General features: G+C 37.7%; 2 protein-coding genes across 2 annotated transcripts in view; one reads left to right on the top strand and one right to left on the bottom strand.

Moving 5' to 3' along the window:
- LMNB1 (lamin B1) overlaps positions 1-4851 on the top strand; it is a 25150-nt gene extending 20299 nt beyond the window's left edge. Inside the window, exons 9-11 of the mRNA XM_015811140.1 lie at positions 127-246; positions 473-589; positions 4050-4851. Coding sequence (XP_015666626.1) covers positions 127-246; positions 473-589; positions 4050-4091 — 279 coding nt within the window. The 3' untranslated portion in view covers positions 4092-4851. The remainder of the gene's footprint in view (positions 1-126; positions 247-472; positions 590-4049) is intronic.
- Positions 4852-17342: 12491 nt separating this feature from the next.
- Positions 17343-50433, bottom strand: MARCH3 (membrane associated ring-CH-type finger 3). Its single transcript, XM_015811129.1, has 4 exons — positions 50195-50433; positions 45614-45818; positions 27588-27797; positions 17343-17760 (listed from the first exon to the last, which is right to left on the bottom strand). The coding sequence occupies exons 1-4, from the start codon at positions 50380-50382 to the stop codon at positions 17602-17604; spliced, it is 762 nt and encodes a 253-aa protein (XP_015666615.1). The 5' UTR covers positions 50383-50433; the 3' UTR covers positions 17343-17601.
- Positions 50434-72089: the final 21656 nt, after the last annotated feature.

Here is a 72089-nt window from a genome sequence, read left to right as displayed (position 1 = left end):
AATTTGTATCCAAAAACATGCAGTTTTGGTGCAGTTTGTCTTTTAACCTTATATGTAAATAGAGATGCAAAGATCCTTACTGGCAGATACATATTAATTTTGTATGATCTACTTTATTTTTCTCAGGTATGGGCTGCTAATGCTGGAGTAACAGCCAGTCCTCCTTCTGACCTCATCTGGAAGAACCAGAATTCCTGGGGCACTGGCAAAGATGTGAAAGTTGTTCTGAAAAACTCTCAGGGAGAGGTAATGTAGATATATATGACTCCATTGCCTTAATACAGTTTAATTTATTTGGTTAAAAAAGGTTGTGATCAAACAGGAGTAAGGCTGTGATTTTCCTTTTAATATATAGTGCACTTCTCCAAGTGGGATTTATATATTCACCGCAGCAGTACATGCTTACAGGACATAAAAATAAAAAAGTCCTGAAATAGTTTGTTTGATAATAACCCAGCAATGTCCATTATAGGAAGTGGCCCAGAGAAGCACTGTCTTCAAAACAACTTTGCTTGAAATTGAAGAGGGGGAAGAAGTAGAAGAAGAACCAATTGAAGCTGTAGAAGAGGAAGATCTATTTCACCAGCAGGTATCCTATAATTTCAAATATCTTTAAAAAAATCATATCTTCTGAATAATGTATGGGGTTTTGCAGAAAACCAGGATAGGAATACATTTAATTGTTTAAGAAACCAACATAGAGCTCTCACGAATGAAATAAATATAATTCAAATAATCTACTGCAGACTGAGATCCAGACAACTTTTTCTGGCAGTTCTAGCTATAATGTGATATTATTGTTTGCTAGGGTTGCTGGTGGCTGTTGGTAATCTGGAGGGTAAAGAAGGAACTATTAACTATCCATTTGAAAGATCAGTAAGGGAAGAAAGACCAGTCACTCCACCCTCATTAATAAAGCCACGAGCAAAGTAACATCACTAGGCTTAGAATAGAATAGAGCTGGAAGGGATCTTTGAGGCCTTCTAGTCCAGCCCCCTGCTCAAGCAGGAGAACCTATACCATCTCAGACAAGTGACTGTCTAGCCCAGTGGTGGCAAACCTATGGCACGATGCCAGAGGCGGCACTCAGAGCCTTCTCTGTGGGCACGCACACCATCGCCCCAGTCCTAGGCCTTCCGCTGGGTTTTATAAAACTTTCGCTTTAGGCCTCCGCCGCCGTGCGCCCAAAAAAAAAAAAGGGTTCAATTTCAACCTCGCAGGAAAAAAAAAGATCTTGCGAAGTTGGAATTGATTGATTGACCTTTTTAGTCCCCTCCCCCCAGTCTGCTGTTACCACCGCAGCCACGCCCACCCAATTTGCCACGCCCACCCGGCACTCGATGATGCATACGTGAGTTTTGGGTTGCAGTTTGGGCACTCAGTCTCTAAAAGGTTCGCCATCACTGGTCTAGCCTTTTTAAAAAAAATCTCCAGTGATGGAGCGCCCACGATTTCTGGTGGCAAGCTCTTCCACTGGTTAATTGTCCTCACTGTCAGGAAGTTTCTCCTTAATTCCAGGTTGCTTCTCTCTTTGATCAGTTTCCAACCATTGTTTCTTGTCTTGCCTCTGGTGCTTTGGAGAATAATTTGACCCCCTCTTCTTTGTGGCAGCCCCTCAATTACTGGAATACTGCTATCATGTCTCCCCTATTTCGTTTTTTCTTAAGACTAGCCAGACCCAAGTCCTGCAGCCGTTCTTTGTATGTTTTAGTCTCCAGGCCTTTGATCATCTTAGTTGCTCTTCTCTGAATTTTTTCCAAACTCTCAACATTTGTTTTTTTGGTGATATGGTGACCAAAATTGGCTGCAGTATTGGCTGATTGATAAGCACATAAAATACTGCCAGGCAAATATCACCATGTCTATCCAGATCTACATTAACTATCTTTAGCTTATGAGGTAGTAGAGAATGAACTGGGAAGAGTGATACGTTTGTGCTTATGTTCGAAATGCTTTTCAATTACTTGTGTTTTCCTCAGTGTACCTTTAGTCTTCTGTTTACCAGTTCCTAATTTGAAATGAAATGTCCCAGTTTTTCCCTAAACTTACTTTAGAACAGTGTTTCCCAATTCTGGCAAGTTTAAGATGAGTGGATTTAAACTTCCAGAATTCTCTAGGCAGCATGCTGCCTGGAATTTCTGAGAGTTCAGGGACATATTTCTTAAAGTTCATGAGATTAGGAAACACTGGTCTAGATCAAGAGTTCCCCAGCCTGGGCCGGAATGGGACCATAAGGCTCCCACCCTTGGCCATGCCTCCGTCACCTTGCACCTCCGCCCATTTACCTCTAGCATTTCTCCTCGGCTGGCCCTTCCCCCACCCATTCTCCCTGGCCAATGGGCCCCGTGCCCTTCGGCCTGGCACTTTCGCCAAGGCCCTCTTTGGCCGCATGGGACAGATAGCTACCAGCTAATCGGGTGGCAGGAAAAAGCCATGATGCTGCAGGGAGGCAGCGTGCAATGGGCAATTGCAGGGCATGTATTGTGGGGCAGCAGGCGAATGGCAGGTCCGGCACAGCTTCTCCAATTGCAGAGGGGACGGGTGGGTGCACAGGCAAATGGCAGGGCAGGCGCGGCATCTCTGATTGTGGGTGGGTGCACAAGCATATGGCAGGGCCGGTGTGGCTTCTCCGATTGCAGGGGAGAACAGGTGGGGGTGCAGGCGAACAGCAGGGCAGGCACAGCTTCTCCAATTTCAGGGGGGTGGGTGCACAGGAGAACCTTTCTGAAGGACCATGCTGGGGAAGCTGCAGACTCCAAATCCTCTTTCTGTCTATCTTGATTGTGCTGCCAAATTTCAGTCACCAGATAGGTGACTGCCCCCTCCCCTCCCAATGATCACCTTGCTAACCCATTCTAGGCCTTGTGTCTCCTTCCTTTGCGCTGCCCTCTTTCTGTCCCCCCTTGCAATCGGAGAAGCTATGCCTGCCCTGCCATTCACCTGCGTAACCCCCATCAACCCACAATCGGAGAAGCCGGGCCATTGCACTTGCACCCTGCAGCACCATGGCTTCTTCATGCTACCCAATTGGCTGGCGTCTATCTGTCCCATGCGGACAAAGGCCCGGGGCAAAGGGGGCCTCGGCGAAAGGGCCAGGCCAAAGGGCACGAGGGCAAGGGGCCCATTGGCCAGGGAGAATGGGCAGGGGAGAGCCAGCCGAGGAGGAACACTGGAGTAAATGGGCAGAGGCATGAGAAGAGAGGTGAAGGAGGCATGGCCAAGGATGGGAGCCTTATGGTCCTAGACCCACCCGGGTCTCCGGTCTTCACATGAGCTGCCTTGCCTCTCAATCTTTTCAGTCCCTTTCCCTACACTTAAATTCAAGCGTGGCATCTACAAGTCACAAGTATGTGCTGTGCTGCAGTCGCTCCCCCCCCAACCTCCAAATCTTCTCACCAATTTCTCTTCCATCCTCTTCAGAGATTGCATATTACTGCCCATAAATTGAAGAGCAGCATGTCCAATCACTCCCCCCCCCCAATAGTACCTTCCTTTTCTTGTGTTTCCTTAGCTATAATCAAGTGGCCTTGCTTGCTTTTTCCAATCATCCCAACATTGTTATGCCTGGAATACTTCACATTTCAGGCCCATGTCTGGAGAAAATGTGTGCTTTGAGACAAACATGCTGAAAACTGTTGCGTCTCTGGTACAATCCCATGTTAAAAAAAATAGTTTCTAGCAACAACGTAGAATTTAGTTGTATTTCAGCTTTTGCATATGAAACTTCACTCAAGATTTCAAAGGAAATAGTTATTCGTATGTTTCTGATATTGTATATATAACAGTATTGTTCAGGTATCAGAAGAGTGATGCCACTTACATAATAGCTGTCAAACAGAATTTATATTAAAGCTGCTTTGTACAAATAATTTTAATACTCTTGAATTGTTTCATGTTTTTCTCCTATGACAGAACATAAAATGCATTGTTAATAAGATTCAGATATAATTTGGGAAAGTACGCAGATTATTCATGATACTGAATGTATATCAAAGTATACGGTTTTATATATCAGTTACTGTCTTAACATTTTTTTATATTTAAAATAGGGGGAGCCACGAGGAGCCAACAGAAGCTGTGCAATCATGTAAATGCTGATCATCTAGTCCCCAGTTATGTTTATCCCATCCTGCAGAGGAGAACATTCTTGGAAGCACAACATATTTTTGTATTTCCTTTTGTGAATTTTAAAGCTGTGTCTGGCCTTAATTTCCTTTGTCCCAGAGACGGAGGTTTTTGTATGTCAAAATCATATATATAGCTTTTTGAAATGTGAAAAATATTGACACTGAACTATGTATTGTTTTTTCAAAAAAACAACCCTCATTTTTACAGTGGTCCTTTTTTAATATTCTTGTTAAAAATACTTGTGTGGGGTTTGGTTGTTAGTCTAGCCATCTACTCTATCTTTTTACATTCGTACATGCTTTTTGGAAGGGGAAGGAAAGTGCTTTCAACAAATTTTTGTATGGAAAACTTTTGTATTTTAGCAATCAAGCTACATAAATTTTACTCAAAATATTTGTAAAGAATATTGTCTTGTCTATTAGTTACATCATAAATAGAAGGATGAAGGATATAAAACAATTTGACTAGTTTTACTTAGCAATTTAATCAGGAAATGGGCTTATGTTAATGTGTGATGTATGTTTTTAAATTCTAGTGTAACTTGCATACTTTTTCATGTCATATTAACAAAATAAAAGCTATCTTAAGAAGGCTTGCATGTTAATACTTTGGAAAAAAGTTGACTTTTTAGTAATGATGAAAATATAAAATCATCAATGTTAGTGAAAAGGAATCAATTGTTTAATAACTGTATCTTAGATGAATTGGTGTTTTTAGATTTTATAAAGTATTGTCATCTTACTCTTACAACCCGCAAGAAAATATTTTTTCCTTTGGCTGGATGGGAGGGTTTAATCAGTGGTAGTATTTATGGCAAGTTAAAATAGGTTTACAAAGGAGAGAGTAATGCTTACAATGCAGATCAGTGAAAGTGGCACTGCTCTGTCTTTCTCCAAGAGGGTAGAAAAATCATATGACCGGGTCTCCCTACGTAAGGCAGGCTTGCACAGTAGATAATGTCCTCCTACTCTGGAAGACTCTGAATGGTCATGCAAAGTCTGACAAGCCTTTACTCAGCTCTTACCCATATTAAGAATAGTTAAAATTATATCTCTTATTTAGTATTTTTTTAAAAAAGCTACAACATATTAATCTTTTTAGTTTTGTGAGCATCAGTGCTTCAACATTGCTATTGTACAGATTCAGATTTACAGATTCAGAATCCATTCTACGTTTTGGACATTATGCACAGGCCTCACTTTTTGTTGGTGGCCCTGTTTTGCTTGCAGGTTAATCTGTCCTGGATCTTTTTGAAGGAATTATAAAAAAAAGGTGGCTTCACTCATTGCTCACATTCACAAAATCATCACAAGATTTTCTACTGTTATTAAATTCTAGTATTTCTATTCTATTAACAATTATTTTTCTCAAACAGTTCATCAGAAATATGAAAAAAATATAAAATATGGGCAGTTGTAGATTGTGTTTTTCTTGAGTAGAAAACAAACACCATGTAGAGGTTAGACTGAGTCTTACATCCTTTGGTTGGGTTTTGAACCTGGGAAAAGGATAGTGACTTCTTGATTTACTTACTTGACTGCAGTGTTTATGTGTTTATGTATTTAACGTTTGTGAGAAAACATCCATATTCAGATTAACAATTTTTTTTAGAACCAACAAACTATAATATGCCAAGGGAAGTGAAATCAAGTTGCAGCTTTTCTTACGCAGTGTTTTTCAAAAGTGTGGTCCCAAGGACTCTCCTGGAGATTCCCCACGACCATCTCGGGTCTGCAAAATCAAAATTGCTACCTCAAGATTAAAAATAATAGAATATTAAAAGCCTTCAGAGAATTGTGAGTAGTAGTAGTGACAGCAGATGTATCAATTTTAATTATTAATGTAGAAAACACTGATAAATAACAACCAATATAAACATAAGCTCTTTTTGGGTCTTTTGTAATTTTTAAAAGTGGAAAAGGGGCCCGAGAGAAAAAAATGTAGGATGGAGATGTTTTTCTTTCAGAATTGAAGAATCAGTTGTGTTTACCTCCAGAGCTTGAAAAGGGATATTCAGCTTTATAGCCTTTTTTTCTGCCAAACAGGATATTGAAGCATCAGCCAGAGATAAAACAATTTTAAGCACAGTAAGAGTTGCAAATGCCAATGATTCTGTTGTGGTTATGTTACAATACTATAATCAGCCACAAGATGGGAGTCTTGTTATTAAAGTGTTCATTGGCAATTCAAAAGGGGAAAAAACATCTTGAGTTTGCTCGGGGCATAACAACACTATTTCAGATCCAAGAAGTAGATAATGGGCAAATTAAAAGAAGTGCTCATTATGTAAGTGATCACAGACAAGAAACATTTGGAAAGAATGCAAATAGTGCATTTACAATTTAAAAAGCTGATCAGAAAACTAGTTTCTGATGTAATTTTAATGCATACAATATATAGTGGAAATTTTACTTTTAACATTGGCTGTTAAGCTGAATTGCTCTGGAAAAGACTAATTTACAATTCAAGAATTTTTCCTACTAAGCTCTGTTCTTCTAATTGATGACAGCCTGATAGAAAGGCAATAATTCAAAATCCATTACCAGATACAATCGATGTTGAATTTAGCATGCTGACTTCTGTGAAACATTCACTTCTAATCAAGCAAAATGCAGTGAACTTGGTCTACAGAGTTTGGAAGTAGCAGAATATTTTCATTGTATTAAATTCTTCTCTTATTCTACAGTACAAGACATCCAAAAAGGGCTGGGAATTTTATTGATTACCTTTCCATACCTTTCTAGGAGTTCTCAAATAGTGTGTGCTATGATCACCTGAAACAGGGGTGTCAAACTGCCGGCCCATGGGCCGGATGCATCATAGCGAAACAGTGCCCACCCCATTGCCAGCAATAGAAAAAAAGTCGTGACACATCATGTGAAGTTGCGAGTTTGATACCCTTGACCTAAAATAATAAGTGTATACATGTGTCAGGCTGGGTAGGGTTAGGGATAAGTTGAAATGTGGCTTGTCCACAGCAAGAGTATGATTTGTCAGGAATTGTGGATATGCAAAGGCCAAAGCTGGAAGGCTGTCACTACTTGTGGGCTCTGTCAGTCTTTCCACTTGCTGCAACACCTGCATCGGTCCCAATCCACTCAGTATCTCAGTCAGAATCAGTTGCCTTGGCTCACTTTTTCTCTTCCAAGTCTGGTTGTTTTTTTGGCTTCCTGGGATCATTAGTCTGGATCCTGGTGCTACAAATCCATACCTTCTCCAGGCAGCCAGTGTGGCCTGGCCTTTTATCAAGAGATGTTTGCTGATGTGGGGGGAAAAAGGAGGAGGAAACATATGCCACCTTGAGCTGAATGAAAGGCAGACTATAACCTGCAAGCAAAGGAAATACATTGCTTGGACTGCCTGCAGTGGACATGGAGGATCAGCTTCTTTCCCTTTCCAGGAAGAAGCCTTGGAGCGGCTCCCTTGGGAGAAGGAGGTGGCATTAAGCAAAATGACTTAATCCTGTCCAGATTGTCAGGATAGATTAAAAATACTGCAGGAGTCATTGCAGTAAGGAAAATGGCTGTGGAAGGAAAGAACCCAGTTTTTGGATGCTTTGCCTGATCTGGTCCAGTCCAGTGCTTAGCAAAGGCTGCGCATCCAGGGAGTGCAACACAGGGGAGTCATTTCCACAGCCTGAGAACAGAAAGTTACAGATTTGAGACAAGATTAGATACATAGAAGAGAAAAAAAAATCCATAAAGGACTGGGATTTAACAGTTATTCTAATGGGAGTCTTGAATTCAGGATGAGAAAATTAGAAAAATATATATAACTATTGTGGATTTGATTTTACAGCAGTTATGAAAATCAAACAGTAAAATAAATTATTCTGGGATAATTAGCTGTTAGCTCATTTTTAAAATACTAATAGACGATGTAGTCGTTAGTTTTAAAACATTTTGTTTTTCATGAACAGAATTATGGGGAAGAGGTCAGTTCAGTTCATGAACACAGCATAGCTATTACCTAAAATGTCACGGTGGTGCTTATAATTGTAGGCTGTGAACAAAACCAGTGTCCAAAGGAGATTTGACACTGATAAACACGAAATATGCTTTACAAGAGAATAGTTTCCTATATTTGGGCAATCAATCCGCCTTGCCGGCAACCTGGATTCTCCTGGGCTGGAGGTCTCTGTAATTGTAGATAGCCTTAATTAGATAATCTAAAACAGTGATGGCGAACCTTTTAGAGACCGAGTGCCCAAACTGCAACCCAAAACTCACTTATGCATCGTCGAGTGCCGGGTGGGTGTGCCCATTGGGTGGGTGTGGCTGCAGTGGGAACGGCAGACTGGGTGGGACTAAAAAGTTCAATCAATGAATTCCAACTTTGCAAGATCTTTTTTTTCCCGTGAGAAGTTGAAATTGACTGAATTTTTTTTTTGCACACGGCAGCGGAGGCCTAAAGCGAAAAGGTTTTATAAAACCCAGCTGAAGGTCTAGGACTGGGGCAACGGCGCGCGTGCCCATAGAGAGGGCTCTGAGTGCCGCCTCTGGCACCCGTGCCATAGGTTCGCCACCACGGATCTAAAAGATCTAAAACAAATATTTGACTTTTTATACACAACATGAGAAACAGGATCTTAACATTGGAAATTCAGAGGCCTTCAAGAGTTTGAACTACAGTATAACATCTAGGCTCTCCGGTTAATATGACCAGTTTAAGGGTACTTACAGTTTACTGGTGGACAGTCTTACCCACAAGAGGGGAAGGAGAAATTTTTGGAGGAAAGAGAACTTTGTTAAACTGTACTCTGACAGTCTAACACAAAAAACAGTTTGTAATAAGCTATTCTGAAATGATACTGTGAGAAATGTCCTTTTAAAAATGGAGTTTCTACTACAACCACAGAAGATTCTTCAGAAAGCTCTCTCTGAGATTAGAAATGGGTAGGATCCAATATTGTGTTTGATCTGTCTACCTTCCCAGGTCTCAGGACTAGCTGGTTTTGACACTGGATATGAAGGCTGAGCTGGAATCATGTTAAGATCTGGAGCTCTCTTAATTTTCTACTGTCAAGATATATTTTCAACACAAGGCAATGCTACTCTACTTTTTCACTCTTCTGTTGCTACTAAAATGCTGGATTCACAATGGTCTGCATAAAGCTCATCATTCAGACATTAAGAGACGAGACAATTTGAAGCATCTGAACCTCATACTGACTTAGAGTGAATTACTTCTTAATGAAATTTGAAATCTTTCCCACACTGAAAGGGACACTAAAACAAAGGAACTAATTAGACTTCTATTATTCTCCGATTTTGTAGGAAAAAGGTTTAAATGTGGAATCCAGAGCAACAAATGAAACCCAGCCAAGACGAGTATCCAATGATCTGCTTTTTCCTATACAGACATTAAATATTTGCATGGGTAACTCTTCACATCCTAAGCCTGCTGAAGTGGAAGAAAAAGATAACTTTGATGCTGCAATGTGAAAGAGGCAGAAAAAGGCATTAAATGTCTTGGCAGTCATGGAAACATGTGCATTATATTAAAGTTTAAAATGCCAAATAGTTCAGTGGAAGCAGGATCACACATTATTATAAAGAACACAGAATTGTATCTGTCCAAATTCAGGTAGAGGGTATACTCTGTAAAAATTAATGTCTCAAACCTATACTGAACTATACAAATTTAAGTGATTTTCCATAAGTTGCATGACTCTGTGAGTCATGAGAAGGCACTGCAGTGGTCCCTAGTTCTTTACTTATGAAATGTCATTCATCTGTCTATTGCTAAAAAGTAAATGAGAAAAAGATATCTGGCCCAAGGAATGCAAAACGTAGCACAGGGAGAATTTTAAAAAGCATAAGGATATCTTTAGATTTAATTAGAGGAGGGTACAGGAATTAGATCTGAATGTCCATCAAAAAGGAACTGAAAATAAATCTGAATTTACAGTGGTGCTTAAATACTGAAAATCAAAATTGCCCAGGGTAAAGTTAATAGTCCATTTGTCAATTTTTGCTGATGGTCATAAGGCCTTTCAATCAATGCTGCCAAATCTTCCCAGCCATCTTTAATAAAGTAATTCTCCCTTAATGTTTGTATTCATTTCTGCTACCTTTTTTATATTGCAATACTAAGAGCAATTAAGACCAATATTATTCTTCCAATTGTCAAATAGAGATGCAGTCTAATCAAACAACACAGCCACCACATAAGCGAACTACCTCTGGCTTTTAACATTTTTACAATTGCAACACCCACAATTCCATCTTTCACTATTCTCACTGTACACATGGCTTTCTTTTCATCCATTTCTGTTGAATATTAACAGTTGTATTTATTTCAGTTCCACTATTCAATATATCACTATCATTCCCAAATAACTGTCTTACATGGTCCTTCTAGCATTCCCTTACTTCAGTTTCATTTCATCAGTTTTATTTTTAATCTCACATTCTGATAAAAACTTCTTGTTTAGCTTTCTTCACCCATTTTCAAAATAATTATTTCTATCAAACTCAATTGACATTTGCCTTGCTTTTAAATCTTAACATTCCTTGCTTTTTTAATACTACATTCTTTGTGCTTATTCTTTCCCTTTAAAAATGCTATGCAATATGTTGCATATATTGCTTTCAGTAATTTTTTTCATACTCACTTGGTAGGTCTTGTATGCAATTTTGTTGCTTTTATTTTCTTATTTGTGTATTTCCAAATGTTTTATCTGAGAATATTAATAAAAAGCAAATAAAAATTTTCCAATCCATAAATAACCCCATTTCTGCTGTAATAATACTGTAAGGTCATAAAGCATGCTAGCATACCTGTTTCCTTTCTCATCAGAATTAGCTTGCCCTGCACTTTATTTATTTATTTATTTTATTTATTGAATTTATATACCGCCCTATCTCCCTTACGGGACTCAGGGCGGTGAACAGGCAATAATAAAAACCACGATAAATATACACAAATTTCTGTCTAAAATCAAATTAAATAACAGGCCTGCTCTAAAAATACCCCATACAAAACCCCCACTAAAACATAATCAAACTACGCCAGGCTGGCCGCACGGAATAGATGAGCCTTCAGGGCTTGGCGAAAAAGGCGCAGGTCCGCAACTGTACGTAGGTCGGGGGGTAGGTCATTCCAGAGGGCAGGAGCTGCCACAGAGAAGGCTCTCCCCCTGGGGGTCGCCAGCCGGCATTGTCTGGCCGACGGCACCCTAAGGAGGCCCTCTTTGTGGGAGCGGACTGGTCGAAGGGAGGTGTTTGGTAGGAGGTGGTCTTGCAAATACCTAGGTCCATTGCCACGGAGCACTTTAAAGGTTGTTACTAACACCTTGAAGCGCACCCGGAAGGCCCATTTAATAATGAATAGGAAACATTTGAAAGAAATACAGTCACTTTCTTTCGTTGGTTGTCTTTAAGCTTTTTGCTCCAGAAAAACACTTCTTTAGAAGTGCAAGAAATGGATTTATCTTGATATTGTACATCTATGTAAAAATGATTTCTCAAATGATAACCAATCTATCAGAAAACTACTTTAGTTAAAAGGTGCTATAGAATGAATTTAATATAAACTGCAGAAGGGGAGAGAGACACATATTGGAAAGCAGTGGTTTTCTCTCCAAAGCTAACAAGAAATAAATTCTTTTAAAAAGCTAAACTTAAAGGGTTTTAAATTTTAATGCATTACAATGATTCTTCATACACACTGACTGTAGTAAATATTACTAAGGGGTGTTCTTGAAACTAACTTTGTGTATCTCTTAACTTCAATGCCATTTTAATATATAAGTAAATAATTTGCCATTGTGATTTCCCTCTATCTTAATGTTGAATCAAAGACTGACTGACATTAACGTCCAAATAACATTTAACTACCATTTAACAAATGTTCCAGGTTGTCTTTTGCTGCATAATTGTGATGTGTAACCTATTTCTTGCCCAAGACTCATAACACGTTGTGAATTGTTTGCAATATGTAGGCTTCATTTTGGAGAGCAAGAATGTGGTTTTGCACACAGAATTGGTTCTCCAGGAAAAGCCTTACTGCTTTTTAAAAATTATCTCTCTTCTTACGATTCAGAGTTCTTTAGATAACAAGTCAAAACAACAGTGTTTTTAAGGACAATAATGCCACATATATATTTTACATTTTTTTCCTCTTATTTCCAGTTCCATTGATCATCAGAATTTCTTTTTTATATTTTTAGTTTTTTTGAATTTGAAGAGTTTTAATTAGTGCTCAGTCTCAAACATTATCCTGTCTTCAACGCTAGGTTGTACAGCTGTCATCCTAACAAACCTGTTCTAATCCTTTTCAAACAAAACTTATGTGTTCTAGCAGCAAATTGTTAAGAGCATGGTAAAGAATAGGCCTGCATTTTGAGATTGACAAATACGTAAAATACCACTGCATTCTGAGTTTAAATTTTCAAGACCAGATGAATTATTTCCCAGAATTAAGGGAACAACATGGTGATGTGGCTGAACTTTTACAGTGTGCATTAGATTTGAAAAATCCAATACTGTAATGCCAGTTGACCAGAGGGGAGCAAGCAACCCTACATTCAAAAAGAAGAGGAGGAAAATGCAGGAAACTAACACTGGGGGAAAATATGGAGCAAATTTTAAAGATACTGATTTGTATGCATCTTGAAAACAATGGGAAAATAATCATGACCTGCATGATCTATTCCAGTGTTTCTCAACCTTGACAATTTTAAGGCATGTGGACTTCACCTCCCAGAATTCCACAGCCAGCAATGCTGGCTGTGGAATTCTGGGAGTTGAAGTCCACATGCCTTAAAATGGTCAAGGTTGAGAAACACTGAATTCCCTCCTTGTTGTTTCTCTGAGTCTGTGCAGTAGAGGGCCAGAGGCCTGTTTTTCCGTGGAAGAGCGATTTGGCACCTTGATTTCCGAACAGAAGGGTGCGAGGAAATTGTGGCAAGGGAGCAAGATGCCTTGGCTTCTAGAGAAAGCTTAGTAAAGCTGAGGCAACTTGCCAATGGAAAACTGCCTGCTTGTAGCTCCAGTGTTAACGGTCCAGATTTGCTATTTGCAGCATTTCTCTGCAGTACTATAGTGGATCTGGACGTTAGGAGGCCCTGCTGGAGAAGAGCTGCAGAAGTCTAGTGCCTATGCCCACAGGTATGTAGGAGCGGTGGGGAAAACAATGATAAAAAAGTTTTCTAGTGGCACAATGAAAGTGTCATCCCTTTTGCATGCGCATTTCTTATAACGGCACAACATAGTTTTTGTCATTTTGACAAACACTTCCGATCCTGCAGTCCAGCCTTGAATGTCAGGATCCTGAGTTCTATTGGATGTTCTCTCTAGAAGAGAAAGGGGCAACAAGCTGCGGCTGCTTCTCTGGTTGGGTGACTGCCTCTGAAACAAATACAAAGGTATATCCTTCTAAAGCAGTATTTTTCAAACTTGGCATTCTTAAAATCTGTGTACTTCAACTCCCAGCATGCTGGCTGGGGAATTCAGGAAGCTGAAGCTGAACTTCACACATCTTAAAGTTGCCAAGTTTGAAAAACAACAGTTCTAAAGCATCCTTCCCCAACTTGGCTCTCCAGATGCATTGGACAGTTTTACCAAACTTCCAGCATCACCTGGAACAATGAATAAAATAAAATAAAAATATAGAGATATAGTGTTATTTTTGCATCAGCTTCCACAACTTTGGTTGGTGAATCTATATTGACTTACAATTTGTGGGGGAGACATGAATTGGGCAGGTGGGACATTCTAATCGTGTTATAGAGAAGGATTAAGTTAAAGGGAGATTATTCTGAACAAGAAAGAAAAAGTGTAGGTTTTAGTCCAAGTGTGTGTTATTTTTACAATTGATCCAATAGCTCTAAAGTATTAACTATTGTACAGCAAATGGGAAATTAGAAACTAAATATCTGTGACTTTTTAGCAGTTTTTGTGTTTGTTTTCTTAAATAACAATTACTCCACTTAACTCAGAGATTTAAATCTTTTCTTGTAATGAAAAAATTATGTACTTTGTTTATAAGATTAAATTCTCATCAACAATATACCGAGCACTAACTGCACAATAATTGCTTTGTCTACTTAGTTATTTTATTTCTGAATCAATTATTTCTTTCTTTTCTCCATTCCCTTGTTCATTCTTTCCTTTCTTTTTTTACAAAAAAATAAACCAATAGACACATTTTTAAAAATACATGGCATTTATATATTTGGCTTAATATTCATGATTTGTGCATATTCAAAAATCATTGAAATAGCTTGGTTTAAAAAAAAACTAGAGATTTCTTGCATTATGGAACTTTTGTTACATTTCTCTCTCCTGCACCCCATCCAATACTTACCGTTAAGTCTGCTCCAGTGAGACCCCAAGACCTGCAATATGAGTTCACTGCTGGGCACTAAAGAGAAGTATCAGAAAGGCAGCTGGTCAGAGTTCTAAGGTCAATTAGGAACTGTGCACATGCTAATAAACCCTTGACATCCTCTCAGATTCTATCTCTAAAGTACTGTAAGGCTACACCAACAATAAGCCTTAGCTTGATTTTTGGGGTAAGCCTAATATAAGCCCTATCCCAAAAATAAGCCCTAGTTGGGGGGCAAGGCACATACCTAAAAATCAAGCTAGGCCAGGGGTGGGTGTGTTGAGCTGCCCACCTGCCCAGCACCCACTTACCTTACAGCCAGGCCTCTCCTTGCTGGCCCACTTCTTCTTCTGAGGCCTCTTCTGCAGCCAGGCCTGCATTTCTCAGTCACAGGGCTTTCCAGAAGGCCTGTGCAGCCAAGAACCGAGCTATGGATTCAATCCATAGTTCAGTTCTGCAAGACCTCAGCAGCCAAGTACCAAGCTATGGATTGAATCCATAGCACGGTACTTGGCTGCTTAGGCCTTCTGGAAAGGCCTGACTGCAAAATGCAGGCCCGAATGCAGCTGCAGAACTTCGGCCCCAGAAGAAGTGGACCAGCTGGGTGGAGCGGTCAGTTCCGGAGGTAAGGCCTACCCTGGAAAATAAGACCTGGTGCCTCTTTTGGAGGAAATAAAAAATAAAAAAATAAGACCCAGTCTTATTTTCGGGAAAACACGATATTGACCACACAATTTAACATCTACTTGTACTGTATTTATGCCATTTGTCCTGACCTCGTATGATCTCAGTTTGATTGTCACTCACCAAGTTTACAGCTCTTTCAGAGTTTCTTGTGCATTGTGAAGTAACTCTTTTATGCAAAGCCACTCCTTTTTTCTCATTTAATTTTACTAATCTATACGGTCTCAAAAAAAAATCAGATGCAACTGAACAGATGAACACAGAGGCTGTTTTTTGACATTACCAATAACAGAAAGATCTTTTTTCATCACCAAGCCCTGCAAAATCATCTCCCTATGTAGACTTAAAAGCATGAAAGTTATGCATATGTGCCTTAGGCGTGTGGGGGTGCTTATTTCTCAAGGATAAAGGGAATGTAGAGTTTTTCATAGTTTGCAATGCACCCTGGTAAATTGCACCTGGCGTCGTGTGATAGCTGCGATCATATCCAAAAGTAGCTGTAGACTGGAATCTGCATGTGGTGGAGACTCAATAATACTACTTAACAAAGAACAGTTGTGCAATCCATTTGAAGTCTTTGCAATTTGCTTTTATACACATCCTCTTCATTCCCCCTGCCCCATAACATAGGAAATAAGAGACAAATGTTGAAATTTCTTCTACTGAAATATGATTCAGTAGCGTATTTTAATTAATAAATTTTCTACGTGCTAGGAACATTTGTTGTTGTAAGAAAAGTCCATTTGATAGCCCAATTCTAAAAATAATAGATTGAAATGCCTTTGTCTGCTTTGGGAAAAACAGTCATGCCAAGACATGCCACCCAAGAAATGAAGAATTTAACATTCAGATTCCAAATTGGAATTGGCTACGATTATAGGGCGGTTATAAACATTTTTAACAAAGAGGTCTTAGTCTGGTAAGCACAAAGAAGTTAAGGCTTAGATGTTTTCATCTAAACTTATCTGTCAAGTTGCAAATCCAGCAAAGCTGTAGTTGTACTCATTGTAATGCAAGGCAAGTCCAAGCTTCTTAGAACATGTCTAATGAGCCAGTCCTTTATTATCTGTGCAAAAGTCCCCCTTACAAAATAAATTTAGGAATTAAATTTAGAGAATATTGTTGTGATGCAACTTAATTCTTTGCTATTTCAATCATTTCTCCACAACAGTTTTTTTTTTTCTCTCTGCTCGAGAAAATTGCTTTCTGAAACAATGTTTTTCAGACATCTGTGTTTTGCAGCAGGGATACAACAGTTCTAGTCTATAGCCATGATTGCAAGTCTTCACCATTACAGACTGTTGTGAAACTGGTCCCTTGAAGGTGGAAATTCTGAAGGTAAAAAAATTAGATAAGAATATTTCAAATGGCTTCGGGAAGATTTTAGCAGATCATATTCATCTCCCCTCTGCAGTTTGGCAGAGGCTTTGAAAGCTTTCTTCCCTACTTCTCCTTATTGCAAAAATTACTATTGTGATGAAAATGTGAATAAGCATAAGTTTTTAGCCTTGAAATAAATACGTATAACAGGATATTTGTTACTAGACAAGAGAATATACTAATCATAGCAGTGAAAGATATTCTTGCACATAAAGAGATCCACATGTGTGTGGGCTGACCTATATTTACTAATATTAAAGAAGCCTTGTCTACTCCAGGTAGTTGCCAAGAGAAAAAAGTGACTTAAAGCACAAAAATAAAACAAACAAACAAAAAAAAAGAAATGTTACAATTATTGAGTTTGGGAAAATATAGAATAAACTTTCCCAATTTGGTTCATTCCTGATGTTGTAAATGCATGATGTTAACTCTGGAAGTAGCAGTTCCAATACACAGAAGGTGTATAACTGGAAAAGAGGAAATATACTACATAAATATCAAAGCCTCATTTTTTTTGGGGGGGGGATTGTGCTTAATAGGTAATTACAAATCCTTCAATTTTTTTTCTCAAGACATTAGGCTATAAAACTTTTCATTAGCCTTCCACTGAGAATTTTTCTTTTAGCTGTCTCTGGACCTAGTGCAGCTGTGTGACAAATGGGTTTTGTATGCATGTGCTCTCTCTCACATACTCACCATGTCATTATACTTCTTAAAGCATCCTCCAATTCTCCTTAATTAGTCTAAATATAGGAAGGGAGAATGCAGCATAGAAGATATCTGGACCTGTCTCAGAAATGATACAATTCACATATTTTGCAGTGTTTGCCATCATAGTTTTTAATCACAATTAGAAAAGAGTTGCATCCCTAGTGATGCAGCTATCAACATGTGATGGAAAATTCCATACAGTATCTGCTAAATTTTAGACATGTTTGGCAGCTTAGCAAATATCATATGATTGCAGCATCCATGATTTAAATTGCAACAGTCATGTCTTTTCTTCTACAAAAAGTGTCTTTCCAACTATGATGCTACACACATATAGTTCGTGGCCTCTGGACAAGATTATCACAATTAGACAATGGTCTCTTTTGAGTTCCTTTTGACTGAATGCAGGCCCAGCAAGGACTGCTGGGTAGAAGGGATGCTGACAGACTTTGGGATGAGAAGGATAACTCTTTGATTGGTCCGACGCCATTCATTGTATAATCTACAGTGATACCTAAAGGATACCTGCAGGAAAATAAAGAGAAATATCTATGGTTAAGATGACTAGAGAAACACACTCAGAAGAAAAGTCAAGAGCCTTTTAATACAAATTGCGATATTGTGCCTCAACCTGAATGGTTCTCTTTTAACTCCAGTTCTTCTCAACTCAACATGCACTTCAAGGAAGTCTTGAAAGGATTTAAAAATTCAGTTTTTCAATCTGCTTCTGTAATACTTAATCTAATTTTCCTTTTCTATAGCAGCTAATGGAGCTAAAAGATACTTGGTAATAGGTCAGTCTATTTAGGATGACTTTGTAAATAATTTCAGTGAATTCAAGAACTGTACTCTGGACTCAGTTTTTTTTTAAAAAAGTTGATAGTGTGGAGTATCATCCCTTTTAAAAATATGTTACCTTGCTATGCAACAAAGTAAAGCAACTTTCTTCAGATTGGTATTTGGATTATGCAGTAATATGTTTGGCAATGTCTTTCTTTGGAAATATCCAAATTTTATTTCAGACGGATCAATATATTGGGATAATAGTGACAACATAGTTAGGAAGTAATATATCTAATAACCCATTTGTAAGGAGATTTAAATGATCAGAGTTCTTTCAAGCTGTTGTGATAGTATTTTTTATGATGGCCACTGGATTTTCAAATTCTTCTGATTGGATGTGTGATAGTGGTGACAGAGGAATAGTAGGCAGATTCCACAATGCCATTTCCTGTCAGCTGTCCGTGCCCAGGATAGGAGAAGGTAAGGACTATTTATAAAACTCACTGTGAAGGAACTAATTATTGTGTATCAGTTCCAGGGCTGGTGTGACTAAGAACTCCCTTCAAGAGGAGATATCAGGAACATAGAAAAAGTGTAGCTTTACAGAACCTTAGCTAGCTGTGGAAGACTCTGTTTTCATTACCCATGCCCACTAGTGGAACAATAATACCACAGGCTATCTACATTTATGGGCTTTTCCTTAAGTTACTAAGATTCTTTCCTAGAGTCCCTCTCTTTATAGAAAGGATAGGTTTTCCAGCAGTTTTTGCATTATAAGCCAGGTTCTCATTGAATATTTAAGGGATTTTCACAGGATAACATCATCCCATTAGGTCAGCCCATCTCACCTAGTCAGGCAGGGAAGATAAATTGTGGATCTCGTCAGCCAAAGAATTCTGACTGGCGGGGTCCAGGAAGAGAGCCTTCTCTGCCCTGTGGAAAACTCAACCTGGAAGTGAGGCAGGGCCCCACTCTCCTGGCTTTCCAGAAAGGCATGAAAACATGGCTCTGTGGCCTTGCTTGGGACACACAGATGAGCACACAACTGGCAGGTTAGTTGGTGCCCTGAAAGGCCTCCCCACACCTTTTAATCAGTTTTTGACATTCCTTGCCTCTTTTAAATTTTACATACTGTTTTTTTATGCTTTTGATATTTTGTTGTACACTGCTCAGAGGCCTTCTGTAAGGGAGATGGGCAATTCTTATATATGACAAATAAACAAACAAATAAATAACCTAGTTAAGCCTGGTAGGCTGTTTACAATGAGTTCTTGCCTACAGCCAATGCCTAAGCCAGTGTTTCTCAACCTTGACAATTTTAAGGCATGTGGACTTCAACTCCCAGAATTCCACAGCCAGCAATGCTGGCTGAGGAATTCTGGGAGTTGAAGTCCACATGCCTTAAAATTGTCAAGGTTGAGAAACACTGGGCCCTAAGCAATGTCAGCTACGGTACTCAAATTCAGAAGCTCAACTTTGCATTTTGTAAGGAAAGTCTTCAGTTAACAGGTTGCAACGTTGTCAGTTGATAGCAAAATTGTGTAAATTCCACAACCATTTTCTAAACCTTTTGGGTTTTCTAAAAACATTTTGACTAAACATTTTTGTAAATTTATAAAATTAGTTATAAAATTCAAACTCCCTATGAAAGCAGGATCTGTTCTTCATCATTTTGTTAAAAAAAAATCAGAAACTTGGATCCAGGACCCTTCCTGCCTAGAACAGAGATGAGATTTGTTCATTGATAATGAAAACAATGCTTAGATTCATTTAAAGGGGTAATCAGCAGTCTTTGAGAAAAACAGGGTCTTATTTAGGAACGACAGAAAATAGCTCCTTTGAAATGTATGGATCTCTATTCTGAAAATAATTGCTCCACTAAATTCTTACATAATTGAGATACAGCAGTGTTACTCATCCAGATGGCAGGGTTTCATTTCTACATGGCTTAATAGAAAGGCCAATGTGAAAAAATGATAACCGCCCTAAAGTATATCTTATGAAAGACAATGTATTAATCAACAATATGTAATACCACTGCACTGTACATCACAACACTCAACATCTCTGGAGTTCTGGACTATCTATGGTGAAGTCTCAAAGCCAAATTATGCCATAAGCAAAGACTGTAAATATAGTTTAATTAGGTGAGTGGATTCAGCCAAGCATCATGGATTATAAGATGTATTAGGTTCAGTTAAGCTGATGCAGGTTGCATATTTGATACATTTTCAACCCTTTACTTGTGGTAACATAAACTGCAATAAGGCTACTAAGAAACTGCAACTATTAGAATCACATTTGAAAACCAGCAGCCTGAATCAATATCAAACTTAACTAGAACTTAAAATCTAATTGTTTTATATAATTATTTTAGCAATCTAAGTTTGAGCTGAAACTGAATAAGATTCATCCGAATTGTGCCCAACCTCCTGTCCTACAGTTGTTATTAGTGGATTGAAAATGGACAATAAAATGACTTCTTTAAATGAAAGCAAATGTGTTCAAATAGTATGAACAGTCCGATGTTTTTTTGTTTGCCTGGAAAAAAAAACTAACAGGACTGTAAGGGCTACTATACCATTTCAGTATCAGACCCTGTGCAATTTTGCACAGACTTATGCCATTGTATTAAAAAAAAATCATGATTTGGGGTCCTAGCATGAGGTAATGAAGTATAATCCAAGCATATTGCAAAACTGTTATGCGGCAATTGGTTGAATAGAAACTGGATTGGGATTTAATGTCAGTCAGTCTGTCTGTCTGTCTGTCTGTCTGTCTGTCTCTCTATCCATCCATCCATCCATCCATCCATCCATCCATCCATCCATCCATCCATCCATCTACCTATCTACCTATCATGTATCATCTCCTATTACACTAAAGCCCTGTTGTTGAAACTTTTAAACTTCTTTTCTGAGAGCACATTGCCTCATTAATACAGTCCATTCCCACTGAAAGGTTCTCCCATCTGGCAAGCAACATAAACCATGCACCTACCATGCCCCTGAAACTGTATATTCAATATACTGATGTTTGGTTTAGGCTTATCACCTCCCCATGTATGTGTAAAGCAACACTCCTGGATGAAAGGCATTTTTAATGATCAGAGATAATTTAAGTTATACTCTGTACTGAAGTTTGCAAATTAAGATCCTTATCATTAAATAAATCCTCAGGTGCCTCCCTAACCTCTCAACTTTCCCAAAGGGATTTGAGAAAGCTGTAGGAAGAGGACAGCAACAGGAAATTTCCAAAGCTTGATGAAAAGGACCCTCATGGGCTGTTGAATTCAGCTCTCCAACTGTAATTTAAAATGGGTATTTATTTGGGTAGCAATTAAGAGACAATAAAATATGGTCATGGCATACTTTCCAGAAAATATATCTCCTACATACTTCCTAATAGGAAATATAATTTGGGATATATAACTTTTAAAATTTGTCCTTTTTAGTATATCATATATTGTTTATCTACATTTATGTTTATGTACATTTGTTGACTGTAGCAGCACAACAGGAGAACTGTACCAGATAATATAAATAATGAGAAAGACATTAATATAGTCTGCCTATTATTTTAGTCAGAGTAGAACTTATCTTGCAATTTTTTTCTGGAAGACTGACTCTGCATATGTTATGGAAATAACATACAGTAATTTTATTGAAACTAAAGGAAGTTTCCAGTCAAAAACTATTCCAGTAAAAAATTGGTTTGAGCAGTTTCCCCTAGTACAATTGGTTTGAGCAGTTTCCACTAGTTGATTTAAATAGACATTTTATTTATTTAATAAACATGTTTTTTTTACCAACTCGAATCTAAGAGACTCTAGATGGTATATACTACAGTAGATCATTAATAATGCTCCTGCCATAATTTCTCCTAAGGGACCAAAGAAAATGATTTCTGGTGCTCTTTAAAATGTCAGAAGAGAAGGGACGAGGCACGCATTTCTCAACTAAACTGAGCCATCCTGTATGTTCATCATAGATCGGAGAAGCCCCAGGGACTCTGTGTTTCCATTACAGGACTTACAGAACAGCATCCCTGACAATGTTATACTTGTTCTTACTGTGATGGCTTTCCAGAAGTCTTAAAGACTGGATTTTTCCCCGAGAGTTTTTTCTGGCTGAATTTAATCGTACTGGTGATTTTTGACAACAAACTTGAGAGTTTCTTATACAAGTACTGTTGTCATTTAGTATTAGTATTTTTTTCTTTGTGAACATCTTAACACTATTGTCATAATGCCTTTTATCCTGCATGTTTTACTGTAATACATTTGTGTAATCCTATGGATGTTTTAATTTCATTTGTCTGCCTGAAGTTGGCAAGATATACATTTAATAAACAAATACATAAATAATGTGGCAGCCATTACTGAGAAGAGCTGCCTTCTGATCTATATTCCTTGGGCACAACCTCTCTTGATGTTTAGACTGCAGAAGGATTTATGGGTGATAATTAGCACTATGCTCAGACTAACAGTAACCGGTGCAGTGATCACAGAATAGGAGAGACTCTGCAATAATAAGATTCTCTTGTTAAGAGCTTGGCTGCTGCATTCTCTACCAGTTGCAGCTTCCAACTGCAAGCCCTGAAAGGCAGACCCATATTAAGTGTGTTGCAACACCAAAGTGCATGATCTCTCTTGCTGGATGACAGTGTGTGTGATATGTATGCATGGGTACTGTATATGTATATACACACATATTGATAAACTGAAATTAATCTTGAACTGTGGTTAGAACATTATTTTGAAACTAAAATCCTTCAAACAAAATGTTCAAAATCTTCTGATATTTTTCTCCAAAGCTCTTGATTTTGAAAGTAATGGGGTGTTTTTTTCCCTTAAAATTCCATGCAATTAAATCACAAGTATTACTGAAATATTAACCCATCAAATTTGTTGTATTTGAAGTAAAATTAAACATGGTTTTTCAGATTAGCATTTATGGACCTGAATGGTAGAAGCTAAACCTTTTCATTTTATTTCCACATGAAACACAACAAGTCTCTAGTCTGGAGGAAAGACTGTCTTGATGTTCATAAAAAATAGGGCAAATAGATTCAGCCAAAATCAATTTACCTCTTCCAACAATAAAAGGAAGAAGATGTTCCTAAGGTTGAAGACATGTGGAAAGCTGGAATGCACATAACTGTAAAGCAATCCACACATGCAAGCAGACTTAGGGTAGAACACATTATTTTACCTGCTTCAAAATGTATGCATGGAATTGCTGTCAGAAATCTTGTTCTATAGTGCTATTTTTTCATACTTGGCAAGTTTTAAGATGTGTGGACTTCAACTTGAAGACATCCCCAGCCACCATGATATGAAGAAAGCTATAATCCACACATCTTAAAACTTGCCAAGTTTGAAAAATACTGTTCTATAGCAGTGATGGCAAACCTTTTAGAGACCGAGTGCCCAAACTGCAACCCAAAACCCACTTATGCATCGTCGGGTGCCGGGTGGGTGTGGCCCATTGGCTGGGTGTGGCCAATTGGCTGGGTGTGGCCCATTGGCTGGGCGTGGCTGCGGTGGTAACAGCAGACTGGGTGGGACTAAAGTTCAATCAATCAATTCCAACTTTGCAAGATCTTTTTTTTTCCCACGAGAAGTTGAAATTGACTGATTGATTGAACTTTTTTTTTTTTGCACACGGCGGCGGAGGTCTAAAGCGAACAGGTTTTATAAAACCCAGCTGAAGGCCTAGGACTGGGGCGACGGCGCTCGAGCCCACAGAGAGGGCTCTGCTTGCCACCTGTGGCACCCGTGCCATAGGTTCGCCACCACTGTTCTATAGCTTCTTTCAATTTTCTTTACATCCATTCCATATGCAGGATCCTTTTCAAACAAGTCATTTTCCCATATGACTTGGACACAGTGTCATGAAGTAGATCAAAATGGAGATTCTAAATAGGACTCTCAGATCTGGAAAGCAAAAATACAGATGACTACTGGGGATAGCAAAAGGTTAATAGCTTTTTATAATACTCTGTTGCTATCTGGGGACTATGTGGATTTTTGTCATCCAAATTTCATAGACTTATTATAAAGATTTCTTCAGTGCCAAAAATTCATAGAAGGATCTTATAAGTTCACATGCTTTACAAGACAGAAAACAAGAGTATCAAACAGCATTATGAATGCTGAGTAAAACAAATGTGGTCCATCTAGTATGAAATGCTTTAATTTATACAGATGTGCTGTCAATGAATTCCTTTTTCTATCAGGAATATTCATCTTATTCAAAGGTTCTTAAAATAAATGCTAAAGTGCATGCAGTTTTGATAAAGAAACCATAATAGGATTGAAAAACAATATAATGAAAACATATAGAACAAGACCAACCAAATGTGCACGCTATTTTTTTCATTCCAGTGCTCTCCAATTAGAGACAGCACAAGAACTACTAAGAGCAAAAGTAGAAATTAAAGATGGAACATATTATTTGGGATTGAACTAACACATTTGCAGCTTTCTTTCTTTTACAGATTAGAGAAAACTGCAAACACCAAGTATCAGAAAGTTGGTGACCTTCCAAAGCTAGCATATATTAATAACAGTTCAGTGAAACAGAAATTGCAGAAAACTAAGGAATTGGAAGGTATGCATAAGAACAAAGGAAAATAATTAAGAATGAACATTGGGGGGAAAACACTGCATTTCTACTCAGATGTAAATTTCTTTGAGCTTAATGGAGCTTAGTCCCAACTAAAAATATTTAGAATGGCATTTAAAAATAAGGAAAACAAGGAAAGGAGAAAACAGATGAGCAGAAGTTTACAATCATAACAAGAGAAACAAGAGAGAGACCATTCCTTGCTGTTGAAGATTATGCGGTGGTTGTTTGAATAAGAATTTTCCATCCTATGTCAAGATAACAACACAATTTTTTGTAGTTTAGTGGCTGCACACTGCTGAAATCAATAATGAAAGTAGCATCTTTTGGGGGGGGGAGATTAAGTAGAACATGTTTCCTTTTTTTTATGGAGAGGAGGGCACTTCTGTTTACTATTTTTCAAGTCTGACTTATGTCTAATGATGTCTGCGCAGTAAGGATACCTTCTCCCATGAAGCTGCACACTGGAACCTGTTCTTGATGGCTGCTGGACCACAGCAGGCATATCTGGGGAAGCACAAGCATGCAGCATACTTGACAGGAAAGGAAAGTCTTTTGGCACGAGTGGGAGTCATGGCACTAGATGCAGTTCTTTTTCTTCTTTAGTTTTTCCTATATGAGTACTCAACTCGAAAGTGAGGTTGACTAAAATCTATATAAAAACGTCTACCCTATAATGGTATTACATGATAAAGGACAATAAGTAAAAAAGTGGTTTTCTTTTCTTTATGAAAGCATCTGTGGAGTTGATGCATCTCTGCTATAGGAACCACCGCTTCTTTCCTGCAGATGCTTTTCAACTGGGAAGATTGACTGCATTCTCTTCACACTTGTTCAGCAGGGAAAATCAATCAGCCCATTTTAAGTAATTCAGCAATTCAAAAAGGATCACATTCTCAATTCGTCCTCCATATTTGAGACATCTGGATGTCTGGAGGAAGAAAGACAGCCCGTGTTTCAAAATATATTAGTGTACAAGGTTACAAGGCAGAAACTGTTAAGTGGTGTCTAACATAGCTTTCTCACTCAGGTTTAACTAAAAGCTCCAAACTTGTTATTCTGAAATCTACTGAGCCTTGAAAAGTGTTTATTACCAATCGCGAAGGAAAAAGACAGCTCAGATCTTTCCTACTATAGCTTGTTCAGAGCACTATAGTTTGTTAGTCCTGAACAATGTCCACAAAAGTTTATTTAGGAAAGATGAGCAATGTCTCAAGTTTCTGGTCTGGAGGTAAATGCAGGTGTCTCACAATTCACATTAGAATGAGAAGCAGGCTTGTATAAGATGAATCTCTCATCCCAAACTTAGAGAAAACAAAGCATGCTGGGTAAGATTTCAGAGATTTACCTTCAGTCTGCCCATTATTAGTGCCAAAAGAGAAAGGAAATTTGTTTTATCTTTTCCTTGCTGCATAGATACGATGTTGATGATGTTTGCAAATATTTTGCTACCTATTTTCCCTGCACTGTTTTATTTTATGATGGTTTCCCCCCCACCCTCATTTACTCATTGTAGTCTGGCTAAAGTCTCTTCATTAGGCCTTTCCAAATACTGGCTTGGATCCAAAGCCATCTGTCTACAGATGGAAGACTTTTTAATCTAAACAATGCATCTAATACCACAGACCAATTTCTGTGGTAGAAAGGGAAGAGATACTCTTTGTTAAATATGTCCTCATTCTGAAGTCTTTATAATTTCTAACAATATGTTCTGTAGAGGAGGGATGGGGGAATGTTACAAAATAATTCTGCCATTTCTCCCAGCCAAGAACATTCTAAGAAGAACTACTATATACTATATATTCTTTTAATGATCCTGCAATCCCTTACTTTGGGGTGAGGTTGGGGCAACTGATTGGAGCTGGGCATTTACTGGCTGGATGCCCTTCCTGATGCCTGCATAAAGTTCACAGCCGACAATTATTCACTGCGCCCAGAGAGAGAAGTATCTGCTGTCAACTAGGATCGAATTCACAGCTGCCTAAGTGTGAAGCGAGAGTTCTACCTCTAGGCCAGGGCTTTTCAACCAGTGGTACGGGTACTACCTGTGGAACACTGGCACCTGGCAGGTGGTACGTGACCATCCTAGAAAAGTGGTAGCGGGGAGGGGAATGAGCTGAACCGGTGGCAGCACCGCAAAAGCCTGAGCGAGAGATGGCTGGAGCTGCAGGGCTGTCAGGGCTCAGCGGAAGCACCAGGATCAGTGCCAGGCTCCAGCTGGAGCTCAGCGCTGATCCTGGTGCTTCTGCTGAGCGCAGAAGCGCCGATCAGCTGGAATGTTGCAACATCTCCAGGGTCTTATGATTTACATTCAGATGCTTGGCAAATGATTCATATTTATGACGGTCAGTGTCCCAGGGTCATGTGAAGTGACCAAAACCTGCTGCAACCACCCAGCAGATGGAGGGAATAAAAACCAAACACCCCCCACCCCACCCCCGCTGCCAATCCTTAACAGAAATGCTCACAACAATGAAAACCTCGGACAGGAGGAAGAGTGACGCCGGGCGGGGAGGTATCTTGCTCGGCAGGTGTCTTGCTCGGCTGTGGTTTGGGGGGCACTTTTTTCAGTGCCATTGTAACTTCGAACAGTCACTAAGCGAACTGTTGTAAGTCGAGGACTGCCTGTACTTTATTACTTTTTTCCTTTTTTTTTTTTTTTTTTTGGGTCATCAAGTTTTTGACACCTTGCTAGGCGACTGGTGGTACTCGGATATTGCCATATCCTAAAAGTGGTACAATGGGTGAAAAGGTTGAAAAGCCCTGCTCTAGGCCACCAAGATGCTCACAATTTCAAGATATATTATGAAGCTGTTATTCAAATAAAGAAGTTTGATCTTTTCTCATACAATAATAACTGTCATCAGATGTTCCCAGAATAACATTGTAAGATTTATCATACTCTAATGTAAATAGAAGTCGAAACAAAAGACTACTTACTAGTGTCCAAAAGAGGTAAATTGTGAAGAGTGCGACAGTGAGTGCAATGAGCCCAACAGCTTCTAGCCTACTACTAAAGTGCAGATGGTCCACTGCTCCCCGCAGACACAACCAGCCGGAGATAGTAGCCAATGGAGTTATAAACAAGAAGCACACCATGTCCCCAAACAAAGTCCGTTTCTCATGTTGGGGGCCAGGATTTTTTAGCCACTGCAGAAAGAATCAATGCATAGTCAGTCTCAACAAAAGGTATTCATTCAACTAAAGAAACCATTTTCTATCACTTTTATACAATGTTATGTTTTAATAAACAGTAGAAGTAAGTCACATAAAATAGAAATTTATTAAGCAGAGCTGCTTCTGTTTTTCAGCCAGTATGAGGTAGGACTCCACTTTGATCCTCTATTTATATTACAGCAAAGTATTTCCATTTGCTCTTTCATATTTGGTATATAATATTTTCTAAAACTCTAAAATTATTTTAATATTGCTAAATAAATAATAGTATGCAGAGTGTATAATGCGAAACAGTATGCCAAGGTTAGTCAATAAGTGCTTATTGATAGTTCTTCCAGTAAATATAATAATTTGTGGATCATAAGATGTGTCTATATTTATAAAATTGTGAGCAGGTATGGATATAGATTCAAGGAAGAAACAATACAGATATTTACATTTTGACAAGCCCATGGGGAAAGAAAGGAGAGAGTAAGCCATGTTTGTAAAAAAAAAAAACTACTAAAACATCTATTTGCGTAAAACAAAAGGTAATTATTGGAAAGTTACAGATGATAAAGCTTGATTTTATAGTGCAGGAACACTTTGACAACAGCTTTTTTTTTTATCAAGTTTGGGTAGGTTACTTGTACTACCACACACAACATTCTATTCTTTTATTTTTTTTATCAAAAATCTTATACATGTTTAATCACAGATACATTTTACTCCTTTCAATTAGGTCTTATTCTCAGGCATATGTACATAAGATTACAGCCTTGTATTCTTTGATTAAGATCCATATTTGTATGAATATAGAAGGACTCCTACTGAGTAACTGCAAATTATGTATTAATTCTTGTAATTTATTCTAATCTTATACTTCATTAATATCATGTTCCAATCATGGTGCTGGCAACTCATACAGACCTCAGATTCAAAAGATTATCACTTTCGCTTCTGTGAACCAACCCCCCCCCAAAAGTAGAAATAAACACTAAATTATTGTAATATAGGTGTGTTTGGTGATTTTAAACTTTGTTTACAAGCAATGTGAACACCCAATTATGTGAAATGTTCAAAATAAAGAGGAACAGCAAACAAGGCCAAAAATACTTCTGAAAACTTTTATGGATTAGCATAAAACAATTATTATGTATCTTAAAATATGCAAGAATAAAGTGAAGCAAAATATTCTAACTTCATATAGCCCATATATAAATGGATGGAGATTGAGTAGACACAGACTGAATAAGAAAGCAATCACAGAGGATAGGTGAACAGCTCAGTAAAAATATCAGTATGATATAGGACCAGTGCTTTTTTTGTAAAAAAAAAAAAAAAAAAAAAAAAAAAAAAAAAAAAAAAAAAAAAAAAAAAAAAAAAAAAAAAAAAAAAAAAAAAAAAAAAAAAAAAAAAAAAAATTTTTTTTAAAAAAAAAAAAAAAAAAAAAAAAAAAAAAAAGGTGCCGGAACTCACACACGTCATACAACCCGCCTTGCCTACCCTACAAGGTTCCATCCAAAAAAGGTGCCGGAAATCCGTTCTGGGTGTTCTATGACAAAAAAAAAGCCCTGTATAGGACTGTTTTAAAAAAGCTAAACCCAAGCTGAGATCAGTAGGAAAAGAATCACAAGATTAAATTTCCAATATTGCAATGCCTTTTAAGAAGTTGTTGATGATGGGGTAACACTTCAAATATTGTGCACAGTTCTGATCATCACACTTCAACTATAGAGAAAGTGGAAAAGAATAATGAAAAGCCACACACAGCTGTGGAAAGACTCCCCTGTAACCAAATAGAACGGTTGTGGCTCAATATTAAGAATAAAGAGGGATACAACAGACATATATAAATTTATCCTTGGGGTGATAAAAATGCTGCATTAAATCAATCTAGATGAATCCAATCTCAGTAATGTATGTGTTGTGCTCATCTGAGAACTTCTGAAGTAGTCAGTTTCATACTTGACAATTTCTTGAAAGTTATGTAGTCACTGTTCTGAATTCATTAGTTGCTGCTCTTTGTACAGCCTCATATAAATAGAACTACGTCACTTAAATAATTACAAATTCTCTGTACAGGTGAATATGGGAAGCAAACTGCATTGAAAGGCTATGTATCTTGAGATGGTATCAAGAAATAGGAAAACTCTTTCAGTGTCTTGAACCTTGATTCACTCTTTTGCAAAACATGCCCACTATTAGTTGTTCTAGTCACTAAATAATGATCAGCATGCATTTGGTGCATGAATTGTTTTAAGGGTTACTTCCGCAACACTTCTAGGATTTTAAAATCGATTTTGTAGAGTTTAAAAGAGCAAAAACGGTGACTACCTTTAATAGTATTATTGCACTTCACTTTGTGCTATTATCTGAAGGTTAGTTAAAGAAGCAAAGCAGTTGTGAAGTAGATATTTTAAAAGTAGAAGCAAGGATATTATATTACAGACAAATAAAACTCTCACTCAGATTTCAAGGCACTGTATAAAATGATTCAGGACTCTGTCGTAAGGATTTATCTCATTTCCTTAAAAACATACTGCTGAGGATAGTAACTGGATATGGCTGCTGCAGCAGTCCCAAGTACAACTGAGTTACTTCAACACATGACTGTCTTACAACTTACACCTTGTAATGAGAAACCAAAAGACAACCGAGAGGAAACAGAAATGCTCAGAAGAAAATAGGGAAGAACACCAAAAGTGACATTCAAAGATTAGTGTACGAGAAAATATTTGACATGCAGACATTCATTGATCACTGTATGAATTGCAGGTACAATGGAGTTTAATTCACTGGGAAGTCTATACTGTACTGTATTCAATCCCATTGAAAGGCCTTTCATTCTCTGATCTCTTACTTCCAAATCTCTTTTATTCAATCCACAAATCACACTTTTATATGCAAAAGACTGGGGTGAAAAGAACTGCATTTTGACTACTCTAATTATTTTCCCAGTTTGGATTGAAAGGCCACATGGTGTACTCTGAAAATGAACCTCTAAACCAGTAGTTCTCAACCTTTTTAATGCCGCGACCCCCAACCGGTCGTAGGTCGAGGACTAAACCGGTCGTAAGTCGAGGACTAAACCAGTCGTAAGTCGAGGACTACCCAACCGGTCGTAAGTCGAGAACTTTCCCTGCCCGGGAGCGCCGTGCATGCGTGGTTCCGCCCCCTGCACCGGCCGAGGCATAGCTGGCAAGCGGCAGAGACAGAGCAGGCCGACCACCAGCTGGCCCAGCCCAAGGGAGGTAAGGCACCCGCCGGAAAAGGGAAAAAAATGGTGGACAAAAAAAATGGTGGACAAAAAAAATGGTGGACAGCCTTGCTTGGCGACCCCCATGAAAAATGGTGGACAGCCTTGCTTGGCAACCCCCATAGGTTGAGAACCGCTGCTCTAAACATTCTTTTTTTAAAATTACAAGACCTGGGCTGCAGAAACTATGAGTCAGAGTTTTCCATTTCTCTTTCCTCCCATCTAGTGGTCATCTGGATTTTTGCAAGCCAGATTTGGTATTCTAGTCTCTCTGTTGCTGCCAGACCAATTTCTCTTCAACTATAAAGTTCACATCAAGCATAATAATTTATTATTAGGTATCAGAGGCAATGTGAAAATTGTTTTTTTCTATGATCCCTTCAATATAGTGCTGTTGATTTGAGGTACTTTCACCTCTTGTAATGGTGCAAATCAATAGGCTCCACTTCCCTGATCCCTATCATTTGTCCTGCAATGACCATAGATAATTTAAAATCATAACACTATTTCCACAAACTTAAGTCATTTTTCTAGATATACAGGCTAAAGTCGCTCAAGTCCCTGGCCTATTCAAGCAGCACCATCTTCATTGAATCATTAAGTTCAATTTCCAGGCTGGGCACAATTTTTTTTATACCTTCAAAAAATAAATCTACATTTTGCTTTCAATTAAAATGAATGCAATGTTATATATATCCATTATCCCAACGTGGCATGTACTGTGTTTTTCCTGCATGTTTCTATTTGACATCTAGTTCAAAATATATTCTCAACTGATTTTTGCAAAAGAAAAGTGTAGAACTGGCATTTGTAGGGATGGACACCTATAGAAATAATTAAAGATATATAGAAAATGTTAGCGAGCTTGGTGATCTGTTTAGCCTGAAATATCACATAAATGGATGTAATTTCCCCCCCCCTTCTTTCTGAATGCTTGCTTAAGTAGAAATGGTCTTGCTTAAGTGGAAATTAGTGGAGCAGGCAAGGCAGGAACAGGTAGTTTTCAATCTTCATAACAAATTTGCAATAATAACGTTCCATTCATTCAACCAGTCAGCAGTTTGAGATAGTATTTGTGTTTCTGCCATCATTCTACATTGGGGTAATCAACTGCACATTCCATACAGTTCATTTAGGAACTATATTTCTGTAATGTACTTTGGAGCATATGCTCATTAACTTGATTTTGGAGATACTGATGATCCAATATAGTATAGCAAGCCCTTCTTAATATTTTACTACATACCCAGACTTCAATATCTGTCATATGGTATGAAAGAAGATGTATAAAAGATGTAGAGTAAATTAAGTGTTTTAATGTACCACTCTACAATGCCTTGGTAAGGCCACACTTGGAATACTGCATCTAGTTTTGGTCACCACGATGTAAAAAAGATGTTGAGACTCTAGAAAGAGTACACAGAAGAGCAACAAAGATGATTAGGGGACTGGAGGTTAAAACATATAAGGAAAGGTTGATGGAATTGGGTATGTCTAGTTTAATGAAGAGAAGGACGAAGGGGGACATGATAGCAGTGTTCCAATATCTCAGGGGCTGCCACAGAGAGGGAGTCAAGCTATTTTCCAAAGCGCCTGAAGGCAAGACAAGAAGCAACGGATGGAAACTAATCAAGGAGAGAAGCAACCTAGAACTAAGGAGAAACTTCCTGACAGTTAGAACAATTAACCAATGGAACAACCTGCCTCCAGAAGCGGTGAATGCTCCAACACTGGAAGTTTTTAAGAAGAAACTGGACAGCCATTTGTCCGAAATGGTACAGGGTTACCTGCCTGAGCAGGGGGTTGGACTTGATGACCTCCAAGGTCCCTTACAACTTTATTACTATCATCATCATCATCATCATCATCATCATCATCATCATCATCATCATCATCATCATCATCATCATCATTATTATTATTATTATTATTATTTGGACGTCGCCATTAGGAATACTAAAAATATATAAAAAGACTACTATTTTTATAGCTTCTTTTTACAATAGAAGCAAATGCCAAGTGATCATTTGTCTTAATTATAACAAACTGTTAGCCTTCATTGAGTGAGCAGTTATGTTGTACAAAACTCTACACATATCTGAACCAACCTGAAATTCAAAATGCAATTTTCAGCACTTAATAATTTAATTCTGTAGGAATGTTAAATTCATTGGCTATTAAACAGAAATAAGTGTAGTTTAAACCAAGAACTAGTTTAACCCAATACACAGTCCAATTCCTACCATATTGACTTAGAAATACATTCTATTGATTTTAATGAGCTGTGGTTCAAGCTACAGAATGTTTTGGATTGTAGATTTACGCATCTCAATCCTATATGTTTATTCTGAAATTATTGTGTTCAATGTCTTAACTTCCTGTCTTGAAATAATGTCTCCACTGCTACTGACTAGTTATTTCCAAGATAACATGTACAAATTCTTTCTTAAAATTTAATTTAAAGTAAAAACTTTGTTTGTTTTTTTAAAAAACAGAGTCCCAAGATTTATTAACCAGAACTTTGAGGCAAAATAAGTACAATGAAAGAAAAAAAGAAAGGAAGAAAGGCTAGCATGATTATTTTCCCCCCAGAACTATATGAAACAGACAATTCATTCACACAAAAATCCATTCTTGATTACCCCAGGCTTTCTTCATTTCAAAAGTATTATTTACAGGGTGTAATTCTTTTCTTGCAGCTGTTACTAAATAATTGAAAATCAGATTATTTTGTCAATCTACAATAAAACTTCCACAGACTATTATAAAATACAGATTTTTACCCATCCCTAATCTTAGTATATAAGCACGTTTGAAATGAAATATATCACTAGGCAACTTGAAGCATTGGTGCTAAAGAAACTTACAAGAATTCATGGGAATTTTCTAGTAATAAATGCAACCAATTAGTCCCAGCCAATTAGACTGCTGTATGGGGGTAGGATTATCAGTAATAGTAACAGTATCACACACTGCTATGTTTTTATATATACACACATATTGTACTTATATATATACAAGGCTGATGTTAAGAAAAATCCATATTACAGAATCAAGACATATTTTATTGGTTTATTCTATCATACTTAAGAAGACACTGAATAAAAAGGGAGGGGTTTTTTTTCAAATACAGAATATGACTGAGGCTTAGTGGAGCATCTATCAATAAATACATAACACAGAAGATAAAGATTTAAGTTTACAGAATATAACATTATACTAAATGGATAAATATACAGATAGTCCTCACCTTGCAACCATTCATTTAGTGACCTTTTGAAGTTACATCACTGAAAAAAGTGACTTATGATCAGTACTCATACTTATGATTGTAGCAGCATCCTCATAGTCACATGATCAGAATCAAGGCATTTAGCAATGAGCTCGTATTTATGACAATTGCAGCATCAAAGGGTCAGGTGATCACCATCCGGGACCTTCCCAGCCAGCTTCCAACAAGCAAAGTCAATGGGGGAAGCTGTATTCGCTTAATGACCACTTGATTCACTTAACAACTACAGTGATTCATTTAACCACCCTGGCGAAAAGAACGTAAAATTGGGCACAACTCACTTAACAGCTCTCTTGCTTTACAACAGAAATTCTGGTCGAGTACCACCTGTACACATTATCTGGACTTTTAAAGCTACTGACCTTTTTCAAAGCGGGTTAAATTTAGTGATGTTCCATATAAATTTGATCGCATGAAATGTTCTAAATGGGAGGGAGGCAGAGTGTATTTGGCTTATATTTGGCTAACATAAATTTATGATTCAAATATTCATATATAGTGTAGGATAAGGTGCTCGGGATATTAATATCTTGCCACAAGATTCCTGAATACGACTCATGTTAGTTTCAGGTAAACTTGTCAGAGAAGTCATCTGCAAGTTTTCAATTGTCTCTTTCTAAGACAGTTAGGTCTACAGATTTTTTAGTGTACTGACTGCCAAGTTTCTGCATATTTCACTACGAATGTCTATAGCAAATGTGCAGCTTTCATGCAGACTCAGCAATAGCTGTTTGAACTCTTTCTCTATCATCTATTTCTGATAATGCACACAATTCACAATTCAGAAGGATCACTTCTAAGCATGTGGAATAGGATACACTTTAATAGTATTGATGCATTTATTTGTTGACATGAGCATACATATAGCTTTGTTTTGCAAAAATATACTGATGGCTGTTGAGTACATCCACTGATTCAGCCTTTTGATATTTTTTTTTTACTGAAAACCTTACTGGAAATGTTTAATGTTTTTAGCAAGATTTTTTAAAAAACCACAATACAGAGTTATCACATAGTGATGAAGAATACCTTCCATGCTACGATTCATAATATCCAACAAAAGAGGTCCATTCAACATTGTGCCAGGTCACTTAACATCATTATTAACTTAACTTGCCTTAGAAGACTACTCTAAAAGATCTATTCTATCTACTGGTCAAGAGCCCATGCACACACTTAGCTATCACTGAGCTGGATTTAAGAGTTAGTAATGCTTGGAATTGGTCCATTGAATCAAGAAGACCTACTCATGTTAAATTACATACCACCGACTCTAGTGAGCATAATTTTAGATCCAACACATTTGCACCGGACATTTTCATTTTACATATATGCTCTGTCTCTAATAGATATATATTTTAAAAGAATAATCTCTGTGTAAAAACATTGTATGCCAAAATAAATCATTTTTTTACCGTACTTAATGTGATGGCCTGGCTCAAACAACATGCTGATGCAATGGCTGGGGTTCCACAGTTTTTTGAACCACAGCGATCCGATCCTCCATCAGTTTCATCTAGCTTACAGTGAGAACCCAGCCACAACTTTCAGACAGTTTGATTTGTAATGTTTATTCTGCTGTAATACCTCTCAGTGCTCTCGTTTCTTTTCTCTGGAATAAGTTTTTAAAATAAAATAATAAATCTTTCAGCTTAAGCTTCAACTACCTCAGGAGAGTATAATGAAGTTATTTCCTCTTTGGTTGCAACAGGCTCAATTGCCAGTTCTAGTACATTTTAGCTCTTAAAGCCAGTGGGCCATTTCATTTTGTTGATTACATGCCTAAAACCCTTTTCCTTCAGCCCTGACAGTGATCTCTTGATGAACTGTGTCAAAGAGTGTCAGGCCTCCGGTTGCAGTAACAGGATCCTAACCTCCTGCCTCAGTGAATGGCAGTGGGTTAAGGTGCACAAAAGTACCTCAAAGGAAGCAGGAAAAACAGTTCAAAGCTCAATATGGGAAAACAGTCAAGCGATGTTCATATTTCAGTATAACCAACTGCAGAAAATGTTCACAGAGCAGGAAAGCTCCTCTTAATACTGCCGAGACTAGTAAAAGAATAATAGAGCCTTTCTGATACACTGCAAGAACCTTGGTCAAAACAATGTAAGCCTTAGTTCTGCATGAATATCACCATACTTCTTTAGGATTATTATATTGCATTGTTTAAAACATTACACAGGTTTGTAATGGCATTCTCGTTTTTTTTTAAAAAATATTACAACCCATTTAATGCTCCAGTAATACTGGCAGAAATTGTGGTTCCTCCTATGCCGCTAAGTTAGAAGTCCTAGCATCTTTCTGCATTAGTCATGCTAGTAGAGACTACACTTTTCATCTTACAAATGGGCAAGCTAGAGTTTCATAGAAGCTGCAGCAGGTGAGGCATGTTGCTGCCAGAACAGTGTGGCCTTTCTGAAAGGCCTCCAAAACTCATTCCAATATCATATACACAATTATCAAATAATGATCTAACACGAACCAACTAAGTGACTAGATTCACACTCAACTAACATGATTTGTTCAGTTCTGCATTACCATATAGTGGAAACTAGACTTGTAGCTAATAAATCACTTGGTTTAATTATTGTTTTTGTATCCATTGTTTAATGCAATATGCAAATCCAGCCATTGACAAATTCTCCATAGGTCTGTTAACCCTAGAATATACAGTTTTTAAATAATCATCATTATATATATTAAATGTGTATGCCACCCTATTCTGAACAACTCTGGACAGCTCACAACAATAAAAGATTCACAATAAAATCAATAAAACATGAAGGTAAAGGTAAAAGATGGCAAGCACAAAAGAGGAATTAAGGGATCTCACTCTTCCTTGCCAAAGGCCTGGGTGAAGAACTAGGTTTTCATGATTCTTCTAAACCAGGGCCTTTCAACCCTTCCACCAATGGTATCACTTTTAGGATATGGCAATATTCGAGTACCACCAGTCGCCTAGCAAAATGTCAAAAACTTGATGACAAAAAAAAGGAAAAAAGTGATAAAGTACTCGACTTATAGTAGTTCTCTTAGTGACTGTTCAAAGTTACAATAGCACTGAAAAAAGTGACTTATGACCATTTTTCACACTTATGACCATTGCAGCATCCCCAGGGTCAATCTACATTTGGATGCTTGGCAACTGATTCATATTTATGATGTCACAGTGTCCCAGGATCATGTAATCCCCTTTTGCAACCTTCTGATAAACAAGTCAGTGGAGAAACCAGATTCACTCCTCCTTTTATATCCTCTCTTCTTTTCTCCCTTCTTTTATATCCTTTCTTCTCTCCCCCTTCTTTTATATCTTCTCTCCCTTCTTTTATATCCTCTCCTCCCCCCCTTTATATCTTCTTCTCTTCCCTTTTTTATATCCTCTTCTCTTCCCTTCTTTTATATCCTCTTCTCTTCCCTTTTTATATCCTCTCTTCCCTTCTTTTATCTTCTCTTCCCTTTTTATATCCTCTTCTCTCCCCCTTTATATCCTCTTCCCTTCTTTTATATCCTCTTCTCTCTCCTTTTATATCCTCTTCTCTCCCTTTTATATCATCTCTTCTCTTCCCTTCTTTTATATACTCTCCTCTTCCCTTTTATATCCTCTCTTCTCTCCCCCTTTTATATCCTCTCTCTCCCCTTCTTTTATATCCTCTCGTCTCCTCTCTTCTTTTATATCCTCTCTTCTCTCCCTCCTCCTCTTTTTGTCTTCTGTGTACCTCCAGCTGATTCCTCTCAAGGCTACATTTGTCCCTTTCTCTTTTGCAATCCCCTTCTCTTTCCCCTGTTGTCTTTTTTCCCCTCTCCCTCTCCCGCCAAAAACTTCTTCTTTTATAGCAGGCATGTCAAACTGCCGGCCTGTGGGCCTGATGCGTCACATCGAAACCATGCCCACCCCATTGCCGGCAATAGGAAAAAAGTCCCAATATGTTGTGTGACGTCACGTGACGTCGCAAGTTTGACATGTCTGTTTTATAGCCTCTCCTTCTCTCCCCCCTTGTCCTTTTCTCTTCCGGGTGCGCTGGAAGCGCTGATCCTGGGGCTTCTGTCTCGTCCCCATAGCCCTGCAGAAGCGCCCGCCGATCCTGGGGTTTCTGTCTCACCCCCATAGCCCTGCAGAAGTGCATGCCGATCCTGGGCTTCTGCCCAGCCCCCATAGCCCTGCAGAAGCACCAATCAGCTGTAGCTACACCCGCCGATCCTGGGGCTTCTACCGAGCCCTGACAGCCCTGCAGCTCCAGCTGTCTCTCCCTCAGGCTTGTGTGGTGCTGCTGCCGCTTCAGCTCCTTCCCCTCCCCCGCTACACTTGTCTAGGACAGTTCCTTACCACCTGCCAGGTGCCAAAGTACCACCGGTTGAAAAGCCCTGTTCTAAACAACAGAGTAGGGGTCATTTGGATATTGGGGAGTAGCACTTCATTCCAGAGGGCAGGTGCTGTTTTAGAGAAGTTATGCTTCCAGGGTCCTGAAAGATAACATTGTTTAACTGAAAGAACCCAGAGCTGAAGGATTGAATTAGCCAGGTAGATACTATATTTAGCTCAGGATTCATCGTGATTATTTGGTTTGTGAATTTGCTATAGATGGCTAATTTCTGCACCTCTTTCAGTTGAAAATAAGGCATGTTGTAGGTTTTATATATACATTTGAAATCTGCTGCTGTTATTGGAATTAAAATAAAACCAGGTAGTTTCTGAGTATGACTTTACATTTTCATAACTAACATTATGAAGGAAGAATGTACTTTCTACTTTTTGCTTAAAAGCTCTGCACCCTGAAGAAAAGATATTCTTTTTATAATGCTCATGAATTCTTATCTATAGTATTATAGTCTTTTAATAAGAAAAAGAAATGAAAAAAAACCCTCTAATCTTTCCCAGTAGAACTAGGAAAAAAATTACATTTCGTTATCATAAGGAGAACAAAATATCATACAAATATGTTACATTGGAATTCACATTTTCCTACATCCGGTTTTACACAATTATATAATAAGCTGCTAAAGTCATAATTTTATACTTGGATTATTAAAAAGTAAATAAAATCCAAGGCTAGACTCCAAAATAATGAAGAACCTTTAATAACTGCCTGGTAGGTAAAAAGCCATGCTTTATGCTTGCTTCAACAAATCACACCAGTGTATTTTGTGATAAGATAAAAACCGGGGAGGAAGAAGCCATAAATTAAAGCTTGGCATCCCACCTGTTCTGCAAGGTGAATGAATAATGAAACCCACACATAGTCAACACTGACAATGCCTCTAATCCATATTCTCTGCAAAAGGAAATCCTTATCAGGGCGAAGCAATAGTGAAGCCAGAGGATCAGAAGGTAAATAGATTACAAAGATCCTCTTTTCTGAAAATGAAAGCTACGTTGGATAGAAATGGCCACAGTCCCCATTTTTATCAATGACTTCTACTTCACCACCATCTGAAATTTGGCCTGATAGAATTAGGCTGAGAACAAATAGTCATAACCTTTACAAAAGCAGCCAACCAGGCAGTTTCAGTTTCTATGCAATTAAGAAAATATCCAGTCTGAGGAAAAAAACTGTAGAATAATCCAGGGCCTTTTGGTTTCTGTTCATTTTTATGAACTATAAGTTGGTATTTTATACAGAGTTGCTGCATATACTTTTCACTTTCATTCATGTCTTACTTTGTTGTGTGCCTCTATAGGAACATTTCTTGAGAGCCTATTCTGGAACATATTAGCAAATCTTTATTTTTGCAGATATTAAACTATTTCAAATTAATTCCCCAGTAAGCCTTTATACAAAAAAAGTACCATCAGTATTGAGTAGTCCCTGAATTTGCCTGTAACTCATTTTCACTTTTGCCTTATTTAAGCATATAACATAAGCAATTTTAACAGGCTACTTTTTTGTCTCTTGAGTTGAGAGAAAATTTCCTCTGTGATCACACAGCAATACCTTTCCAGCTCTGGAAGCATTCGCTTTCCATTTGAGCTCGTCCAGTTACTATTAAGACTCAAGAAATGTCACATTTTATTTGCGCAGGAGAACATTTTCATGGACAGCCAATCAGAAGGTGAAGTTGAAATAAATTAAGCTGTACATCTACTCTCACAGCAATCTTGTGTAATTTATCTTGATAGAGTTTTCATGAAAAATCATATGCACTGATAATTGGAAATCTTTGTTTTAACGTTTGATTTTTAAAGGATTCCTTACTGTAACTGAGCCTTAAATCATTTGCCACAGTTGTAATTCCTATGTAGCTGCTCACTTAAATCGAGAGTTCATACCATAATGTAGACTTGGTTAAATACAGCTATAGCTACAGCTGAACAAGCAGGTCTGTGTGAAAGAGGAATAACTGCAGGCAATAAGATTATTACCCACCAGCTTCACTATCCCTCATTTGCTACTGCTTTCACAGCTAGACTAGCCCTGCCCTCACCCATCGCAAGGACCATGGCAAACAAATTATTTTATGAGAAAAAAAAAATCCAGGGCTTTTTGATCTGGAAATATTGATGCTTCTGATGCCTTTTCTGTTATAGTGAGTTTGTTTATTTGTTTGTTTTGCTGCCTGTCTCACTCTGAAAAGTGCCTCTAGGTGGCTTACAATTAAATGACAAGCCATTAGCAAAATCCAGCAAAGATCCAAAAAGGGATGGCCCATTTCCAACTGTAAATAACCAGGGGTCTATGACCATGGCCAACCTGACATAGCCATCTCGCCACGGCCAATTTGTTGCAGCCAACTCACTGTAGGACTGCTTGCCATGGGACAAGAGTTACACTAATATCAAAGAAATGGTGGAATAGAATAATTAAAGAACGGATGCAAAAAGAGGGACAGAATGACACGTGAATGACAAAAATTAAAATATTTTTTTTATTTATTTTAAATAATTAAATTGAATTGTTAAATTGTCCTGTGGCAAGATGTCCTGCAGTGAGTTGGCTGTGGCAAGTTGTCCTGTGGCTAGTTGGCTGCAACGAGTTGTCCCATTCTGAATAGCCATTCCTGGCAGTGGTATCTGTAAGAAGCTACAGTAATGCCAAAAGGACACATGCATGTAGTTTAAAAATGCCATGACTATGTATTTGTCAAAAATGTCCGATAGAAGTATGAAGGTTGCAGCATTTCTCTGATTTACATCATCGGGCGTATGCTGTCATTTCCTTGCTTCCCTTTCCCCTCTGGATGCCTATGATTTCTAGTAAATCTGGTATGTCATCAAGCATTTTTTTTTAATCTGTCAAATCCTGTTTTTGTAAGAAGCCTAAGCATTATATTCCTCTACTCATTAAATGGTGAAAGCGTACAGACCTCCCTCTGAATCTTACTTGCCATGAAAGGGTAGTCCTCACTTAACAACCGTTCAAAGTTATGATGGACACCCCCCCAAAGTTAATTATAACCTGTCCACAAAGTTATGGCTGCTACACTCCTCTGCCCCTGATTGAATCTTCGATGCTGGACAACCAGCTTGCATTTACAGTTTGTTGTTCTGTCCCATGGTCATTTGTGCTTTTTTGCTGGTTTCTAGCAAAAACACCCATTAAGAAAAATGAATTTGGCTAATGACTAGATGGTAATGCTTAACTGCGGTGACTTGCTTTACAACTATCATAAAAACAGTTGTAAGATTAGTCTGGTCGTATGTGACTTGCATAACAACCACAATGACATGACCAAAATTCTGTGTTCAATTCTGGTCGTTAAGTGAGGACTACCTTTAGTCTTCTAAGTAAAGGTTAGAAAACTGAGACTTCATTGTACAGTATAAAGTCAGCATTGACTGAGTAGATGTCTTTCAGAAGGTGTTTCCATTATTGGAAGCTAACAACTCAGCCTGCATTGTTTTCCTTCTTCCTATCCATTCCTTTTATGTATGTGTCATTTCTTCTAGATTTTAAGCCTTAAGACCCCTTAATCATTCCTGGCAAGGGAGAAAGAAAATCAGGAGTCATTTTATACCAGTGGAACTTGGAATGGGTACTACACTCTCTCTTTCTGGAGTACAGTGGACAACCACCTGAGCAAACTATCCCGGAATACTATAGAAAACACATGAAGCTCTATGAACTGAAAAGACTCAAGAGTTGACCTGAAAGAAAGAGGTGTTTTGTGGTGGTCATTGATTTCCTCCTAAGATGAGCTGAGACAGCTACGTCCAGACATAAAATAGCTGCCCAGAATTGCTATAATGTGATAGGTTGCCATACAAACCTAATTGAATTAATTAAATAAATGCTATATGAATAGCCTTCTATGTGCCCATATGAGAATGCAATGAAGAAATTACCAATACTAAACCTATCAATATGAGCTCTTTTCTCTTTATTCTGGATCAGTGACAGAGCCAAGAAAAAATTGAAAGAATATTCGGACATTATAAGGATTTGGGAAGGAAAGTCAAGGAAATTGGAGTACAGGCAGTGTTTTCATCAATCAGTTTCTTTTCATCACTCAGTTTTAATTGAAGGTCATGGGGCAAGAAGAGAAAACAGGATTCTAGAAGTCAACAAATGGCTACGCAAACAGAAGGGTTGGATTCTATGACAGTAGCCTGTGCATCCCTCATGAAGGACTTCTGGAGATTGATTGATAACTTACAAAAACTGGGAAGTGTTTTGCCGGTGTTTTGAACACTCTAATCAGGAAGGCATTAAACAAAAACAAAAGCGAACTGGGGTGATAAAAGTCTAGAATTGAATATCTAACCAAGGACAGGGTCGAGAAAGCAAAACATAAAATGAAAAGCAGGATGCTGGGAGCTTCTTAGGACAAGACTGCAGAGATACTAGTAGGTGGTACTCAAAGCCTCTTATATTTTAGCATCAATGTAAAAAATATGGGAATAAAAAAGGAAAACCAGAGTTCTTAATTCAGGAAGACAAATGTAATGAGATAAGCATCACTGAAATTTGCTGAGATGATACTCATGACTGGCATATAGTTCTGGAAGTACACGAATAGGAAATAAAAGAAGAAGAGAACCAAAGAATATAGAAGATGGCATCCAGAAACTGTATTAATTCTGCCACAAAAGCTAACACAGTCAAAATGAGCTGAGGCTTGCAAGAGATACCAAATCCAACAAACAGAGCATTCTTTGGTTATGTTATAAAATGTGGGTCCAATGCTAAGAGAAAGTGTTAAAATGTGTGGATGATGGCAAGCAGAACTTCCTAAATCCCATTTTATATCTGCCTTCTTCAAGAAGGAAAATAGAGCTCTAGGTAGTGATTTTATGCCACTGGGGGAACAAGGAACTACAGCTTTGAACATAGAAGGAGAGAATAATAAAGAACTACCTAATGTAAATGAATTTGTCTCCAGAGCCATATGGATTATATCCTGGGGTAGTTAAATAATTAGCAGAATTGATCGTAGAACTGTTCTCAGTAATCTTAGAAAACTTCATGTCTATATTGAGCAAAGTCCTTGAACAGATTATCAAGCAACATGTTTGTGAGAGCTTGAATTGGCATGCTACAATTAAACAGGAGTCAATACAGTTTATCAAAATCAATGTCTGACTAATATTACCCCTTTCAGTAGACTTTCTAATACCTCATAGAAAGGCCACAGACATATTATATTTGGACCTCAATAGAACCTTCATCAGCTAGTCATCAGTGAGTAAAACATGAAGTAGATGATATCATTGTTAGATGAACTCATAGTTACCTGAATGATTGAACCTAAGGAGTTCTCATTAATAGCATCACTTTAGATGGTAATTATTGAGTGGCTGTAATTTATATGATGGAAGGTAATAGTTAGAAATATAAAGTTCCGCATCTGGTAACAAAAATGTAGGACAGAATATAGGATGGAAAGACAGGAGTACATGTGAAAGTGATCTGGGTGTCCTGGTCAACCGGAAATTAAATGCGAGTGAGAGTGCAATTTAACTGCTAAAAAAGGCAAATGCTATCTTAGGATACAATAATAGAAGCAAAGAGTCCAGGAAGTAACTATTACACAGGATGTAACTGTTCCACTCTACTCTGCCCTGGTCAGAATCTATTTGAAATGCTGCATATGGGTCTGGGCACCAGAGTTTAAAAAAATGGACAAAATGGAACAAGTTCAGTAAGGAACCACAACAGCAAAGAACCATGAAGAGCAGTTAAAAAAATCTAGATATGTTTTAACCTGCAAAAAAGACAATGAAGGGGTGATATAGCAATTTTCAAACATCTGAAGGACTGTCACACTGGAGTGAACATTCTCTTTTGCCCCAGTCAGTTAAAAATATAAAGAAGGAAACGTAGGTTAGGCATCAGGGGGACCTTTCTGAATGAATGATCTATCAGCCAGGGGACAGGCTGCCATGTGAGGCAGTGAGTTCTCCTTCACTAAGCCCTCAGAAAGATGGCGGATATCAGAGATGATCGGATGGCTCCTGCAATAAGTGAAGAGTTGGCCTAGAGATTTCTAAAGTACCTTCAGCTCTATGATTCTGAACAGTGAAATAATATTGGCTGAAACAAAATAAAATACACAGTACTATCTTGTCAGCTTCACAACTAATTTTTTATAACTTGTGGAAAAATATCTTATTCAGAATTCTCACAATCCACTGCTTCACGTTGATTTTTAAGTGACCTGTAATATATTGTCTTTCAAAAGAAAACAAAAAGCTTTTAGTGCAGCAGTCAAGTGAGTATATTGTCATTTTATATACAGCTCAATTTATTTAAATCACTTATTTAAATTACTGCAGCTAGAATGAACAAATAGAATAAAACAACTGGCTTATATGACATTGTTTGGCAACAAAGAGATGCAACAAAAATATTTAAAATGTAAAAACCCCCACATCATTTGTCTATTCAGTGGATTTTAAAAGTGATTTCTTAGTATATATTTATAATACACACTAATATTTCTCTTGATATGGTATACATTTATTTCCTTTCAAAATGCCTACACTAAATCAAAGAATATTACATATATCCTAAATATTTTCTGCTATAGTTAAATAAAGGTACATAAAACCCAAGGCATCTATTTGACTTTAATCACTCATGGGCTTGGCTAAAAATTGAAAGGATTCATAACTGAATTTTTTTATTCAGTTTTTTATTTGTTCAACTACTCCAAGTCATTTAGACAGTGAGATAGGCAGTGTATACATTTGATTAATAAATAATAAATATTCTCTTGCTGTCCTTCTGCTCCTCATCTCTGACTCTAAACTCTCCAGATTTTCCTTTGCTTGCGGTACAGTATAAAAAAAAAATCCATAATGAAAAGCTTCTCTCAATTACTGACCTCGACCAATGGTCTTGGTTTGCGCTCTACTGTAAACTTGAAGTGGCAAAGTTCACAGTAATTGGTATTTGAAGATGAGAGCCAGTGTTCCAGGCAGCTACGATGAATAGTCCCCAAGGTTCCAGTACATTCACAAGGAGAAAGCAGATCTTCTTGACTGCTGCCTTCGTGGCAAATCCTGCACATTGGTCGGTCATTGAAAGGACTGCAAAAAAGAAGGATTAGGTTGGTGCAGGAATCCTAAATTGAAGGCACATCAAGGTTATTCGATTATTTCAAGGTTAATTGTACTGTATACAGTTGACCCTAAGAGCCTAATTCATTGCTGTGCATAATCCCTTTCCAACTACCTACAATGTAATCTTATCATAGTAGAAGAATTAATAAGGCAGCACCATTCTTTAAGAACGTTCAGTCAAGTCATATAAAGGAAGCAACCCTTAAATTCTATTAGTTAATGTGATCTGGGCAACATTCATTACTGCTCCCAAATGAGCCACCATGTATGCAGTATATTGTGGAGTGAGTGAGTGAGTGAGACAGAGAAAAGGAAAAGAGGGAGGGAGGGAGGGAGGGAGGAAGGGAGGAAGGGAGAGAGAGAGAGAGAGGGAGAGGGAGATGTTCCTTGATTCTCTAATACATTTGCGCTAATATCGTCTTTCCAATGACAATAACAGCACCTTGGAATCTAGCCAAAAATTGCTACAACCAAGAAAAGGTCTTTCATCAGTCTACCAAATGTTCTACTTTGTCCCTGTCACCCATTCCCCTTCCTGAATTTTCAGTATTCTCTGCATTTTCTTTTCTTTTGCAGCCTCTTTACAATTCCTGTCTGCCATTTCTTCTGAATTATAAACCAGAACCAAATCACAATTTGTAACCTTAGTTTCATTCAGAACTTAAACCAAGTTTTTTGAATGAAATGTTATGGGAAATTGTTTTAACACATTCCAGAAGTACTATATTAAGATACAGAGGAGAAATGAAGGTGAAGGGAGAGGACAGACTGCAAAAATTCTGTCTCAAACTTTATTAGGGCGCACGACCCTCAGAAATCCAACATAATAAAGAAAACTTGACACATAACTAAACAATCAAACTAAAATTGTTAACATTTGGAATGAGCCAACTTTGGATATAGTGGTTGTGTATTATACTGCTATTTATTACACAGTGCAATCCAAAAGATAAGAAAATCAAAAATATGTGTGATATTTTAGAGATGCAATTGCTTAATTCAGAGGTCCCCAACACCCGGTCCATGGACCAGTACCGGGCCACGGCATGCCAGCAACCGGTCTGCACAAACAAGCAAAGCCCCATCCACAGTATGTAGGCAGCACACAAAACCACACATCATCCGATCCATGGAAAAACCTCTCTCCATGGAACTGGTCCCTGGTGTCCAAAAGGTTGGGGACCTCTGGCTTAAATTGAAATAGATCACCACAAAAGAAAATCCTAAATAAAGATCTCTTGAGAATGAAGCTCTTTTCTTCTATACTGTAACAGTTTTTTCTTGGAAACCAGCTTCTGATTTTAAAGCATAATAGTTAATTGATTAGTTGCAGCTATTCATTCTCGCACTTATTTTTCACAATCTCTTTTCTTCCCTCTCTAGAGCACATTTACTGTATATGCATGCTCAAGATTTGTTTGCTTGAACGGATGAAGTATTTTCAATCTATTTTTCATTTCTTCATCCATTGCGACTGGTTTTATTTAAGAAAAATCTATTAAAATTACCAGAAATACCCAAAACAAACATTTCAAGTAAAATCTAATTCTGGCTCCTTTGAAATGGTATTAAATATCCTCTCTGATGTACATGCAGCTTTACTGCTTCTTCAGGTATTACGTGCAGAGTATCCATGTGCATGCTCTAGGCAGAAGTCCTATGGATGTTAGTTTTAATTTGCTGCTCTACATAGTCACTCTATTTTCTCCTCATGTTAGTTTCACACTATACTTATCATAGTGGGCTGGCTCAACTACTGTATCTCCTTTCTCTTTTTCCAATATGCATGAGTTAGGACATCTCTTTTTCCATGTGGCACCAGTTTCTCTTTGAAAATTTGAGCAAAGGGACAGGGGTATCCTCTCTAGAACTTGGGGATAACAAAGAGAGAACCTGATAGGAGGCGCAAAGTTGACAACTGGCAGCAAAAACCTGAGACCAAATATTTGGTGCAGGTGCCCTTCACATCCAAAGGCGAGAAATGAGCAGCACGAAATCTGCTACTACATAAAGACAGGTGAGATTTTACATCTTGGGGCTGCTATAAATAGCAGGCTTGCTTCAAGATTCTGTAATACCTGACTGTCTCATTATTTCACTTTTGTTTGTAAAAGTGATTTTTACAAAAGCCTTTCTTCCATTGCTAACTTAGGAGTGCTGAGTAAGTTTCTTCAGAGAGATACACTGCTGTCTCTTGGGTAAAGGTCCGACAGTTCCTGTGTTTAAAGGAAACAGTGTTCTGCCCTTATTTTTGGAGGACCCCAAAGTATATTTTGTGGAAAGCCACCAGAACAGTCTCCACTCTTAGGATTCTTCAGTGTTTTTATATATGATGTGATAGGCTGTTTTTCCAGGCCCTTCAGTTCTTGTAAGATCTCCAAAAGAAAATAAAATGGAAGAAGATAGCTATAAGGGATTTATGGTACAATGCACTTACACAGAATAAACCTATCGCCCATTATCACCTGCAAATGTTGTTTAAATTATTCTCCAGGAAAAGAAACTTGGGACTTTATTCCTTAGCCTATTTATTTAAGTTTAAAATTCTTTCTTCCAAGTTAAATTGATTTGAATGAACATAAGTATTTTATAAGTGAAGACTGGTCTGTTTTGTTCCATTGGCTTTCCTTATAATATAACTGAAGCATAATATAATTGATTTGACCCTCCCTATAGCAAGGCAATTAAACTGTGATATTTCTGTTTCAATGTATTTATTCTTTCCTTAAACATGATTGTAGGTATATCTCAATGACTGGTTTATTCATAATCTCAAAATTATTCAAATTAATATTTACAATTTGATACTGTACCATCTATCTTAATACTTCCATTTTTAAGCAGTATGATACAGAATTGCTTTCCCTAATGTGGGAATCCAGGCATAGCATTATACAAGTATCAGAAGGAGACCAAGCTGGGAAGAGATGGTATTCTTGGTGAACCATTAGGATTAGAAGCTTAATATCCCTCTCAACTATGTATTAGAGTGTCCTTCCTTTAAATCTCTGCCCCTCAGCCCTAACTTATCTCACAGAGCAGTTCTGGCAGGATTGAAAGAATCCTACGTGTGCTGCTTTTTAAGAAAAAAAAGAAACCAACACAAGACAAATGGACAAATTTCAGAAACTGACTGTTAGAAAAGGTGTTTATTCTAAGGCAGATCTATCATGGTAACCTGCAATTGAAACTTTAGTTTTTTATATAAGTGACTTAAACTTTCTGCAGAAACTTCTAATAATCTGTTTTGTAAAGAAAAAGCACATCAAAAATGTTATGTGTATTTTATTAACATAGTTTACATCACAGGTATGAATATACAGCTGTGCTAAGGTAAGGAAAAGGAATACCTTTTTCTAACAATCCAAAATGGTTTTCCAGTATTAATCTCTGGTCGAATTGGCTAATTGTATAACAGGCAATATATATGCCATGATGCATTTAACAATTACTGTTTGTGAGAGAGTATCTATGCATTAAAGTTAACTTAAAGAATAAAGACCTATTAATGACTCAACAACATTCAGGGAAAATAAATAAGCCAGTTTCCCCCAATCTGGAATCTTTCAGATGTACTGTATTACAATGCCCATCAGTCCCTGCCAGCATGCACCCTCCCATAAGTTAACAGTAATATGACTTCCAGCTGTCAGACTTATTCATGAAGCACATTTGAGAAAAACCATGCAGCCAGTGATTATTGTGTCAAATAGTTAGGAGGCTCCCTGGCTGTAGAAATATAAGCCAGACATGAAAGAGTAAAAAAAAAAAAAAAAAGAAGAAGCTCCATAACACTCTGACACTGGATGAGAGAAAACCTAAAAAATCTTCTTCTATCAATCATTCATACAGAAGCACACAGTTTGCAATGAGCAGCATGCACAAGTCAGCAGGATGTCACTCCTAAAGTTTTCTTTTCCAAATCGGAAGGATTTATTGCATCTTATTCACTTTACAGCCCGTGTCTCCCAGCTATTTCCCCACCTTTTCCTGCACCGAACGAAAACGAGCAAGTTTTACGCATTAGAGATATTCACAAAGTTATTGTCAGCTTACAAAATTCATTCTGAATTCAAAAGAGGAACGCTTTAAGAGTGCAAGTTGTGTGTTGAGTCTGCTCAGAGTGCCTCACGGAAACAGGAGCATGCAGAACAGTAGCCTTTAATCTAACCACGACAAAAACAGAGAGTGCTTAGTCTGGCCTTAAAAATAAAGTCCCAAGTAGGACTACAGGAGCTCAGATCTCACAACCACATCCCCTCCGTTCTTTGCCCTTACTCCTCCAGCACCGCTGAATAGGCAACCAGACATGTCTTGGGTTTGCTATAACTAACTGACCGTACCTCTGAGTGGCAAGAGTCCGTACTACAGTTGATAGCAGCTGTCCGTCCTTGGCTGAAACTTGCATGACATACTGCGGCTGTCCATTCACAAGGCTGCTACAGTCCTCCACAGTCTTTACCACAGGAGTGGCTGGGCTGGTGCAGTCTGGTAAGACTTCGGGCAGGTGACTGCAGCGGCTGGTTGTCATGGTAACAGACAGCAATTACTCTGCTAATGGCTTCCACATTCATACAGGATTTCCATCTAGGAAAAAAGATTAGAAAACCATTTACTGAAGAGCAGGCTGCAAAGACTGAATACAGACCACCTGCATCTTTATTCATTAATATTCAACAGAACTCAAAACAGCATCATTTCTTGTTATAGTTTTTTTTTCTGTAAAGCACAAAAGGGGAAAAGCAAAGATTGATAACAATGCAGAGAGCACCGCGATGTACAACGCTACCTTATTGATTCTCTAGGAAAATGAGTGATTTTTTTTCTCTCTTTAGGGAAAAAAAACTCATGTTCTTACTATTGGTGGGGGATGGGCAGCTTTGAAATGTGGGCTTGAGAAATTGTATCTCTATGAAGCAAGCATATGTGTTTATTTCTTTATGTTTCTCCACAATCATCAGCGTCTTGATAACAAATGGAAAGTCTCTTTTCACTGCTTCCCCTTCCTCTCCCCCACTTGTCTACCACCACAAAATACTTCTTGCTGGTTGCACAGGGCAAAACAGATTTTGCTTTTGATCTCGTCAATTCTACACAAGACTCTCCTCAAAAAGTTATGCCTTTCACGAGAAAGAGGACAAGAAACTTACAATCTCTCTCAGGAAACCATCCATTATTGCTAAGTGCATTACATCATCAAGCAATGGAGCAAAACACCAAAATTAACGTTTAATGAGGGAAGGGCTGTTGATCACCTCAAAGTAGCCTGCATGCATATATGCTGCAAGTTAAAAGTGAGAGAGAGGAGGAAAAAAAAACAGTTGTGTATGGGATCAGCTTTTACACATAAACAAGCTCCCAGAAGAATAATATGTAAATATGTGAACTAATTTATCAAGAAAATTCTACTCTCACTCTCAGTCAAGGTATTAGTGAGGGTGTTACAGTTTCTCGAGATCTTAACAGAACTAAGTGTAAGACAAGAATTGTGCTTATTACTATTTGCGCAAACAGTGAAAATACCCAGGGGTATTCTTATTTTTTATTATTCAATAATTTCATTTGTTTTAAAAATGGTACATGTCATAGCCTGCCATACGTGGCAGTCAGTATAAAATGGAACAGTTTTCGGAGTCTTCCTTCACAGATCAATGCAATATCTTACTGTAATAGTTCCCAAAATATAAAAAAGAAAGTTGAATGAGGTGGCGGGGAGGGCAAAAGGGGTCTTTTATTTGGGGGCACTTTGGTAAAAATGTGACCTTCTATGATCAAATGCACATGCAGTCTAATTGATCTTCTATTCTGAACATACTAGATTCCAGTGCTCTTCATTACAGTGAGTGCACACATGATTTTTAGGAAGCTGTTTGGAATAAAGTTTATTGGGCCTGACAAAGCATCAAAAAAGAAAATTTGGATTTGCTCACCCCTTTCATTCTCTCAATTCTCCCTTCTCTGACTCCTGATGAAAAGTAATAAGAAGATACGAAATTTGAACTGGTACATTTTGCTCATCTCACTTTATTAGTTTGATGTAATTGGCTGAATTATCAAATATAAATGCACAAGGGGACTGGCCCACACCCAAAGTACATTTAAAGCCATGATACAGCACCCTACACATTAATACTATTTTTTTTAAAAAAACAATCTGTGTAACCTCAAAGCATGGAAAGATTGAGATCAGCCTTGGATTAGCTTTGTTTGATCATTGGGGCCACAGTCATTTGTTGGGCACTCCAATACTTTCTGAAACATTAGTGGAGGCAAGAAAATTATTCATAATGTCTATATAACATGAATGATGGCTCGGCTGTTTGCATGCTTACAAAATATTAAAGAAAATAATGTTTGAGAACACTACCCTTCTTTTAGTGGCTGTTTTAACCTTGAAGAAAGTGGATATTCTCCAGGGAATCTGAATGCTTCCAAGGTACTATTATGTGGTAGTGCCAATGCTCTGAAGACAAGGAAGAAAAACAGTAGCATCCCGATACTCATTTCCAATAAAATAGAACAAATAACAAATTCTGATACCATTAATACTAAAGAGAATGCAGAAGAATGCAGACTTAACAGAAAAGTCTCATCTTCTACAGCATATGGACATGGATTATGAGCTACATTTTAGTTTTGAAATACATGCTGAGACTGTTCAGCGATCGTATGCAGCAGCACAGTAGCTGCCTCATTAAACTTAAATAGCCTAGACAGTGCTGTGCTTACAGATCCATGCTATAGAATTCTACATTTTCTTGCTTGCTGCTTCACTGACCTCATTATGTACAGCAGCAAGATTATAATTCTGCAGAAAGTGACCATCCGTGCTTTTACAAAGATTTCCGTCAATCAATTAGGAGTGTTTCTTAACCACCAAATGATGCAGCTTACCCAACTCTCTTACAGTGGCTACTAATTAAAAATAATAAAAGTTACACTGGTTCCGAGCAGCCCACCCAGCATGCCACATTTAAACATATTTGTAGCATATTAAAAATAGTTAAAACATTTTAAAATTGTCCTTTATCCTATTATAGATGTAGAAGATTTGAGGGAACTAGAAAACAGCACAGGGGAAGAGATCGTCTGCTGGAAAAGTTCATGGATGACATGACATTTCAAACTAGATCAACACTGGAACTCTGATTGGGTTAACAATCCTTCTTCTCCTTCTTCTTTCCTATCTTAGGTCAACCAAGCGAGAATTGTAAAATGAGTACCAATCTCAAAACTTAAAAAAAAAAAAATCAGCAATGACAGAAATTCTATGATGTAATTCTCTGCAACCAAAACAACTGATTAGATTGTTTCTCAGTATTCTCTCTAAACATAGTGCCTTCATGCAATACACATCCGACAATGGTATACCGTAAGCGATAAACTGCATATGTTTAATTCTGAGGTAAATATCAAAAATTGTTCTGAAAAGACCTATTGACCAAGGCATTAACGTATACAAAACAAAACAAAAAACAAAAAAAACCTTGCCACCTAACGAATTTCTATCCCGTATAGATATTACCACATTTGTTATAACTGTTTTAAAATTAAACATATGGAAATTGCTTATTGGGATCAAATACAGGATCAAATAGCACTGTAATTCAGAATTCCTAAAACATACAATTGAAAGTAGAGATTTTTCTTTTAAAGTTTGATGGATAAGCAGTTGGAGAAAAAACTTTCTAAATATAACAGAAATATTATATATATATTTGTATGCACAATAAAATGTGCATATGCACAATTGCACAGAGATGCAAAAACTTACAGATTCCCACAGCAGAAAAATGGATAGCAAAGTTAATGAACTGGCAAAATTAACTATCTTGATTAAAGAAAAGATTTTGTCTAACTTTGTTTCTACATGGAAACCATTTTTGGACTAGTAATGCTATAACGCTGTAATAATTTTGATATTTGATTATTAGAAATGTTTATGATTATAGGAACATTCTGTATTATTGAATTTTAAATAAAAAGGTTTTAATTCAATTGTTGCTTGGTTTGATTTTTTTTGTTTTTCTTTCTCCTATGACTTGGATTTAGTTTATTTTACTAAACTGGGCAGCAAGATTCCATCAGTTTTGATCCCTCACTTTTTTTACAACTACAGAATACAGAATAACAGAGTTGGAAGGACCTTGGAGGTCTTCTACTCCAACCCCCTGCTCAGGCAGGAAATCCTGTACCATTTCAGATAAACGGTTGTCCAATCTCTTAAAAACTTCCAGTGATAGTCCTTCTTTTCATTAAACTAGACATAATTCCAGCAACCGTTCTTTATATGTTTTAGCCTCCAGTCCCCTAATCATCTTTGTTGCTCTTCTCTGTACTCTTTCCAGAGTCTCAACATCTTTTTTATAATATGGTGACCAAAACTGGATGCAGTATTCCAAGTGTGGTTTCACCAAAGAATATAAAGTGGTATTAACACTTCATGTGATTTTGATTCTATCCCTCTGTTAATGCAGCCTTTGGCTTTGGCTTTTTTGGCAGCTGCAGCACAGTGTTGGCTTGTATTTAAGTGATTGTCCACTGGAACTCCACGATCCCTCTCACTATATAGCCTTTCAGCACAATGGCATTGATTCCTTTAAAAATATGTTGAGGGGTCCTAAAAACATGATTTTTGTTGTTAAATTAAGGTAGTCTTTAAATAATTACAGTATGTAATTGGTTAATAGGGAGTATCCCAACTCTTTATTTCAAGTTCTTGCAGTATTTAATAATTAATATCTCTAACTTATAAACAAAAATATAAAAAATGGTTTTAAAATCCTCCCAAATGCAAATAATATTAACAGTAATTCAGGAGTTTTAGTTGCTGCTGGTGCAAACTACACCAAATGTATGAAATCCTTTATTTATTAATGGCTTTGTTCTGTTGCAGAATTATGCCATATAAATGACTAACTGGACTGTAAAATTGGCTCTTTCGAAGCAAAAAAAGTTAATATAATTTCTGCACCAAAAATACGAATTTTCAAATCTCCAGATATCCTGCAAGTTTAAATGTATTACTTCGTATAATTCATTTTCATTCTGCTAACCACAACAAAGGACAGACAGCAATGAACAACAGATAATATATATTCAGCTCAGTCTCTTTTCAGAGATCTAAATTCATAGTACTTCCAAACCAGATTTCAAGACTCTTACCGTTACTTGAGAGCTGAGATGGACAGAATACTAATAGATCTTTGAGTGATCTGCAATGGATAAACAAGCTTGTCTAACACCAGTAACAACTAAAAAAGGCTTTTGCACCCTTGCCTTAAAATCCAGAGATGTATTTTTATGAAAACTATTAAAACTGAACTTGGAACCCTGAGAAAGTAAGTTTGTAATAAACATTGCTTTTACTACATCATAACAAGTTGCATCTTAACAGTAATACTTAGAAAGTCTAGATCAGCGGCTCCCAACCTTTTCTATACCCTGCACCCCTAGAACGCTTCTGATATATTCTCGCACCCCTTACAAAAGGTCGAAATTATTCATATACACTATAATTTTGAAAACCCAAGTTTTTGCACCCCCTGGAATATTGTCTCGCACCCCTGGTTGGGAACCCCTGGTCTAGATGTATCCCACAGAATTTGCTTTTCCCAACCTGTGAGTGAACAGAGAGAGCAAGTGAGAGTTTATCATGGGGACTTGGGAGAAAAGAGAACATGGGCCAAGGAGGGGAGATACTGCTTCTGCTTCTGACTGCTAAGTTTCCCGTATGACGACCCATTGAATCTATTCTTCCTATGTTCAGGCAGCTAAAGGCACATATAAGGCGAGGAAGGGAGCTTCTAGTGAGGCACTCCCTTTTTCTTCTTATTATTTCCCATTTCCCCCCATCTTCTTTTATTCCAGGCTGTCTTCATCCAGAGAGACAGCTTCTACATCTAGGAGCTTGCAACTAAATCAGACAAAAAGGTTTGGGTGAAAGCCTGGCTAGAAGGGTGACAGAGGATGATTCTGATCAACATGGGTACCAAGGCAGGTAATCACTGTGACCTACAAATGTGTGCAAAATCTGTCTTTCTGTCCCCAAATGTAACTTTGTTTCCTTATTAAGGAGGAAAATAGAGGGACACGACTAAAATATAAAAGGGAAGATGAGAGGTTCACTGATGGGAGAGCTGATGTTCTCCATGAAGGGCAGAAAAGTGAAAAGAAATCAAAAAAGTTGTCCCACATCTAACAAATTTTTGTCCACTTTTGCTGACAACTATCATTTGTCAGAAGGGGAGCCATTGGTGAAATCAACTTTCTGTATTGCTCAAAGATGTATTGGATAGCAACGTGGAATGTCCGATTGATCAGCCAGGGTAAATTAGATAACATCAAACAGGAGATGGCAGGTTGAAAACTGACTTCCTTGGCATCAGCGAGTTTCACTGGATATACAATAGCTATTTTCAATCTGAGACAAGTGCTCCCCAAATACATTGTTTACATATTAGTTGATTTTAATGTGAAAACTGGCAGCAAACAGAAATAGGCATCACTGGCAAACTTGAATTTGGGAAAGATGCAGGCAATCATTTGTTTCAATTTTGCCATGAAAATTGATACGAATCACTAATACCTTGTTAAAACAGCACAAATGTCAGTCTGTGTCCTATACCAGGGCTTTTCAACCTTTTCACCCATTGTACCACTTTTAGGATATGGCAACATCCGAGTACCACCAGTCGCTTAGCAAGGTGTCAAAAACTTGATGACCAAAAAAAAAAAAAAGGAAAAAACTGATAAAGTGCAGGTAGTCCTCGACTTACAACAGTTCGCTTAGTGACTGTTCGAAGTTACAATGGCACTGAAAAAAGTGCCCCCCAAGCCACAGCCGAGCAAGACAACGCCCAGCGGCGCTCTTCCTCCTGTCCAAGGTTTTCATTGTTGTGAGCATTTCTGTTGAGGATTGGCAGCGGGGGTGGGGTGGGGAGTGTTTGGTTTTTATTCCCCCCATCTGCTGGGTGGTTGCAGCAGGTTTTGGTCACTTCACATGACCTTGTGACACTGTGACCGTCATAAATATGAATCAGTTGCCAAGCATCTGAATGTAAATCACAAGACCCTGGAGATGCTGCAACATTCCAGCTGATCGGGGCTTCTTCTGGGCTCAGCAGAAGCACCAGGATCAGCGCCAAGCTCCAGCTGAAGCCTGGCGCTGACCCTGGTGCTTCCACTGAGCCCTAACAGCCCCGAAGAAGCGCCGATCAGCTGGAAAGCGGCACTGATCCTGGCGCTTCCGCTGAGCCTACAGCCCTATCTCTCGCTCAGGCTTGTGCAGTGCTGCCACCGGTTCAGCTCATTCCCCTCCCCCGCTACCACTTTTCTAGGATGGTCGCGTACCACCTGCCAGATGCCAATGTACCACAGGTGGTACCCGTACCATTGGTTGAAAAGCCCTGTCCTATACAATGATGGTCCAGTTCAGTCCTCGTTGTCAGAACATATTGCAGTGCCAATTGTAGCTCAGATCATAAATTGTTGGTGACTACGATCAGAGTCAAAATATGCAACATCAAAAAGACAGTATCACCAAAAAAGCTTGATATCATCAAAATCACAGCAATCAGAAGCCACTGTGAGAACACCTTATGGAAACACTGATTGGTGCAAGATAAAGGAGTGCAGCAAGCTTACCTTCTTTCATCTTTCTTATTTGACCTGTATGCCAAAGTGATCATGAGGAAACTGTAACTTGAAGAATCAAAAATTGGGAGTATATACTGGAGGAAGGAACACCAACAATCTTCAATATGCTGATAACACAACTGTCCCCTCAGAAACCAAAGGCCTCAAACATTTGATCAAAATGATTAAAGAAGAAAGTAAGCAATTTAACCTCCTCCTGACTGTCAAAAAGGCCAAGCTCATGACCACTGCAAGGAATGGACATGTCAAAATAACAATTGATAGTAAAGAGATTGAATGTGTGCAGAAATTCACTTTCCTAGGACTGATCAAAGCAGTGAATGCAGTTCAGAAATAAAGTGTCTGGGTCACACAGACTTGATAAACGTGAATCAAGTATGGAAAACAAGGACATAAAGCCTGGCAATTAAATGCAGATTAGACTACAATGTCATGTTTCCCATCTACCTATGTGATGTGAAAGTTGAACCATGAAAAAACTAAACAGGAAGAAAATTGACTCGTTTGAGCCGTGGTGTTGGAAAAGATTGAATTGAATTCTTTATTGGCCAAGTGTGATTGGACACAAGGAATTTGTCTCCGGTGCATAAGCTCTCAATATATGTACAAGGAACAAGTGATAAATCATGATCATAATCATCAAAAATGCATTCATCATAAATCATAAGATACAATATATATAATGATAGTCATAGGATACTAAATAAGCAAACAACATGAATCATACTAGGATACTAAAAACAATATAAGGTACAAGCAACAAAGTTATAGTCATAAGAAGATAAGGAGTTAATAGGAAAGATGAGAAGAATAATAGTAATATAACCTTACTAGGTAGTTTGACAGTGTTATGGGAATTAGTTTAGTAGAGTGATGGCACGTGTCTAGTTGTTCTGGTATGCAATACCGTATAGCAGACATGTCAAACTCGATGTCACGTGATGTCGCGCAACGTATCGGGACGGTTTTGCCATTGCCAGCAATGGGGTGGCCACGGCTTCCGGATGACATGTCCGGCCCACGGGCCGGCAGTTTGACACCGCTGCCGTATAGCATCGTCTTGATGGAAGAAGTTGAAACAGTTTATGTCCAGGATGTGAGAGGTCTGCAGACATTTTCACAGCCCTCTTTCTGGCTCGTGCAGTATACAGTTCCTCAATGGGAGGCAGGTTTGTAGCAATTGTTTTTTTTGCAGTGCTATCGGTTGAAGTCTGTGTCGTTTGGTTATAGTGCCAAACTAGACAGTTATACAGATGCAAATGACAGACTCAATAATTCCTTTGTAGAACTGTATCAGTAGCTCCTTGGGGAATCTGAACTTTCTGAGTTGGCACAAGAAGAACATTCTTTGTTGTGCTTTTTTGATGACATTTTTTATGTTAGGTGTCCATTTTAAGTCTAGATATTATAGAACCAAGAAACTTGAAGGTCTCTAATGTTGATATTATATTGTCTAGTATTGTAAGAGATGGTAGAATAGGAACATTTCTCCTAAAGTCTACTATCGTTTCTACAGTTTTGAGTGTGTTCAGTTTAAGATTATTTACATTGCAAAGATGACAAATACAGTAAGCAGATACTGGATCATAGAAAACCAGTATTGGAAGGCAAAATCAAAATATTCTACATTACTTATTTGGCCATGTCATCCAATCAAACTTACTGGAAAAGCAGTTATGCTTGGCTTGGCCAACAATAAAAAAGAAACGAGGCCTCCTAAAGACTTGGTGCTAGACACCATCAAAACTGACACAAGCCAGAGCATAAAACAACTCAAAGAAGCCATATAAGACTGGAAAATGTGGAGAATTGCCATAGAATTGCTAAAAATTGAATTGAACAGATTGCATCATTATCATCATCATCATCATCATCATCTTGCTTCTAGGCCACTTCTAGGATCTTTTTTTTTTTTTTTTTTTTAAAAGATGGAATTGAAGTAGCCAGATAGCTAGATAGCGAAGAACTTGATATGACATCCAAACACTGTTGTGGATATTTTCCAAGTCTCTCTAGAAAGGAATGTCCAATAACAGCGAATGTTCTATCTTTGATTGTGATCTATTTCAATCTTAGATAAATTCTTGTCTCTGTGTAAGTGTGTATGTACACACACATATGGAAAGTAGTTTGAGTATTTCTTCCAAGTCCTCAGCATTCTTGGGTACAAACTGTTGAAATTGCTTATTGACAAGTTCTGAAATGTCTTCATAGGAAAAGCATTTAGAGCATTCCTGCCTCTGGTTTACTGCTTTATATAAATGTCAGATGACTATGATATTATCCTTAACTCTTAAAACATACTTGTCATCTTGTATTTCTGTTGCTTCCAAAATATGGTAATCGAAGTCTGGAGAAGGCAGGTATGGGAGAGGATATTTTCCTTTTCCTCAAGGACATAATCATGTAAATTATGTAGAGAATATGATCTTCATGAAGCAGTACAATACATTATTTCCCTAAGGGAGCATCATGGTGCCACTTAAGTATTTCCCTTTTGCATTTCTATTACTGATTTAAGTGACAGGTGTGAAGAGTGCAGAGAGTCAGAAAATTCCTCACTCCTACTGACTACTCATGAGTGGAAGCTGAATGACAATAGCATTGCATCACATATTTCAGTTCCTCCATGGGGCTCTAAATATAAATCAGTTAATGAATAAACTCTCAAGTGAGGCAACAAACCGGTGAAATAATGTTGGGCTAGTCTGGAAGGATTTGAAACAGGATTTGATTACTAGCTTTCCCAAAACCAGAAGTCACTCTTCTGTTCTTGCAAGGTCTGGGTATGGACTTATACTCTTCATAATTTGTGGCATACCGTATTTTCCAGCGTATAAGACGACTGGGTGTATAAGACAACCCCCAACTTTTCCAGTTAAAATATAGAGTTTGAGCGAGAGGGTGGGGGGAGAGAAAACTTGATGGGTAATATGCCAAACCACATGTGTAAAGGAATAAAATAGAATACCCGTATTTTCCGGCATATAAGATGACTGGGCGTATAAGACAACCCCCGACTTTTGAAAAGATTTTCAGGGTTTAGAAAGTTGTCTTATACGCCGGAAAATACGGTAGACCAAATATGGTATTTCATAAAGCCACGAATAGTAAGTATTTAATCATTAAATAATTTCTTGGATTTTTAAATCAAGGTTTAAAATCATGTAGTTTAATTTCTTCAAGACCCAGTTCAAACTATTATCAAATATCCTATTCTGGCAAAAAAGAAACATTCATCATAATACCATTTATTCTTATTTTGTGACTGAGAAAAAGCAAAAGCAAATAACCATGGCAATGTTATAAATGAAATAGAGCTTGACTCTTCAAGATCTATTGCTGAACATATCCCACTAAATCTTAAGACTAGGACACAAAATACAATTGCTGAGTTCATGTAACATTCTATGTCCAAGTAAAACATATTATGGCTTAAAATGGAAACTCAGTTCACATAATAAGCTAAAACAATTGTTGAATTCACACTATATCACACATTTCTCAAGACATTTTATTCAGGTTTACTATTTTGTTCAGACTCAGGTCCTGGTTAGATATTTGCAATGTTTGTCAGATGTAGGGCTGATATCCAGTTGGACCTCATTTTAAATATGTGAAACAGTATTATCATCAAAAAATTATACTTTCACTACATGGTGGATATAATGTGGAGAACAAGAGGGAATGAAATAGAGTATCAACAGTTTCCTTTAAAAGCTGCCTACTGACAGCAATTATATAGATGTACATAGAACCATTTTATCACCAACCCTGCAATTCTTAATTCACATAGCTAATCTAAAAAAGATACAATTGATAGTAAAAAAGACAGAGATAAGTTCAAAATAATAGACAGGACTGTATTGTTACTGTAGTTTTTTTAGGATCAGAGCAACCACGATTGAACATCAACTGAAATGATTACTAGCTAAGAATATGAAGGTTGATAGGTTGTACCATTTTTAAGGTTCTTGTCTATGTACTCTTTTTTTCCCCATATAGAGTTAATTCTTAATTCTTTGGAAAAATGCAAACCACTACCGATTCTTCAAATGGCAGTACCTATGGTACTTATACTGGCATTTCAGCTATCTTGACTGGCTAAGCTTTTATAACAGTTTCATCAGAAATTTCTAAAGAACTTAACACTTTTATACTGAAATAAATTACAACCTGTATAACCCATTAGGGAAAACTTGCACTGCATTCCAATTCATCTCTGGACAATGAGATTCAGACAAGAATCTCTTTGGCTGACCTACAATTATGTAATTAATTTCCCTTGGAAAATTGCCAGACAAAACTAAACCCTTTATTACATTCAATGTATGGTTTTATACTGAATTATTTTGTTTTGTTTTTAAAAGCTCATTTGGTGTTTTTTTCCCCACTTCCAAATATTGTAATTCATTCTGAACTTTCAGGAAAAGAATCTCAAAATATATACAGTATTGTGAAAATCTAATTTCATCTTAGTTTTATTCAGTACATGCACATTTTAAATATATGCAAATACAATATGCAGATTTAGAATTGTTCTCTTTGGTATCATATTAGCTAAATGAAAGATTGTTCCTGAACACTCGCAGAAAAATTTTACCCAGCTTTAGAAATCCAAAGGCAGTAATCCAATTTATAAAATTATCCATACTTAGGCTATGCCAATAGGGCAACATTTATGACAACAAAATTCAATAGCTATTTAGAACAGAGCAATAGAATAACAAAGTTGGAAGGGACCTTGGAGGTCTTCTAGTCCAAATCTATAATCAAACAGGAGACCCTATATCAGTGGTTCTCAACCTTTTTAATGCCGCGACCCCCAACCGGTCGTAAGTTGAGGACTACCCAACTGGTCGTAAGTCGAGGACTTTCCCTGCCCGGGAGTGCCGCACATGCGTGGTTCCGCCCCCTGCGCTGGCCGAGGCGTAGCTGGCAAGCGGCAGAGACGGAGTAGGCCGACCACCAGCTGGCCCAGCTCAAGGGAGGTAAGGCACCCGCCGGAAAAGGGGAAAAAATGGCAGACAGCCTTGCTTGGCGACCCCCGTGAAATGGTCGATCGACCCCAAATGGGGTCGCGACCCATAGGTTGAGAACCGCTGCCCTATATCATTTCAGACAAGAAGAAATGGCTAGTTTCAGAAAGGTTTTAATGGTTTGCCAAAGAATAAAATGGTGACTCAAGGAAATCAAAGAAGACTGCAGTATTCCTCAAATGACTTCAAACAAGCTTGGATATACTTAGTAAGTTGCAGTCACACATACAGATGGCCTTGCCAGTCTGGAGGTGATTTTAAGCAAGAACTCATTTGCATTTACAATAGGAAGCCAAGTTGAAACATTCATTGCACTTTTGACTACTTTGCATAAACTGAGCTCATTTCTCCAGTGCATCAAGTTCTATCACGTTGATGAATTCAATTATCCAACTGGATATTTCTCATTTCAACCAAAATTGTTAGGTAGTCTTTAGAAAATCCCAAGTAGCTTTTGAATCACAGGACACAAAGTGCTTTTTAAAAATAAGATGTGGGAATCAAAGTTGAATAAATATTGTAGTAACTTGTACAAGTTACCCATTTGTGCTTTTTCAGCACCTTTTTGCATAATGCTTCAGTAGTGTTTAACACTTTCAACCACTCTGAAACCTACAGCATCTTCCTATTTCATGTTATTCCCAAGAGTCTCCTACTAAGTTTCAAAGAGATACTCAAAAACATTTATCCTATAGCTATTGAACTTCAAGGCCACAAGGAGAAAACTACAATTGGCATGTTGGTAATGGAAGGCTCCCCTAACAGTAGTCATCTACTTGAAAGTGACAGAGATAAGAGAAGGGTGGGGGGAGAGAAGAGGGTCTGAAACTAGAACTGTATATGCTGGAATGGGAAACAATCATTTTCAGTTTTTAGAGTCTATGAAAAATCATTAATGCTTCCAACATTTTGTGCACATGCAGTATGTGCTTTAGCTTACAACAGCCTAATCAAGGAACCACCAAGAACACTCCCAGGAACACTGACAGGACAAGCCACTGGTTTATAAAAATAAGAGCAAACTCCACTCCTTTCTAGCACTGATGGTGTTACCTAGTTTGGTAATGAAACGTCTGCAAGAAAACCACCAAACTCAGAGAGCATCAAGGATCTTACAATTCAACCCTGAGCTACAAATATTCTCTTCTGTCAATATGTATATTAGTGCTTAAAGGTATATTATTAAAAAGTCATTTATCATGGAATTGCTACTACACAACATTGGTCTCTATTTAGGAAACAATGTCTTTTTGAAAAATGATTACATAAATCTTCATACAGCTATCAAGTTTTTCTCAGGCAGGTCTGCTATTAGCTTAGAGAGCTACTACAACAGCAACAAACAGCCCTATCCTAAACCTTGTTGCATTGTCACATACAATTGCTTCAGTATAGTGAGTTAACTTTCAATATCCACAAGCCAAGAACATCTTCCAAAACAAACATCAGTTTCTGGAATACACAAAGATAAACTAAAGACTATAATTTTAGAACAGTATGACCCATGACAAACCAGTCATTTGTACCGCAGGGTGCCTTTGTATCTTAGCTTTAACAGATTTCTGCAGTTACTGTGGATTTTGGTTGCTAGAAATATCTATTAAATTTTCTTTTAAAAACCTGCATTACTTAATTATTCCAGAATAAATTTTTGGGTTAACTGTTCATCTCTTTTTTGTTTTTAAAGAAAGCATTTGGATATTTACTCCATTGGTAGTGACTGATAGAAATTAATGCTACTATTCAGCAATCAGGAATCTGTTAAACTGGTGGGCAGATTTGTAATTTAGGTAGTATATAATGGGCAATCTCATTATATCATGGTAGACTGCTAGAAGTGAAACTAGTGAGGTAATTAAATTAGCTTCCCAGAATGACTATTACCATACCAGCTTATGGGGAGTGCCTTTTTTCCAGGGAAAGGGCAAACGAGGCTATCCTTATCCACCATTTATTTAAATCATGCATGTGAAAATCAGAAACACAATAAAGTAAATCAAGTCTCTTGAGTCAAGCTTGGCTACTGGTAACTTCATAGATATGTCCATGAAATTTTCTTCACAACAATATAGATCGGTAGATTGCCATCACCTTCTCCTCACATGTTTTTTTAAACTTCCCAATCTAATCTACCGGTCTGCTATTATTGGAGGTCTCCCACGCAACTATAACAGGGCCTGACCCTAATTAGCATCTGAGTGCAGTCAAAGTCAGCTAAATCCTACTACTTGTAATATGTTCACTTGTAATACATGTTTTGCTAGAGGTGGTATACAAGTGGAATCCACCAGAGACTAATTTTTTAAGGATTGGGATATTTTTTACTATTATGGTGTATTTTTCCCACTCCATTCAAAACAAAACTAAAAAGTACATATCGATTATTAGTATTATTAAGTTATTTTCACATTGATGCTACATATTCTTGATGATATCAATAAGCTATCAATACACAATATCAGTACACTGAATCTACAGTACCTCTGAAGATATTCAAGAGTTGGTCCTTAAGTATGCTATAAAAAAAGCAACAGTAATGCGTCAATTTCCAGTACTGGTTGGCATCTGAATTGTAATCTGAGTAGATATTGCAATAATGTTTTACAATGTGTAGCTTTGCTGGATTTCACCAATATAAAGAAACAATTCAGCCTGGTCATTTTGCTTCGTGTTACTCATACTCTGATTTTTGAAGAGAAAAACATTTTAAGCTCAACTGGGTCTAAAAGAAACTGCACAAAGCTTCATGCCCCTTAAAAAAAACACCTCTATACATAACTTGCCTCTACAGTACAACCAGAAAAAAAATCCCAGACTTCCAGAATGAAAAATTAATGATGAGCTTTAAAGAGGAAATCTTGTGCTACTGTTTCTCAATTTATTTACATGCTGCGTACATTAAAATTTTTGTTGCACCTTCATAAGTCAACTTATCTTAATTTCATTTTTAAGCTATCTTCTACCAAAGCCCTTTTTTGCTTTTTAAGACCTGACAAGGAAATCAATTTGCTACCATACAATTTCATTACATCTATAGTTTATTGATGAGTTTTATGATAAACAGAGAATATGCTTTCTGACTAGAATACGCTTTCTTAAGTCATTAAAAAATGTGTCCCCATATTCCCTGAATAAACAAGTAATTGGGGCTGGCAAGAAACAGGTACTGAAAACCATTTGCACTAGCCCTTTAGGAACGTGGCCTCAGAGGGGATGGTTTAGAGCAGAGGTCCCCAACCTTTTGGGCACCAGGGACTGTTTATGTGGAGAGAGGTTTTTTTCATGGACCAGAGGGGGCGTGGTTTTGTGTGCTGCCTGCATCCCGCAGATGCGGCTTTGGTTGTTTCCGCGGCCTAGTTACTGGCATGCCATGGCCCGGTACTGGTCCACAAACTGGGGGTTGGGGACCCCTGGTTTAGAGGAAAAATATGAGAGATTGGATGCACAAGTACTTGGGGAAAACTCCTAGCCAGAGACCAAGCATAGAGTTTTCTAAATATATTTCCTATTAGCCATGAAAGACACAAAAACAGAGAGAAACATACAAGAAACAGAAACTGAAATCCAGAATCTGTAACAATTCACTGAAGCAACTGATTGCATGATAAAAGCTTCTTCTGGAAAAGTGGTTATCTTTTATTCAGTTGTAAAAAGAAATACACATATACCAATATGTGTTATTACCATAATTTGATTTACTGAATAAACCAGTTAATTAGGATCCCATCATACTGAACCATAAATCATGTGTAACGAAACTCAATAGCTTGACTCGCACAATGTGCCAAACCTAAATGAAAAAATACCTCTGCATTATGACACAGCACAATGTCGGTATCCAGCCTATTTGTCGAGCTGCAACCAACCTACTCAGTAACTTTTATGTTATTTGGCAGGGAAACTTTATTCTTGCCTATTTATTACAATGGGAAGTGGTAATGTTTGGATAAACAGCTCTGGTGCCCTTTGTATTTCACAGCAAGTCAATTCCACCTTGAAGTAAGCTGCTATCTCTTAACCTCAGCAGCTTCCACTGAATCATGAATCTTGGCAAGCCTCTGTTTTTGCTGGAGGAGCCGCAAAGTAATATAAAAGCTGAATAGCTGAATCTGAGAAAGGAATTGGAGGACATGTTCCTATTTCTTCCAGTAAGCAAAAAACCAAAACAAAATACAAAAAGCCTTTAAGAAACTTTATTGAGCCTGCGACCCACTGTATCCACACGCAAATGAAATATCCCTCATTTCCAAAAAAGGAAGGCTTAATTTGATCCTATGTCACAGTGATTTACCATAGCCATTTTTCTTTCTCTCTCAAACCTGACTTCAGTTTGACTTTCACATTTCCAGGCTAGAATTAAAGACAAGTCTGGCTGTTACATATTAGTATGGCTTCAAAAGCCAAATGAGAAGGTGACAAGGGATTCACTGTGCAGCTCTTGGACTCTGGAGTAAACCATCTTGCACCTGGGCATTTGGCTTATTTTACCACTTTGTAAGAATGCTGCATGATAAGTCACATCTCTGCATTGCTGAAATCAACCACCAGGGGCTTTTTTGTTTGCCTAAATCAGGGGTAGGCAACCTTGGCTCTTTTATGACTCATGGACTTCAACTCCCAGAATTCCTGAGCCAGCCATGCTGGCTCAGGAATTCTGGGAGTTGAAGTCCACGAGTCATAAAAGAGCCAAGGTTGCCTACCCCTGGCCTAAAAGCTACACAGAAGCAGCTAATATGTTTTGTCTAGCCTCCTGTTGTTCACCTTTTCCTCCCAAATCTCTATTCAAATATACTTTTTGATCCAACTTAAATCTCGATCTTCATTTATATGCACTGCTAGCCTTCCAAAATCACTTTTCAACAATAATTATGCAGCATATAAGAGAACCCAGTTACATTGTTCGAAGAGTCATGGTTACATATCCAATATTTTACCTGTGACTTTTTCAAATGGATCATTTGGGCACTGTCAAGAGTTTCCCTAAAGAAACACATTACTTTAAACCCACATGAAAGAAAACTTCTATTTCTGTGTATACTGAGATGTCAATAGCTTATAAGAATAATAAAAGCTATAGTAATGTGCCATAAAGACTTTACAGAGTTGGGTGTATACATTAAAGTGTTTGCTTAACTATAAAGGTTGCCTGGTGATTAGGGACAGACCTTTTACCTCATACTCCTATATTTCTTACTATTGTAAAAATAAAAGGTTGGGGTATTATGTGCAATGTTCTGGAAGTCAGGTAGGGGTTTTCACATTAGTGAGATATGCAAAGTAGAGTCTTCAGGGACTAGGACTGGGGTTGCTTTTTTTTTTTAGCTTGCGTAGATAATCTAGCATTATATCTTGTGAGAGGCTTCTTTTGGAAAATGGTAAAGACCAGCAACAATTAGATTGGTGGTGGTGATGGAAGTTTTACCCCCCCCCCCAAGCTTTAATAATAACAAAATTACTTGCATTCTATTTTACCACTAAGTCTATTCTGCCTTATACTTTAGTTCTACTGACATCTGTCTATACCAGGGATAGGCAACCTTGGCTCTTTTATGACTCGTGGACTTCAACTCCCAGAATTCCTGAGCCAGCTTGGCTGGCTCAGGAATTCTGGGAGTTGAAGTCCACGAGTCATAAAAGAGCCAAGGTTGCCTACCCCTGGTCTATACCTATGTGCATTTATTTCTAAGCAGTCTTTATTGCTTGAACTTATATCAAAGTCTCTAGCCACCTGCAAGTTGCTTGTGCTGGGGGGGGGAGGGAAGGAGACGAGATTTTACCAAAAGTGCTGGCTTGCTTTAGCCTCTCAGTGCCGCTGCTGGCCTCTGCTTCTCCTTTCAGCTTCTCTGCTGTTGAACTGGGGAAGTCCAAGCCTGCTCCTCTTTTACAATCAACTGCCTGTTGAGCTGATACAGCTGCTCTGCTCCCTCAGCTGCAAATTCCTCCTTTTTGCTTTCCCACACAACTCAACTTTTCCACCAAGGTCACAGGCACACTCTAGTACTCTCAGCTGTTTCCTTTTTCTTTTATCACTGTAAACCAGGTGTGTTGTTCTTCAGACTGCCTTAAAGTCCCAGAGGAGAAAACAAAGGGAAGGAAATGTTCATGCTGGCCACTAAAGGCTTTTCTTCTTAGTCACATAAGTGACTAAGAAAATTTGCTGTATTTGTTGATGATACCAAACTGTTCAAGGAGGTAAAATTAAAAGGAATTGTTAAGATTTCCAATGGGGTTTTTTGAAATGATGGGAACAGGCTTAAATAGCAAAAACAGTTGTAAAAACAAAAACAAGAGTAACGCATCTTGGCAGAACAAATTCAAAGCTCACCATTAACGGGATTTGAGCTGGCAGTGACTGGCCAGGAAAGGGACTGTGGATTCACAGTGGACACCTTTCAGAAACTGTTAACACAGTACATAGCAGCTGTACTATGTACAAATAACCTTAATTCCTGACATCATTAAGAAAGGAATTAAAATGGAAGTGATTATAATAATGTCCATAAAAAAATCTAAGATAATACAACACAATACAAAACAAGGGAATACTGTGCCGAGTTCTGATCCCCATACCTTAAATCAGTGTTTCTCAACCTTGGCACCTTTAAGATGTCTGAATTTCAATTTGCAGGATTCCTCAGCCAGCTTGAGTTGAAATCCAAGCATCTTAAAAGTGGCAAGGTTGAGAAACACTGATTTAGGTATGACACAGCTGGAAAAGTTCAAAGAAGTTCAGTGAAAATGATCAGGGGCTGGAACAGCTCCCCTACAGCAATTGGAGCTCATTAACTGAGATCAAAGGAAGAAGGAGGAAAGATCTGCAGAAGTACATAAAATCATGCATGGCACAGATAATGAGAGAAAGTGGCTTTTCTCTTATATAGGTACTGGAACTCAGGTCATCCATTGACACCAAATGAAATATTTTGGATTAATTTATTTAACTGAGGAATGTGGGCTGGTATAACAGAAGGCAATTCAGATGGTTTTAGATGGTACTGAACAAATTCATGGAAACTCAGGCTATCAATAACTATGACTGATGAGTGTTTACTATCTCCTGAATGGCAACGTGTCTTACAATGCCAGCTGAGAAGTCCATTGGCAATGGACTGTCATCCTCCAGTCCACACTTGTAAACTCCCAAAATGAATCCAGTTGCCTATTTTGAGACAGAAATTGCTGGACTAAGTGGATCTGAACTCTGTTTCTGGTCTAACTACTGAGGAAGAGAAAAGAAATTTAATAACTAATAAATACACATTTTTTTGTATTTTTGTCTATATGTTTTATGTGCACAGATCTATGTGTAATAAATTTCATTTTAACTTCTTTTCCTTTTTTCCCCTTATCCATAATCTCTATTTTTTTTAATTTTTATTGTAGGTATTCCTCGACTTATGACCACAGTTGAGCACAAAATTTTGGTTGCTAAGGGAGACAGTTAAGTGAATTTTGCCCCATTTTACAACCTTTCTTGCTACAGTTGTTAAGTGAAACACTGCAGTTAAATGAATCTGGCTTTCTTATTGACCTTGCTTGTCAGAAGGTCACAAGAGGTGATCACATGATCCCAGCATACTGCAACCGTCATAAATATGAGTCAGATGCTAAGCCTCTGAATTTTCATCATGTGATCATGGGGATGCTGCAATGATTATGTGTGAAAAACGATTATTTCAGCACTGTTATAACTTTAAATGGTCACTAAATGAACTGTCGTAAGGCGAGGACTACCTGTACTGAGCATTCTTAAGAGCATACACTCTTCTTACATGTACTGCTATACAGTTTGGACTTCTTGTGAGAACAGAGTGTAAAGACAATAAAATGAACTTATAAGTACATGAAAATAATGGTTAAAGTCCTTAAGGAACAATAAGTGGGGCACTGAATAAGGATGATATACGCACATTAATTTCTACCCCACAGTCCTATTTTGACAGCCTTCCCTTCATATTTCAGAGTCTTAAACTAAAATTCTTCAGTCCAAGAAAAAAAAATATTCATAGACTTGCAAAAATACTGTTCCTAGACATCACATTCATAATATTTATTAGACTTAAAAAGCATTTATGTGATAGGTCCTTCTTTTTAGAATACCTTATGCCCCATTGCTTTTTCTTATTTTTCTTTTGCTATTTCAGTAAAATGTGCTAAAACCCAATCATTTGATATCTCTTCATTAAGGTATTAAGAAGAAAACATTTTCTGTTCTATTTTTCCTACCACCGAAACTATACAAAGCTCATTGCTGTCATAGTGTTTAGAATTCATTGAAATGGGTAAAGTTAATTACTTGATTAATACTGGCTAATCGTAGCTCAGTTTAAAAAAATGAAAAAGAAATGGGTCAAATCCTTAGTAGAATTGCTTCTATCTCCATATTAGGAAGGAGCAGTGATTCCCCCCCAGTTTGCTTCCAACATGGTCTCCAAATTTGGAGGGTTTCTCAATTTTCACTAGGCAAGGGAAAATAAGGTTTTATCCAATTTTAAAAATACTGTACAATTTATGAGCAACCATGAGTCTTCATTTGACTCAAGACATCTCTAGTTAAATTAAATCTTTATCTGAAGGACTACCGTTGTTTAAACAGCTCATCTATACGGTATGATTGTTAACTAGTATTCATTTCTAATCTTCATCCTAAAAACTGGGCTTCCTGTAACTGGTTTGGACAGAATCCATAATCTGATTTTTATTAGCCCTCCCCTCTTTCATTGCTCCGCCTTCTTTTTGGCAAAGTATGAGTAAGACTTGATTAGCCTGTTATTTTCTTTGTGGTACCATAATTGACAAGATGCAAGTACAGCTCCAGACTGATTAGTGTGGTTGGGCAAATTGCTATTAAAGCTCTTTCATGTTCATAAGCCATTAAAATGAGCATTTCCTCTTTGGAGCTTCAGCTGATTTTATTTATTTCTTTTCTGTTGAATTGGGGCTATGGGATTAGCGACAATGTATTTTCTCCTTGAACAATTTAAATTATCTCAAGGCCATTTTCTCCTCTTATTTTTTTCTTCTAAATTTACTATAATTAACACAATGTTTATTCCCTCCTCTTTTATAAAGAAATTGTATTTATATTATAAATTTATAATAAAAACTACACTGCATTGCTTCATAATTCCTGAATCCGGCCATTGAGCTCCCCTGCGTCTTCTGTGTGTAATCATCCATAACTTTGAAAAACCTCAATTATCTTTACTATGATGCTATATAACTAGGGTCACATAATAGAGATTAATAAGGATATTATCTCTTCTTGTAGTGGTGGGCTCAGCTCCTCCCCAATTAAAAAATAAAATGTGAGCTCAGCCGTGTTGGAAGAAAAAAACATGTATAAATGGAAATGGAAAGCATGTCAAGATCCAAACCAGAACAATTAGCAATATAAATAGAATAAATGCAACAAAATAATTAGCCTCGATGCAACTACTGAACAGCAGCTACATTCCAAAGTCATACTTCTGCTACTACCTTGTTTAGAGACACAATACAACTACCACTAGCAATTAATACACTACTGCTTATGCCATAA

The sequence above is a fragment of the Protobothrops mucrosquamatus genome, unplaced genomic scaffold (genome assembly GCF_001527695.2).
Source record: "Protobothrops mucrosquamatus isolate PMUCROS unplaced genomic scaffold, P.Mucros_1.0 scaffold_46, whole genome shotgun sequence".
NCBI lineage: Eukaryota > Metazoa > Chordata > Lepidosauria > Squamata > Viperidae > Protobothrops > Protobothrops mucrosquamatus.
Note: the sequence above shows the minus strand (reverse complement) of the source record. Positions and strands in the feature narration are given on the sequence as shown.

Bases quoted from the DNA above. Each gene is read 5' to 3' on its own strand.
- MARCH3 (XM_015811129.1), bottom strand. From the start codon at position 50,382: ATGACAACCAGCCGCTGCAGTCACCTGCCCGAAGTCTTACCAGACTGC. The intron at 27,798-45,613 runs GTCAGTAATTGA...TTCTTTCTGCAG, and splicing joins AACCAAGACCATTGGTCGAG to TGGCTAAAAAATCCTGGCCC. The intron at 17,761-27,587 runs GTAAGTAGTCTT...ATTTTCCTGCAG, and splicing joins TTTACCTCTTTTGGACACTA to GTATCCTTTAGGTATCACTG.